Source organism: Musca autumnalis, unplaced genomic scaffold, assembly GCF_047663935.1.
Source record: "Musca autumnalis isolate F117 unplaced genomic scaffold, ASM4766393v1 scaffold_4, whole genome shotgun sequence".
Classification (NCBI taxonomy): Eukaryota; Metazoa; Arthropoda; class Insecta; order Diptera; family Muscidae; genus Musca; species Musca autumnalis.
In genome coordinates this window covers 141,392,021-141,464,109 of record NW_027411977.1, presented here as the reverse complement: position 1 = coordinate 141,464,109, position 72,089 = coordinate 141,392,021, and the positions used below count along the sequence as shown (strand labels likewise).

The 72,089-nt window shown below is 35.5% G+C and overlaps 3 protein-coding genes across 3 annotated transcripts in view; 1 reads left to right on the top strand and 2 right to left on the bottom strand.

Annotated features, from left to right (window-relative positions):
• The window catches only part of LOC141403102 (very long chain fatty acid elongase AAEL008004-like), a 12,642-nt gene extending 8,713 nt beyond the window's left edge, over nucleotides 1–3,929 (top strand). Inside the window, exons 4-5 of the mRNA XM_073985263.1 lie at nucleotides 3,478–3,614; nucleotides 3,717–3,929. Of these exons, the coding sequence (XP_073841364.1) occupies nucleotides 3,478–3,614; nucleotides 3,717–3,929 (350 nt within the window). The remainder of the gene's footprint in view (nucleotides 1–3,477; nucleotides 3,615–3,716) is intronic.
• Nucleotides 3,930–13,395: 9,466 nt separating this feature from the next.
• LOC141401512 (very long chain fatty acid elongase AAEL008004-like) lies at nucleotides 13,396–21,125 on the bottom strand. The gene is made up of 5 exons (XM_073981800.1): nucleotides 20,841–21,125; nucleotides 20,698–20,775; nucleotides 20,468–20,630; nucleotides 13,781–13,917; nucleotides 13,396–13,687 (listed from the first exon to the last, which is right to left on the bottom strand). The coding sequence occupies exons 1-5, from the start codon at nucleotides 21,111–21,113 to the stop codon at nucleotides 13,475–13,477; spliced, it is 864 nt and encodes a 287-aa protein (XP_073837901.1). The 5' UTR covers nucleotides 21,114–21,125; the 3' UTR covers nucleotides 13,396–13,474.
• Nucleotides 21,126–57,740: 36,615 nt separating this feature from the next.
• On the bottom strand, nucleotides 57,741–64,047 carry ghi (ghiberti). Its single transcript, XM_073980719.1, has 2 exons — nucleotides 63,622–64,047; nucleotides 57,741–58,623 (listed from the first exon to the last, which is right to left on the bottom strand). Exons 1-2 carry the CDS (start codon nucleotides 63,719–63,721, stop codon nucleotides 58,484–58,486), a joined length of 240 nt encoding a protein of 79 aa, XP_073836820.1. The 5' UTR covers nucleotides 63,722–64,047; the 3' UTR covers nucleotides 57,741–58,483.
• Nucleotides 64,048–72,089: the final 8,042 nt, after the last annotated feature.

The window sequence follows — 72,089 nt, the reverse complement described above, 5'->3', positions numbered from 1 at the left end:
ATGCCTTTTTGGCGGGGACATCTTTATCCATCCTGCTGACATGGCCAAGCCAACGCAATCGTTGTAGTTTGATACGTTTTACTATATCGATGTCGGTCGGCTGGTATAGCTCCTGGTTCATTTACATTTACATTACGTCGGTATTCACCGTCAACGCATATTGGTCCATAAATCTTTCGAAGAATTTTTCTCTCAAACACACCAAGTTCTGCCTCATCTGCTTTCGCAAGTACCCATGCTTCAGATCCATACATAAGTACGGGTAGTATGAGTGTCTGGTAGAGCGTAAGTTTTGTTTGACGAGAGGTGGTTTTACTTTTAAACTGTTTACTTAGACCAAAGTAGCATTTGTTGGCCAATATTATTCTTCTCTTTATTTCGAGGCTTATATTGTTGATTTTATATATGGCGGTGCCGAGGTAGATAAAGTCATTTACTATCTCAAATTTATAATTATCAACATCCACAGTTGGTCCGAGTATACTGGACGACTTGCGTGTTGATAGCATAAACTTCGTCTTATCGCCGTTGACTGCCAAACCCACTTTGGCAGACTCTTTTTAAATTTTTCCAAAGGTGGCTGTTTCGGCTCGCGCTGATCTACCTATTATTATATATACCTTAGTTGAAATAGTCGTCTATTTTAATTATGTAGTTTTAAAAATGTTGTGTTGTGTGGAGGGCCTGGGAATCAAACCCAGGACATTAAGAGTACAAAGCGAACATGTATACCACTGCATATATAAGCATCGGTTTGACTAATGGCTTATACATTAATTCAAGTTTGCACACTTCATAAATGAATGTAAACAATCAGTAGTGTCTGCATAGGCGATAGAAAGTGTCTGCACACGCGATAGTCGTGCGTAGTGAGGATTGTTTGTGTAAACAATTAATAATCGCTATTCCATATTTTTTGCTGGCACTATAGCTTTGTTCCCGTACTTTTTAATAGTAAAACTCGTAAAAGAGAGAAAAATTGTTTTCACACGAAAATTTTTTCGAAAAGTTCGGGAACGCAAAAATGGAAAAAACGTCAAAAAGCTGGAACAAATGTCAAAGTCAACGTACCAGCCAATCAGACGCCAGCAATCATGTTACTATTTTTTACACGCCCAAATTTGTCGAGTAAAAAGTTTTTAAAGAGAGCGTTATTCAGCGCCATTTTTGTTTAAAGAGAAATCAACATTTTACAACTTTTTTGTGTACGTGAACGGGTTTTCGGGTAAAATGTGTAAAAGTCGTAAAAATTTTAAAAACTTTTTAGTTCTAGAACAAAGCTTATGTAGTTATTTAAGACGATCAAACTGCACTGCAATAAAATTGTTATTGTAAAATGCTAAAGTGTCGTTCTTTTACAGAAAATAAGAGTCGATTGCTTTTTTTGTAGATGGAGTAACTCACTTCGAAATGCTAGCAGGGATTGTGGACATAAACATATACATATTTGAGTATAATTCATCTTAAAATACACCGTTCGTAAAGCTTGAGTGAAAACAACGCCAAACAGTTGGGTATCTTTTTGACGCTATTTCCATTGCTAAATGCTCCCAGGCATCAGAATAATCTTATCCACCATTTAAAATACTGGGATATTGTTAATGGTGTGAACTGTTATGAACATTTTGGCACTTTGAATGATCTTTCATAACAACGTTATAGTAAACTGATCGAAGTGTTTTGAATTCATTGGCAGAACATCGCTACTGCGATTGTGGAACACGTTTGGAGCGTATTTCGGAATCAAACTTAAAATAATTTTCTTCAAGTATCACATTTGTAAGAGAAAAATGTTAGAGAAAAAATGTTCTTAGGGCCATTATTACATGTGTTTTTACTATCTGATGGATTTGAAAACGCAAAATAAACCAATTTAGAGGCATTAAAAATATAATTTTTACATTAAAAGTTAATTCCAAGAAGCTCCTCCTTGGAATTCAATCATTACTTTTAACTATAAATTAACCGGAACGCTATAAATCTGTTCAGTAAATCCAAACTATAAAAAAAGAATACTTATAATAATGGGGGTTAGTCTAATAAAAGCCGTAAAATATTCCGAGATCATGGAAGAAAACCATGGAAAATGTTGTTTAATTATAAATCTCTAAAATATCCCTATATCATTGAAATATCGATCCGTAAATGGGTCCATAAAGGTACAGATGTGCGTGAAATATGTTAGTTGTACCGTAACTGATAATAATCAAAAGTATAAATAAGACATTTTAATTGTTGAGACCTAAAAAGAGTGCATTTAAATAGCTAAAATGTATTACTAATTTTAAGTACTCTAGTAAAGGATTATCCAGAAGACTAATCTGGTAAAAAAAACCAAACACATCATTTTTCAAACTTGTCAAAATAATTATGCCAGGGACTCTATGATTATCAAATCAAATTGCTGATGCTAATAGGATCTTGTGATTGATGACATGGTGCGATAGAAGACAAAAGAAAAACCAGTAAGGAAAGTATCAAAGTCGGGCGGGGCCGACTATATGATACCCTACACCACTGTGAATATGTAAAATATAAATCGGAGCTATATCCAGATCTTAACCGATTTGGATATAATTTGGCACATTTATTTCCAGAACGAATTCAGTCACACATTCCAAATATCATTGAAATCGTGTTTGGAGCAGCAAATTCGTGAAATCGGGCGAACATATATATGGGAGCCATATCCAAATCTGAACCGATTTCGATATAATTCGGCACATTTATTTCTAGACGGAATTCAGTCACACATTCAAAATTTCATCAAAATTGGACGTATATAGCGTGTTTGGTGCAGCAAATACGTCAAATCGGGCGAAAATATATATGGGAGCTATATCCAAATCTGAACCGATTTTCACCAAAAGCAATAGCGTTCTTCCTATGGCTAAAAAAGCTGTAGTCCCCAATTTTCAGCTGAATCGGACAAAAAATGCGACCTGTACGTTGCGAACAAAAATACATGGACAGAAGGACGGACATGCATAAATCGACTCAGAAAGTGATTATATGTATATCCCCAAAAGGAACTATGGGTCTATTTCGTTTCCTTTTGTATGTTACATACAAATGCACAAAGACGTAATACCCCTTACCACATAGTGGTGTAGGGTATAACAATTCTAGATATGTATTATATTGGTTGTTAGGTGGAAATTTTTTATTCGTTCGAGTTCCACAATTCCATTGGATATTCGACAAGTAAAACCGCAGGTGTAATGATGAAGTTTTCTACATTTATAGTCATCATGGCTAACAAACAGATTGCAAACAAGATCAAAGTCGGGCGGGCCGACTGTATGATACCCTGTACCACCACAATTTTAATATAATTTGGAGAATTTTTTTTTCATTCTAACTGGGCGGTATACATTCTCTGGTATTGGTTCGGTGCCACCTTTATGACTCTTAGCACTTGGATTAATCAGATTTATTGCTTGAAAGTTTACTTATTTTCAATTCTCTACCTTTCAGGCGGTCAAGGAACAATTGTTTGCCTCGTCAATTCCTTCGTCCACATCATTATGTACGCTTACTATATGTTAGCTGCCATGGGACCTAAAATCCAAAAATATTTGTGGTGGAAGAGATATATCACAATTTTGCAAATCGTAAGTAAAACACCGCCAGACCAGCAATTGTGATCAGCGATCATTGGTCTGCATAAACCAACATTCCTAATTAAATATATTTTTTTTTTTATTTTTTTACAGGTCCAATTCGTCATCGTCTTTATTCTCACAATTCAAATTCAATTCCAACCAAATTGTGCCTATAACAAAATTATTGGAATTGGTTTGACGCTGGATGCCGGTCTTTTCATTTACCTGTTTTCCGCATTCTACGTTGAAAACTATAAACGGGAGAATAGGAAAAACATCGCTAATAATGATGCCAAACAAGCAGCTGCTCTCAAACAGGATTAGGTTAATTATTTTTCATCATTCATTCATTATTGTAGTTATACTCTCAGCCTTTAGGCTAGAAAGGGTATATAAACTTTGATACGACCAAAGACGTGCCTCATCCAAATAACGGTTTTGGACCCCAAGTACGTTTGGACGAAATTCGTTTCAGACAATTTGGAGTCGATTTAGCCACGCTGGTGCGCACGATATCTCTCGAACGGATCAACTGATTCGAACCAAATTTTGGGTATCGTAATATTTTGTCCAAACTTAGTTTAAGTTCGAAGATGGGCCATATAGGTCCAATTCTTCGGGTACCTTCCCCACAAACGTTCAAAATTTGTCTGTAAAATGGTGTGAACGATAACTCTCGAAGGGAGCAATCGATTTGGTCCAAGCTTTGCACATCGTATTATTACTTTTAGATATCGATCAGGTTCTAATATGGAGTAAATTGGTCCACTCCTTCGGCTACCTCCCACACAAAATTCGGTTAAAGTGAAGTTTAAGAGCTCCTCTCGGATCGTTTTGAAATTTGTTTCAGTAAGTTGTTTTTTTCTTGAGAAAGTCCATACTTCCTGAGATATTGTCTTAAAAGTTCCAAGAAACCCTGACGGCACCAACCAAAATTGCAAATCCGCAAGATAATTCTCGCAGGAGTTTCTGATTGGTGCAGACTTTGCACATCATATTATTTTATCCAGTCATGTATCAGGTTGGAATATGGGCTATATCGGTCCACTCCTTTTGGTACCTTCCACACAAAATTCGATAAAAAAAGTGAAGTTTTAGAGCTCCTCTCGTATTGTTTTAATTCTTTTTTCAGTAGGTTGTTCTAGCGGCCTCATTTTCAATCTTTTTCCGGAGTAAGTCAATACTTTCTGAGATAATGGTCCAAGCCCCAAAACCCTCCCGGCACATACTAAAATGGATACTGTGCAAGATTACTCTAAAACGTTTTCAAAAATTTCTTTCAAATTTAGTTTACCGCAATTTAATATTTCGAGTCCTTTATGAAGAAGTTTGGTATAAAAATGTCAATGAATTGGTATTGCCCCACATTACGGTACATACAGATTTTAAAACAAACTCGTGTATTTGTTTTGTTTTTTTTTTTTTTTTTTGTCAGTGGCTGAGGGTATATCTCTGTCGGCAAAGCCGACTGATACTTTTTACTTGTTTTATTTCCATTTCAGTCATATTAGGTGTAGTACAACAAATACATAAATACATATCGTCGCCTGAAATGCCCAAAGACGTAACCCTCAATGTAACCCTTTGAGGGTTACGTCTTTGGGCATTTCAGGTGACGATATATAGATAAGTCCATACATAGGTACATATGTAACAAAGAAATGTTTATAGAAAACAATTTATATGTAAATTATTGTTATCTCTGATTATTAGACATCGGATTTTGCATATTTTTTATTAATAAAGATACGAAAATTCTGATTGGATCAAAATTCGTTTCGAAGAAAACTAAATGCAATGACAAACATCGTCAAATTAAATTTGGAAAATCATCAAAAAGAGTTCTAAATTAGGTTTATTGCCGTTAAACGTCGGTTTCTTAGCCGATTATTATGTTATTAAGACTCTCCAGATATTCCGCCACAGCAATAAATCTGCGCTAATAAGACCTAAATATACATAGATATTGTTAAGTATTTTACGGCTTTCCACAAAATTGTATTTTGTATTTTGTTTCATCATATTTGTATTTTTATTTCATCATATTTTCTTAGTTACAACTGATTCTTAAGATCTATTTGATATTTTAGTAATTGCTAATCATCACATAGTCGTATTTACAGTGTTGTATTTTCTGACAATGATGTCAATCAAACCACTTCTACTACAGCTCGGCTAACCTGACAGTTGTGACCGACCCGGTCACCTAGACATTAAACTAATTACATGCTAATATGTACAATATAAAATAACAAAATACTAGGAAGAGCAGCCCTAGGTGCCCCCACCAAAGTCCTCAGATTTCCAGTGCCTGATATTACATGCTTCAATTACTCCGTCGTATGGTATTTGCGTGATCTGGCAGTTCTCAATATCTTTTATCACATAACGTTCATTCGGAAGTACTTTGCTGACCACATAAGGTCCTTTATATTTGGGCAACAACTTCTTATTGACCCCAATTGTGGTGTCTACATTTTTTATTACCACAAAGTCGCCAATGTCAAATGAATTAACTTTAATCCCTCTTGCTTTTGCTCGTTTTTCACTGTATTCTTGCGATTTTTTAATTGAAGCTTCTGCTCTGTCTCTTATCTGTTTAATACCCTCCCCGGGGTCCAAAAATTTCTCCTCTAGATATTCTGATAATTTAACTATAATTTCCCCTCTCTGATTGACCCCAAACAAAACTTTGCTTGGCGTGTCTCCGATTGATCTATTCACAGTAACTGTGTTCCAGAACTAAAAAGTTTTTACAATTTTTACGACTTTTACACATTTTACTCGAAAAAGCGTTCCCATACACAAAGAAGTTGCAAAATGTTCACTTCTCTTTAACCAAAAATGGCGCTGAATGATGCTCTCTTTAAAAACTTTTTACACGACAAATTTGGGCGAGTAAAAAAATAGTTGCCGGCGTCTGATTGGCTGATACGCCGACTTTGACATTTGTTCCATTTTTTTTTGACGTATTTTACATTTGTCCGTTCCCGAACTATTTCAAAAAACTTGTGTGTGAGAACAAATTTTTTGCAGTTCTCTCTTTTACGAGTTTTACCATTAAAAAGTACGGGAACGAAGCTAGTATTATTAAATGCGAATTCTATTTTACTTAAGTGCTTAACCCAGTCTGCATGCGCCACCGGTTCGCTAAATTTTGCTAACATTCCTACCAATGTCCTATTCACACGCTCAACCTGACCATTTGCTTGAAGCGAATGTACAGCCTCCTTAACTTGATCTATATTTCTTTCCGTCAAAAATTCAGAGAACTCTTTAGAGGTAAAACAACTTTCTCGGTCTGTAATGCATCTCACTGGTCTACTATAGTAATCAAAATATTTTAATAATGCCGCTTTGACTTCTTTGGTGCTAGTCGTAAGGACTGGATACAGTCTCACAAATTTTGTAAAAGCATCTATTACTACCCAGCAAAATGTTCGATGCCAAAGATGCTATTCAAGAATGGGTGCAAGTGAAATGGAATGTCATTTTTTCAGCATCTTCACTCATTCTTTTTACAAGAGCGTGACCCCCAAAAGATGCAATTCATTTTCAGATCCTAAGCATGTCATCTTTACTAACTCGATGGAATGGCATCTTCAACAATTCTTTGGCATGGCATCTATACCAATCCTTTGGCATGCCATCTTAACCAATTCCCAAGAATAGCATTTTCACTAATCTTTGGCATGTCATTTTCACCAACCCTTTGGCATGTAATTTTCACGTATTGTTCGGAAAATGGAAAATGCTGTATTGAAAAATGATTTTCATCTTTTTATTTTATTAATTCAAATGAATTATTGAAATAACTATAATTTATTTATCATCATAAAGTTTACATCAATAGCAGTTTCTTCTCGTTGTTGTAACAGTAGTTAATATGTTTGTATTCTCATTTTTCTGCTTAATCTAATGGTTTGTAACCACAAAGCTGCAAACTTAAGTTTCTTAGCAGGATTGGTAGGGCAATTGAAAAGGAGCAGTGTGTCGTGGGTGCCTGTGCTGTATGCTGGGCAGATGTTTTCCACGGTGTCATCAGTACTTGCCCTATAGGAATTTTGACGTCTGCACCATCCCGAGCGTATTGACCCAAAACTAATCTGGTTTGTCCTGACAGCTGGCGCTTCTCACCTGCGATAGATGGTGGATGTTCTCCAAGGACCGAATTCACACGATAACTGTTTACTGCATCTGCGACTGCATTCGTGTGAATGCTACTTAAACCTGGTTGAAAGGCTTGTTGATCTAGAGGTTCTCTCTTGTAGCGTTAGACTTCTCTTTCTAGATTATGAGCACGGCTTGCTCTGAGTGAGTCTTCTGCTAATATGGAGATGGCCTTCAGCGCAGTTGTTGTGCTGCTTACGGATCCTACGCTATTGATCGGCAACTGGAAAGTTATTTCTGATGCTGGAAGAACTATAGCCACAAGGGTCCTTGCTACGGGCGACAACAGCGAAATCGGTTTGTAAGATTCACCTTTGCTGGCATACTTTTGGGGCTTCAGTAGCTGGCCTATTTTCCAGACTTCGGGAACGATGTGTTTGGCAAGCGACAGGTTGTAAATTTAAGTGAGAAACTTGACTTCCGGCCGTCCCAGCTGTTGCAGTCTAAAGACCGCCGCTGCATGCAACAGAGTTTACTTCCTCCGCAACAGGTTTTGATTCATCTTACAAAAGGATTTTACTTCCAATCAGTGCAGTGCAGATTTCGACATTGACTCCAACTGCAGATTACTATTTCGTGAATTTTATTTTACAACGTTTTGGAAATGTTTGTTGTTTTGTAGGGGTCTACAAATCGACTTGTTGAGCGGGGTTCTCTAGTGCAGGCAAGGAAACTTTTATAATTGGCCTGTTCCTTTACTTTTAAAAATGGTAATTGTTGCAAAAATGGTAAAAGTGGTGAACTGCTCCCATATAAATTGTATGCTTTTAAAAGTAAGGAAACACTTTGCGGGTAAAAACTGGTAACCTCAGGCACGTAAAGGAACACGACTAATACCAAAGAGTGCAGTCCGACTCTACTTTTAGCTCAATGATTGGGACTTCCTAGCATAATAAATCTTACATTGCTTTAAACGTACATATTTACATAAATAAAAGAATATATACATGTGTAAAAATAAAAACACAAAATTCATCTCTATTGGATCTTTGGAATGGGTTCAAATGCTAAGGAAAAGATCGGATCTATCACGACTTCCTTTGAATTGGTTCAAATGCTGATGAAACGATCGGATCTTTCACGACTTCCTTCGAATGGGTTCAAATGCTGATGAAAAGATCGGATCTCTCACGACTTCATTTGAACCAATGCAAAAGATCCAGTGAAATCATGGCATCTCATGGAACCACTTCCATAAAATTTTGCTGGGTATTAAAATGTGTTTACGCTTGTCCCACCATTACCAATAAATTCGTATGTTTTGCAAAAATAGCGTTTTTAAACAAATGGTCCCGCCCCTCCGTTATTCAAAAAAATATATAGCCTATTTTCACCACAGGTCATCCCTGAATATTATATGAAAATTTCAGGATAATTGGTTAGCCGTTTTTGAGTCTATACGGAACATTCAAACATTGGTTTTTATATATGTATGTGTAAGACTAGCCGACTCGGTCCGAGTTTTATGTTATTTTTTATACCCTCTACCATAGTATGGAGGGTATAATTAAATTTGTAATTCCGTTTGTAACAAATAGAAATATTCGCCGGAGACCCTATAAAGTATATACATATATTCTTGATTTGCAAAAATGGCTAAAATTTGGTATTTGCTTTTCGTTGGGTTTATAAAACTTTCGATTTGATATTTGCCGGTATAGGTCCACGTTTTCATAGAGCGCCATAGAACGGTACCTACCGATTTTCGGTATTTTAAAGGTTGTGGCCTCAATATCCCATCGAAATGGCTGAAATTTGGGATTTACTCTTCGTTAGGGGTATAAAACTTTCCATCTGAAACCCCCATGATACCTCCCGATTTTCGGTGTTTCCAAGGTTTTAGCCTCAATATCCCACCGAATTGGCTGAAATTTGGTATTTAGTCTTCGTTGGGGGTATAAAACTTTCCATCGAAACTTTTTGGTATAAGTCCATGCATTTATATAGACCCCATAGAACGGTACCTCCTGGTTTTCGATATTTTGAATGTTGTGGCCTCAATATCCCAACGAAATGGCTGAAATTTGGTATTTAGTCTTCGTTGGGATAATAAACCTTTCCACCTGAAATTTGTCTGTATAAGACCACGTTTTCAGATAGCCACCATAGAAAGGTACCTCCCGATTTTCGATATTTTGAGGTTGTGGCCTTAATATCCTACCGAAATGATTGAACATTGTTATTTAGCATTCATTGCTTTTGAGGCTTGTGGCCTCAATATCCCAACGAAATTTTGTGTTTAGTCTTCGTTGATGGTATAAAACTTTCCATTAGAAACATGTAGAACCGCACTCAGAAAACTTCCACACAGAAAATTTTCAGTGTAGAGTGATTATCATCAGTTAAAATATTATTCTACTCCAAGGAAGGAACGTATTTGTTACAAATATGAATATCTAGTAACAAATACGTTCCTTAAATCTATAAGGATTTGTTTGAAATATAAGCAATGGAATTGACATTTAAAACCCAGTCGGTTTGTTCAATCCGGTTATATATAAACGGGGTATAATATAAACATGCCCTAAGGAACAAATAAACATTTTTCTCTTTTTTACATATACAGATATACATGTATTTATGTACACAGAAAAAAAAAACAAGTAAAAAGGTATCTGTCGGCTTTGCCGACAAAAATGTATCGATATAGTCCATTATGAAAGTGGATCTTATTTTCGGCGTCATATCATTTCGATAGACACTTCTATCGCTTACTAGTCATTTCAGTGGGACATCGTATAACTTTTGGACCAGTATGCCAGGAAGCATGGACTTGTCCACGGATAACATAATATCGCTGTAAAAAGGACCACAATGAACAGCACCGGTACACATTTCCAAAGGATCTTCGAACAGACCCTAAACTGCACTTAAACCCAAATGTTGAACTTTTGTGGAGGAGGTATCCAAAGAAGAGGACCAATATGGGCCATTTTAGAAGTTAAACTAAATTGGACAAAAAAGTCGGAGCACCATAGTTTGGACCAAATTTAATGGAACATTTTTAAGTATTAGGGGGAAATAGCGAAGTTGTGGACCGGTATAGGCCATCTTCGAACTGAAACTAAGTCTGGACAAAATATGCCTAAGGCCAAATTTTAAACCAAATTGGTTGATCAATTCGTGAGTTATCATCCTGCACTCCAGCCACTACATATGGTGCCATACAATTACCGTCGTAATTGAGGCAACGAATGCAAGTTGCTTCAACAAAAATCAAAGTGATTTGAGAACAGGTCTTAAAGTGAACTTATCCGAAACTTTGTGTGGGAGGTACCCGAAGGAGTGGACAAATATAGTCCATATTCGAAACTGATCAGTATCTGGTAGATATATTAGGATGTGTAAATTAAAATTATCATACGCACATTTTTGAACTTTTATGGGGGAGGTATCTGAAGGAGTGGCACGATATGGCTTATCTTCGAACTTAAACTAAGTTTAGACAAAATACTACGGAATCCAAATTTTGGATCGAATCGATTGATCCGTTCGAGAGTTATCGTGCGCTCCAGCCAGACAGACGGACGGACATGGCTAAGTTAACTCCAAATTATCTGAAACGAATTTCGTCCAAACATACTTGGGGTCTAAAACCATTATTTCAATGGAGCACATTTTGCCCGTATGAAAGTGTACATAACCTAGTTAGCATAATTACTGCATTTTAGGAATAGTGTTCCAAAAGTCTTGCCAAGGTTCAAATTTCTGCATTTCATGCACGACTTTCTTAAGGTAAACAATACTGGTTTCTTTTGAGAGATTGAAAAAACAATTTTGGCGAGTTGTTTTGTATTTATTGACTAAAACCCACCAACCCAACCAAACCAGAGACAAATTTTGCTGCTTTTTATAATGCTTTATTTTGTACTATTGTAATTTACCGTTTCTTCTAATGATTTTGAATGCAGTTGTTATCGTCTTGTGAGCATAGCAGAACAATATGAACCATGTGTACATACCCAGCAAAATTTGACGGAAGGGGTTCTTTGCGATGACGTGATTTCATGTCATCTTTTGCATTGGTTCAAAGGAAGTCGCGGAAGATCCGATCTTTTCATTAGGATTTGAACCAATGCAAAGGAAGTCGTGAAAGATCCGATCTTTTCATCAGCATTTGTACCCATTCCATCGATCCAATAGAGATGATGTTTGTGTTTTTATTTACACACCCGTTTATTTTCATCGGACTGCACACATTGCTATTTTAAAAGTTCCCTTGTCTGTTCTGAATCTGACATAGAATGAAATCAATCAAATCTCGCTTCTTGGAATTTGAAAAAAAAAGTCCGAAACGAAAAGGAACAAGAATCTGAAAATAAAGAAGAAACTACTTTTGGAAAGAAACAATTAAAAATAAATTAATTAAGCATAAATGGTATTTTCCATAAAAAGTCTCTCCTCCCCGTTCGTTACATTTTGTTCTTAGAGATCCCTAAAGCAAGCCGGGTTGTAGATTCCTACATATTTCCGTCACTAAACAAAAGAGTATAAATTACCAAAATGTTGTTATAAAATAACAAAATTATAAAATAAAAGTAATTTACGAAATAAAAATACTTAAAGGAGTGCATTTGGAGTCCATGTCGAAATCTGAACTGGTGATGGGAAGATAATTGAAAAAACCTTTTGTAAGATGAAAGAATATCAGTTGCGGTGGTGATTACATTGCAATTTTGGATGTAAACTTTTGAAAAACTAAACTGATAAATTAAGTGTAGTTATTTCATGAATTCGTTTGAATTAATAAAGAGTTTTGTTTTTCATGAAAACCATATTTCAATACAGCATTTCCATTTTCCAAACAAGACATGAAAATTTCATGCCAAGGCCTTGGTTAAAATGACATGTCAAAGCATGGGTGAAAATGACGTGTCAAAGCATTGGTGAAAATGACATGCCAAATCATTGGTGGAAATGACATGCCAAAGCATTGGTGGAAATGACATGTCAACGCATTGGTTAAAATGACATGCTTAGGATCCAGAAAAGAACGTCATATTTTGGGGTCCACGCTCATATAAAATTCATCGATGAAGATGCTAAAAAGATGACATGCTAGATCACTTGCACCCATGATTGAATGTCATCTTTGGCAACGAACATTTTGCTGGGTACATGTTGAGTCTATCAGCACTAGGTTAAGACATTAGATGTTGCCTTAATATTAAAGAAATTAAAAAAAATTTAGATGCGAATTATATCGCATAACCAATCATTTTGTTTTTTGACACCAAACACACTTAAGTTTTTTGGTTTGTTACTTGACGGTGGTACTTAAGAGTAAAGCGTTTAGTTGTATTTCAGTGAGTTTATATGTTGTTGTGGTTTGTTGATATAGTCTCAATGTGATGATGAGACGATGAGACCATTCAAAAGGAAAAGAGAACAAAGTTGAGAGCATTTACCAAACAAGAGAGGAAATATGAGAGCAAATAATGGGAATGTAGGGAAATAGGAAAGTGATTTTGCATCACATGAAAATCTTACATATTTTTGAAAAAATAGTCGCATACGGATGGATATAAGAAGCTGCACATGTATCTTATGTGAGGTACCTGTACAGTATGAACAAAAACGAAAATACATATATAACAAATTTTGAAATATTTTTCTGTGTATATTGTATGTACATTTGTATTGTATTAAGTAATACAACTAAAATAGAACTAAAACTACATTAATGATAAATGCTTAACCTAATCCTGTTTGAGAGCAGCTGCTTGTTTAGCACCATCATTTGCTACATTTTTCCTGTTTTCCCGCTTAAAGTTTTCCACGTAAAATGAGGAAAACAAGTAAATAAAAAGAATGGAATTAAATGTCGAACCCATTGCAACAATTTTGTTATAACCACAATTTGGCTGGAATTGAACTTGTGTTGTGACAAAAAAGATGATAACAAATTGGATCTGTTAAAAGGAATATAAAAAAATATTAATAATTAGGCTTACTGGTTTATACAGACCAAGCAAGGATTACTGGTCTTGGGCAGTGTTACTTACGATTTGCAAAATTGTGATATATTTCTTCCACCACAAATATTTTTGAACTTTGGGCCCCATGGCAGCCAACATATAGTAGGCATACATAATGATGTGAATGAAGGAATTGACCAAACCAACAATTGTATTTTGACCACCTGGAAGGAAGGAAATTGAAAATATTTTTTTTTATTTTTTATTTTTAAAGTAAGACCCAGCTTAATCACAGATTTGTTGTTTTCAAATTTTAAAAAAACAACAAGTTTTTAAAGTGGGGTCGTTAAAATTGATTTACTTTAGGGAAGGGCAGAGAATACTAGTTTCGTCCAACGCCACTTGGACTCATCAGTTCCCTTAGTTCTTCGCATTGCAGCAAAGAACTCTTCCCCAATTTTATGACGACTCGGTAAGTTAGCGACCAATAAAAAGTAGCCGTAAAGTTCTACCAATAACTATAGTGTTGTCAACTTTTATATGAACTTTTCATGCATAATTTTGCGTTTTAAGAGAATGGCAATACTGGTCAATCCACTCTAAGCGAAGTACCACATCTCCACTTTCCTTGAAGAAATCCTACCTGAAACTAATGGTGCGAATAATAAGGGGTAAATGTAAATAGATGATATTGCTGACTGCTGCAGATTATGCGAAGATGAAGAAGAAATCGATCACCTATTCTGCCGCTGTCCAATGCGCAGGACACGGCGACTGAGAATCATGGATGAACAAACGATCCAATCTCTGACAAACCTTTTGCCAAACCAAGCAAACAAATCTACTTTTTCTTGCAGAGAGTCTGAGGTGGATGCATCAAGACTTAACTACCGGATCATAAAACATAACTCAAACTCTCTCCCTCTTTTCTTTACTGTTGAACTCTTAAATATCTCTGTTATAAAGGGTGATCCAACTAGAGGTTCCCAAAGAAAAAAAAAAACGCAGAAAACTTTAATTTAACGGGAAATGAGTATTGTCTGAAAGGGCATTCTTTGGCATTTATTATTTTAAGTTTATGTCTACCAAATTTTTGCCGTGTCTACGTCTTAGACGGTCTGTCCGTAGAGTCCAATTTTCGCTCAATAATTCGAACATTTCGACTTGTAACAGACGAATGACACGCGTGATGTTTTGCACCAAGGTCTGAATCAAATCTGGTTTGTCCGCATACACTTTAGACTATACATATCCCCACAGGAAAAAGTCTACCGGTGTGATATCACACAATCTTGGTGGCCAATCGGCCCTCCCAAAACCTGAAATTGTCTGCTCATCGAAGTGTTCTCTTAATAAATCCATTGATTGATGCCATGTCGGAAAGTAGCGTCGTCTTCTTCAAACCAAAATGCCGCCGAGATCACGAGCTTTATTTTCAGGCATCAAATATTCGGCTGTCATGGCCGCCATTGAAGGTTACGTTCTTACCGATATAAGTTTTGAAGAAATATGTTCTACCAGCGGACAAACCTCACGAAACCGTTGTTTTTATGGATAAATTCTGCTAATTTCCTTGCTTACGTACCTATTAAGCCAGAAATGGGCCTCATCGCTGAACAAAGTTTGGCTCGAAACACATTCCTCAAAGAAAGCGAATTTTTGTAATAAAGTTGAACAATTTGCAAACATTGTTCAATCGAAAGTCTTTCCACGATAAAATGCCAAAGAATACTAAACAAAAACAACATGACAGCATGACACGACTTACACGTGATCAGTCATAAAAAGGCTAATAAAAAAGTACCTCTAGTTGGATCACCCGTTACCTACTCTCTGTCCACAATGTCTATTTTCTATAACTTCTTCTATAACTTCTTATTTAACATGAACACAATGTGTAACGTGACAAATTTGATCACGTACATAAAACCAACAACAGCGGCGCCCACTACCACAACAACAGGTGGAGCAGGTCCAGGCGAGCCGTTTTCCGGAGATGCAAGTCACTAAAGCGTGATTTGCAGCCCATCTCCTTCACATCCAGTGAAGTCGAGAGAATTATCTCCAAATTCAAACCATCTAAAGCCCTTGGACCAGACGGCATATCCATGGTAATGTTAAAGAAGTTGGGAGCAGTAGGTTTGAGCTACTTGACAAAGGTCCTGGAACTATCAATTTCCCAATTGGTAATTCCAGACGTTTGGAAAGTGGCTCGTATAATTCCTATTCTAAAGCCAGACAAATCCGCTACAAATGGGGAATCCTACCGCCCGATCTCCATGCTTTCACCAGTAGCAAAGGTTTTAGAGTCCCTATTGCTCCCATCCCTGAAACAGCATTTCCACCTTGCCTCGCACCAACATGGTTTCAGGGAAGCTCATAGCACAACCACGGCTTTGCAAGAGATAACCACAAAGATTGCGAACGGCCTAAATCAGCTACGACCACCCAAACGGACCATTGTGGCAGCGCTTGACTTGTCCAAGGCGTTTGACACGATCGACCATTCCATGCTGATTTCTGACGTCATGAATTCCACCCTTCCCAATGACGCCAAGCGTTGGATTGCCAATTACCTTAATGGTAGGCAAGCCTTCGTTGAATTCCGAGGCCAAAAATCCAAATTCCGCAAGATTAAAATGGGAGTACCCCAAGGTGGAGTACTATCCCCCATTTTATTCAACATCTATCTTGCTAATCTCCCTCCTCCGCCAGCGGATATTTCGGTGGTGTCGTATGCTGATGACTGCACCATAATTTCATCCGGTGTTGACATCGACGACGTAAGTGCTAGAATTTCCAACTACCTAGCCACCATCACAAATTTCTTCCGGGAGCGCAATCTTCAGCTATCCCCTACAAAGTCCTCAGTGTCCTTATTCACTTCCTGGACGAAGGAAGTTAACAACCAGCTTGATGTATTTGTCGAAGGCAGGCGTATCCCCACTGTTCATAGTCCAAAGTTCCTGGGGTAGTTTTCGACAATCTTCTCCACTTCTCTTCGCACGCCACCTACATCAACCAGAAAGTGAAATCCAGGAACAAAGTCCTTAAAGCTTTAGCTGGCACCTCCTGGGGCAGAGATAAGGAGACATTGATAACGACCTATAAGGCCATCGGTCGGTCTGTCTTCAATTATGCTGCCCCGGTTTGGACTTCCTTCCTGAGTGACACCCAATGGAGAATCCTGCAGACGACGCAAAATAATGCTCTCCGAATTGCTACGGGTTGCGTCCAGATGTCACAGGTGGATCATCTTCATGAGGAGACCAGGATGCTGTCAGTCAGGCAACATAATGTGTTGCTGACTAGACAGTTCCTGCTGGCTAGTCATCAGCCGAGTCACCCCAACCATCACGTAGTGATGGAAGATCCACCACCTAGACGCATCCGTAAGGACTTCAGGTGTTACCGTGATGACATCCAAGACGTCATTCCATCGGACGTCAACCGATTGTCTTACACGGACTCCCTGAACATTGTGCACCAACGGGCGGTCTCCGAAGCCATAAGTGTGTACAATAGGGTTATGACTTTTTGAAATTTTTCCTCAAAAATGATTTCCTGTAGCAGGAATGAATGAACTTTTGTCTATTAATCACTATGCTATCGTTTATTCCATTGAAATATAAAAAAAGTTCACGCACAAATCGATTTTAAAAAAATTATTTTTTGAAAAAATATATGAAATGAAAAAAAAAATTTTTTTCAAAAAATTATTTTTTGTTGCACGAATAAATTAATATAAGCCTACTAATAATTATAATAACGTTTATTTCATTCAAATAATAAAAAAGTCGCGAAAAAAGTCACTTTGAAAAAATTTTAAATTTTTTGTTTTTTGTTAAAAAGTTATATTTTTGAATAAAAGCGTTTACGACATTTTCGATTCTCAGAATTGAAGCAAAATAGTGAGAAATAAATTTTATGTCATTTTAATTATCTCATGTGGCTCTAAAGTTTATTTTCAATTATATGTATCTGTTTTCAGTGACTTCAAAAAATTGTCGATAATTTTGATAAATTCAAATTTTAAAATCATTTTGTGCGTGAGGCTTTTTCACCGAATCACCTTATAATTAAGATTTTATGTAATCTTATGGCAAAACTCATCACGCTATGATACAGGGATATGAGGTTGTAAAAAAGTCATAACCCTAGTGTACAAAAACAATAAAGTCCTAAATCAACATCCTCCAGCAATTTCGGATAGTGAGAGGCTTCTTCCAAGGCAAACTCGTTCCATACTGGCACAACTTAGGTCTGGTTACAGTAGCATTCTCAATTCCTACAGAGAACGCATTGTTCCCGGTACCATAAACAGGTGCCCCTCCTGCCATCAAAGCCCTCACGATACTTCACATCTATTCAACTGTCCGTCCGCCCCCACAAATCTAACCCTTGTTGATTTGTGGTCACATCCAATTGAAGTAGCACAATTCCTTCAATTGCCAACATCAAATCCTGTTCACACAACTAATTAATAATATATTCCATTTTCTTTTCTTGTTCCATTCTTCCTTTATAATTTTCAGGAAAGAGCTTCCGAATACAACCGAACTGTTACAACAACAACAACCACAACAACAATACAACCGGCCAACAGAGAACAGCAAGGCCCAACTACCCAACAGCGTCACAACCTGTCAATCAGTACACACTGTTAGGTTCTTTTGCATTTCTGTGGGATGTGTGTGTGTTACAGTGCAATTTCAGGCAAGCGCCATCATAACAACTGCTCTGTGCGACTGTACACATTAATATTCCAGTTTCGTTGGGGAAAGACAGGCTTGCTACTGCAGTGAGCCAGCCATACGGGCTTGAGTACAGTTGTGTGTTAGTGGTCCGCCAACCGACACGGGAGTGTAGAGAGGTTGGGAAGAATTTTTGAGAACTACCCCTATGCGCGGTGGCTAATACATTCACTGTATTAATACACTCCACCTACGGGTGTTGTTCCACTCCACATTCGGGTGTTGTTCGACAAGCCAGTACTCGTAGTATAGTGTAGAAGTTAACTAAGAACTAACATTAACTAACGACGACCCGAACAACCGAGCCGAGAGGCCGAACCCCTACAACACGAGAGCCAAGGCCCGATCTACCATATGAACACCGAGTGGCCGAACGTCTGCAACACGAATCACCGAGTGGCCGAACACATACGAACCCCGAGTAGCCGAACATCTACAACACGAATCACCGAGTGCCGAACACATACGAACCCCCAGTAGCCGAGCATCTACGACACGAATCACCGAGTTCCCGATTATCTTCAAATCGCCTACTACCGAACAGCGAATCACCGAGTACCCGATCATCATCAAATCATTTACTACGAATCCCGAAGCCGGTCGTTCTTCTGTCAATTACTGAACTCCGAGTCATCCAGCTCCAGGGCATCTGCGAATCGCCGCATCCGAACCTAATACCGAGTCGTTGGGCCCTACCACTTCACCAGCCACATACCTCGTACGAAGCTTCCAACCACAAATACTGAATCCAAGTTGCCGATCCCCCAGTCAGTTAACCGATCTACCAGTTGTTATTTAAACCCTTCTTATCGTATTTAAACATCAGTAGATTATAAATTAGTTTTACCTCAATAAATATCCGATTTAACCCCCAGGAAAGGGAGAATACTCGTCTTATTATTCCGTAAGGTTTAGTGGGCCCTTATGGCGACCCTGGACACGACTAAGTCTACCCCAGCCTACGACAAAACCACGTTACAAATGGACGACAAGGTCTCCGAGTGGAGTAGCTGTCTACTGCAACAGCTACGCGTCATTTAACCTAACCAATTATAGCTTTCGAGGCTGGGTATCAAAATGCATGGACCATAAAGACTACCTACGGCTGAAATTTCGAACGAAATATGCTAAACTTTTTGTGGACAGGTACCAGAAGGAATTGACCGATGCTGTGGTTTTTATAAAAGCTTAAGGACCTTTATCACAGGAAGAGTAGGCTTCCGTTCAAGTGAGAGTTAAAGGAATAAAATAATACAAGTAAAATAAGTTAAGTTCGACCGGGCCGAACTTTTTAACCCTCCATCATAAAATATTTTGAACTAAAATGGAATAATTAGTTTCCTGTTAGGTACAACAATTTTTCGACCACGGATACCCCAAATGCCAAAATTAGATGAAAAATGCATTTAAAAATTTCTTCAATCTGTTGGTGCCTTTGTTGACGATTTTTGGTGAAGGAGTTCCGAGACCTCTGATAACTTTAAATGTCAAATTACAGCTAGTTCGGTTAAAAATTGTAGCTAAAATCCTCAAAATACCGAAAATCGGAGGGTACGGTTATATGGGGGCTATTCCAAAACATGGACCTATTTTGGGTGGAGAAGTTTTGGGACCACTGAGAACTTCAAATGTCAAATTAGAGTTAGTTCGGTCTAAAAATTTAGCTAAAATACCCAAAATATCTGAAAATGGGGATAACCGTTATATGGGGGTTATACCAAAATATGGTCCTATCTTGGTAATTTTTAGTGGAGAAGTTTTTTTGGCCATTGGGAACCTCAAATGTCAAATTTCTGCTAACTCGGCCAGAAAATGTAACTAAAAGCCTCAAAATACTTTAAATCGGGAGGTACAGTTCTTGACAATTTTTAGTGGAGAAAATAATTTCTATGATGGAGGGTATAATAAATTTCTACATTGTATTCCTGATTTCACATGCAGCGCAAAAGCGACACATTATAGAAAATGTTCTGTTTCCTCTCACACAAAATATGATAAATAATTTCTGTTTTCTACATACCTGCGAAATATTGAACACCATAAATTGAGAAAATCGGCATGAAGGTGTGGTGATAAAGATGAAGGAACGTAACTTGGCGGTCTTTTTTGCGTAAAACAAAGAAAACTGTATCCAATAATTCCGTAAGTTTGGCAATGTAATACAAATATACAGCTCTAGCCATCTATAATATAAAATAAAAATCCAGGGTTAAGAACAACTGTCGACCTTATTATATTGCCTCTACTAACCCTCATTGATTTTGGATCGGTTGCATAACTAACAGGTTCACATTTGTAGTTGTAATAACTCCAACCGGCTACATAAAACTATATGAAATGATTGATGATCATTACTATTCCAACGTAGAATAACTTATTACCGTTCTACTTACCTCATAAACAAGCACCGCACTAAATACTACCTGCAACGCATTATAAACTATCAGGGTATTCCTTAATTTGAACGCTTTACGATTCCGCATTAGCCATGGCCCAGCATAGATGCAGAAAAACAAATATGCTCCCAATATCGTAAAAAGTGTAGGTAACGATTCGGCCAAAAACCAATCTCTTGTCCTGACATCTCTTTCAATTGCCCAGAAGTCGACCCATTCTTTTGAATAGGTTCGTGTACAATTTTCTAACATTACCGTTATCGCTGACATCTTCGAATATCTGTGGCTGAAAGTGAAATGAGACAATATGGCTGTAGGTTTTTAGATAAAAACTCTTCCGAATAAAAAATGATAAGCCCAATTTACAATGGCACTTAAAACAAGTATTACGAGAGAATACGTCATTTATTTGACAGATATACAATGGAATTGGCAATTTATATGAAGCATTTAATTAAAACATTTTTAATGTAAATGCAATTGAAATTGCCAAAACCAAATTCAATTTTTATTTATTTTTCTACTCAAACAATTATTACTATTTTATTAAATTTTTTGTCCGTATTTTTCATGTTTTTTTTTATTTTTCACACGAATCGTTCGTATTCAAAAGTTTCGTTTTAATGTTGCCCTTTATACTAAAAATTTAAAGCATTCGTCTGTTTCGGAAATTTTTTAGTATTTCATAAAAAATTGATTTGTTCCTCACAACGACGTTTAATATACAGTTTGTATTTGGTGACATTCTTCTTTGTATTTATGAATGAGGGTACAACAAACTGGTTAAAATTTTGCATACGTCGATAAGGTTAAAGTCATGTAAAAAATTCTAAATAATGACTATTATTTATTCAGATTAAAATAAAAAAAAAATTTCCGCACCAAATGCATTGAAGTTCAGTAATGCATTGTTTAATTTTATTTGTCATAATGACATGTACGTTTTTCGTAATAACTTATTAATACTTTTAATCTAAATTAAAATCAATATCAAACTGTTCTGGGCCAATTTGTTATCAAATCGCGATATTCCAGAGCATTTAATGGGGTAGTATTTTTTTTGTTATAACCCTAATGTACATATATTAATAATTAAGATTTGTATATTATTGTAATAGCCTTGAATTCAGTATTAATATATAATTAATAGCCTTGAACTCAGTATTAATACATAATACTGAGTTAAAGGCCATTACAATTCGGTGACTCTTTTCCAACGTACAAACATCCGTTGACTTGAAGTCAATTTCTAGATCAAATTGAAGCCTGATAAATTTCACCGGTAAACCTGTTATTCTATTCATTTTTTACAATCCATGTGTAACACATGGAAATATTCACCCTATTAACTAAATATACGTGATCAACAAGATAGAACGTTATAAGGTAGAGAAGTTTCTATGTTTGGTGTTGAAAATGGATTAAATCTGTCTATGTTTTATATAACATCCATAGTAGGGTACCGTCGCATTACTTAGGTGGCTCTCTGAAGAATACTTGTCCTATATGCCGAACTAAAAATAGGTATATTTACTGCTCTCTATTTGTTGCCATCCCAATTTGGATTATCACGTTTTGGTCTTCCACTGTCATGCAGATCGTTTTTATGCCCTTTTAGTGGGTTCATAATCGGTCATTCTTATGACTATCTAACGCAATCGGAGTTCACACGATGTCAATTTTCACCGTCAACGCATATTGGCCCGTAGATATTTTGAAGAATTTTTCTCTGAAGCCCTAAGCACTACCACTTAGGTAAAATCTCCGCCACAGACGGTCCCAAACTTCAAGAGAGTTTTGGAAAGGAGGTGACGACTCCGTGCTTATCAACAGCAAAACCTTATACATGGAAGGAAATGAAATCCTACCGAAAGGCATCAAGCCAGTACGATCTTAATTATGACATCGATTGGTGAACCCTGGGCTGACGGCAGTGGTATTCTGGAACCTGAGTATGTCGGGGTGGAACCTTACAGAAATGGCTTTTAGGCTAGTGCCACAGCTGCCTCCGTCCCGTTAAAACTTAGCAATACTCAAAGTACCTTCAATGCTCATTAACGATTAACATGGATCTGGCTCTGAACGGGAGACCTCATTAGGGTATCCCGTCAATCTTCAGCTAGAAATAGAGACCCATGGGATCTACACGTGACTGCACATTTAACGAGCGAAGATAGAGACTTTGTGTTGGAACCACGAAAACAAATATATATCTATATACATATATAAAAGAGTAGTGAGGTGAGTGACTGACTGGTTGATTGACTGACTGATTCATCAGTGCCCAGACGAAACCGCTGAAGCTAGAAATTTTGGGTGTAGGTTGCTGTTGGTGTGTAGGGGTGAGATAAGGCTGGGTTTTTGCAAATTCGACCTAGAAGTGTACGAAAAGTACTAAAAGGTACTAAATATGGTACCCTTTGTATTAGGCAAACGGTAAGAGCCAGAATTCTGAAATTTGGAATGAGGGTAACTGATGGAGGCTAGAAAGATGTACCAAAGGGTTTTTGGAAATTCGAACTATAATTGTACGAAAAGTACAAAAGGGTACTAAACTTAGCACAATTGAGATTTGGGTGAACAGATAGAGCAGGAATCCTGAAATTTGGAATGAAGGTCACTGATGAAGAGTAACGATAAAACGTTTTTGGAAATTCGAATTATAAGGGTACGAAATGTACTAAATTTAGTACAATTTGGATTTCGGTAAACGGATAGAGATGGAATCCTGAAATTTGAAATGAGAGTCGCTGATGAAGAATAACGATGAAAGGTTTTTGGAAATTCGAACTATAAGGGTACGAAAAGTATTAATGCTACTAAATTTAGTACAATTTGGATTTGGGTGAACGGATAGAGCTGGAATCCTGAAATTTGAAATGGGAGTTACTAATGGAGAGTAACAAAGAAAGGTTTTTGGAAATTCTACCTATTATTGTACGAAAAGTACTAAATGGTACTCAATTTAGTACTATTTGGGTTTAGGTGAACGGATAGAGCTGGAATCCTGAAATTTGGAATGAGGGTTACTGATGAAGAGAAGCGATGAAAGGTTTTAGGAAATTCGAACTATAGGGGTACGAAAAGTACTAAATTTAGTACAATTTGGATTTTGGTGAACGGATTGAGCTGGAATCCTGAAATTTTGAATGAGGGCCACTGATGGAGAGTAACAAAGAAAAGTTTTTGGAAATTCGAACTGTATGTGTACGAAAAGTACTAAATTTAGTACAACTTGGATTTGGGTGAATGGATAGAGGTGGAATCCTGAAATTTGAAATGAGAGTCGCTGATGAAGAATAACGATGAAAGGTTTTTGGAAATTCGAACTATAAGGGTACGAAAAGTACTAAATGGTACTAAATTTAGTACAATTTGGATTTCGGTAAACGGATAGAGATGGAATCCTGAAATTTGAAATGAGAGTCGCTGATGAAAAATAACGATGAAAAGTTTTTGGAAATTCGAACTATAAGGGTACGAAAAGTACTAAATGGTACTAAATTTAGTACAATTTGGCTTTGGGTGAACGGATAGAGCTGGAATACTAAAATTTGGAATGAAGGTCACAGATGAAAAGTAACAATCAAAGGTTTTTGGAAAGTCTACCTATTAGTGTACGAAAAGTACTAAATGGTACTAAATTTAGTACAATTTGGATTTGGGTGAACGGATTGAGTTGGAATCCTAAAATTTGAAATAAAGGTCACTGGTGGAGAGTAACAAAGAAAAGTTTTTGGAAATTTGAATTGTAAGTGCACGAAAAGTACTAAATTTAGTACAATTTGGATTTGGGTGAACGGATAGAGCTGGAATACTGAAATTTGGAATGAAGGTCACTGATGAAAAGTAACAATGAAAGGTTTTTGGAAAGTCGACCTATTAGTGTACGAAAAGTACTAAATGGTACTAAATTTAGTACAATTTGGATTTGGGTGAACGGATTGAGCTGGAATCCTGAAATTTGGAATGAGGGGTCACTGATGGAGATTAACAAAAGTACTAAATGGTACTAAATTTAGTACAATTTGGATTCGGGTGAACGGATAGAGCTGGAATCCTGAAATTTGGAATGAGGGTCACTGGTGGAGAGTAACAAAGTAAAGTGTTTGGATTTTCGAACTGTAATACCCCGTTTATATATAACCGGATTTAACAAACCGACTGGGTTTAAAATGTCAATTCCATTGCTTATATTTCAAACAAATCCTCATAAAGAAGGTTAACCCTGCAAGAAGCTCTAATATAAACAGCATATAATTGCACGAAAAGTACTAAATTTAGTACAATTTGGATTTGGGTGAACGGATTGAGCTGGAATCCTGAAATTTGGAATGAGGGGTCACTGATGGAAATTAACAAAAGTACTAAATTTAGTACAATTTGGATTCGGGTGAACGGATAGAGGTGGAATCCTGAAATTTGGAATGAGGGGTCACTGATGGAGAGTAACAAGGAAAGGTTTTTGGAAATTCGAACTATAAGTGTACGAAAAGTACTTAATGGTACTAAATTTAGTACAATTTGGATTCGGGTGAACGGATAGAGCTGGAATCCTGAAATTTGGAATGAGGGGTCACTGATGGAGAGTAACAAAGAAAGGTTTTTGGAAATTCAAACTATAAGTGTACGAAAAGTACTAAATGGTACTAAATTTAGTACAATTTGGATTTGGGTGAACGGATAGAGCAGGAATCTTGGAATTTTGAATAAGGGTCACCGATGGAGAGTAACAAAGACAGGTTTTTTGGAAATTCGAACTAAAAGTGTACGAAAAGTACTAAATATAGTACAATTTGGATTTGAATTAACGAATAGTGCTGAAATTTGGAATAAGGGTCACTGATAAAGAGTAAGAAAGGTGTACCAAAGGTCGAAAAGTCCTAAATGGTAGTGAGTTTAATATTATTTGGATTTGGGTGAAGATAGAGCTGGAATCGTGAAACTTGGAATTAAGATTACTGTTAGAATGTAGAATTGAGATATGGAGGTAACTTTAGAAAATCATACTAATGTGCACGAAGCAGTACTAAATGGTACTAAATTCGATACAATTTGTATTTGCGTGAACAGATTACTGTTGGAGTGTAGGATTGCGGTTACTTTGTAAATTCGTACTTATGAAAAAGTGCTAAATGAAAGTACATTGGCTATTATTTGGATTTAGGTGAACGAAAGAACTGAGTTATGCAAGTAGTTTTTGGAAAGTCGTGTACGTTAAGTGGTAAATGGTACAAAATTTGGTATCTTTTGGTATTTGCTATATGGTACAGAATTTTGTACAATTTGTGATTTTGTAAAGGGGTAGAACTGGATTTTTTAAATTTGAAATTTGGTATTAGATTAGCAATTGTTGTTTATAGTGGAGGTAGGGATGAAGTTTTGAAAATTCGCACTTATTTATACAAAAAGTACTAAATTGTAATATAATTGCTTTCAGCGGAACATATAAAGCTGGAAAGTGAATTGCGGTCGGGATATATGTTGAGTATAAGGAAGTAAGCTTTGAAACGTTGAATTATGTGTACGAAAAGTTTGGTAACATGTTGGCACCAAAACCATTTTGGTATTGTGTAAACGGTTAAAATGAGAAATACCTACTATAGGTGAACGAAAAGTACTAAATGGTACTAAATTTGGTGTTGGGTGTAGGAACAAAGCTTGGATTATATAATTTGGACAAAAAATACGAAATGGAAAAATATTTGTTATGAAGATCACTCTGAACTTTGAGATAAAGTTCGGAGTTCGGATGGAAAATGTGCATAAAATCTTCCAAATACTCTAAGTCTTCAAAATACCTCTTCTAATAAAAGTGGATTGAAGTAGACATTTTTTAAATTAAGCTTTTATATCCTCTGAGTATTCAAGGTCCAAATGTAAAGAAAATTGCACAGTATAGATTTGTTCTATTTAAAAAAAAACACTAAGTCGTGGGGTACCGTTATATGGGGATATATTCCGAAAATTTTACGAACCTATTCGGGTTCTTGGCGAAACCGCTGAAGCTAGAACCTTGAATTGTGAATGTGCGTTATTGTTGTGAAGGGGTGAGATAAAGTTTAGTGTTTGGAAATTCGTATTGGGAATACTCTTTTTGAGAAAACTTCCAGTGCAATCTTAATTACTTCTTTTTCTCATGTAGTTTCATTATCAAATAATAAAGGGTCGAGGAATTCTATAATAAATATAAAGGCCTTGAGGCTTTAAACTCATTCTGTATTCAAACAAATTACGAGTTTAGTACTGTGCAGATTGGAAGTGCATGAAATGACATTTTTACTGGACATAATGTAATATATATCAAGTGTTTCCAATAAGAAAATAGTTTTACTGCCTTAATTTTTTATTATTTATTTAATGGAGAAAAATTTATTGTTGTGGGTCATAATATCTGCTATAAGTGGCATACCCACCTGAATTATTTCCTATCATTAAAAAAGTTGTACCTAAAAACAACCGCAAACAAAATTAATGCTCAAACATTGGTTAAATGGTGTTAAAATCTTCTGTAATTTCGGGCGTTAGGCTAACGATAAAAATCTACCTCATCGAAATAATGGCTTTTGACTTCTCATATGCTTCGACAAAATCCGCTTGTCGACTTAGCCCAGTTCTTTCGTCTGTCTGGCTCGAGCGCATGATAACTCTCGAACGGATCAACCGAACATTAAGCAATATCGTTTCATTCCTTTTTTTCTCACCAGTCTACAAAATGTTTCACTACAATGGTGCCCTCAAAACTGTCGAAGGTCCAAATCGATTTCTTCGAGACATAGATTAGGTTCGAATATGGATTATATCGGTTCACTCCTTCAGGTACCTCCCATACAAAATTTCAATATCCGATTTCATCGGATACTTCCCTCACAAAATTTCAAAATAAGTGCATTATAAGGGATGTTCGAGAATCCGTGGGAAATTTTTGCCAATGCCACTCCTTGCGGTCTTGTTTACAGCGATATTCTATTTTTCGTGGGCAAGTCGATGCTTCCTGACATAACAGTTCAAAAGCTCTAAATCTTACCATGACGAACTAAAATTACGGATTGACACGATAACTATCAAAAGGAATGACTTCCAAAATTGGGACAACTTCCAAAATGGACCATTCTTGCAGGTATCTTCTCCACAAAAGTGCAAAAATTTGCGCTGTTATCGAAGTCACATTTATGACCACAACATAAACATTTATTCGCAACGCTCACAATCGTGAAGTTTTATACCCAAATGTTTCGATATTTTTTGTCGGAAAGTGTATACGTCCTAAAAAGAACGAAATTCTGAAACTCCCTGACTACACAATTTTTAGGACAGAGATATTGTTTGTGAAGCCCGTATTCGATCTGTCTACTGATAAAAGTCTCAACTCAAACAGGCTGAGGGTATATACATACATACATATATCTATGTCGGCAAACCCGACTGAGACTTTTTTACTTGTTTTCGAGAAAACAAAAGTTATGAATTTCATAAGTTGGTTCCGACAGAAGTGCATAATCTTTGGTCATAGTCCTTGGAAAGTTTTAAATGTCATCGAGTTCATAAACATCTAATCGTATAATTAAGGTAGAAATAAGGCCGAACAACCATTGTGATATCAGATGGAGTTTTTTCGACTTAACCTATTTTGTCAAGACTTAGCTAAAATTTTGCCGAGCCCGAATGTGAGTTTCGTAGTCTCAAATAGTACTGCGTGTAGAATTCAGAGTATATGAATCGGTAGTAGGAATTGCCCGGCTCCTGATAGAAATGTTTTCTGTTCTAAATGCCTGTTCCAGAACCTGCAAGAATCTACACATTTTTACTACTGAAAATGAGTAGATTCTTGCAGTACTAGAGCAGACCATAAATGTAATTTTCGGAATTTTTTAGTTGGCTTGCATGGACTCTATAACTTCTGGTAAAATAGTAAATTTTTCGTGTTTTTATGACATAAAAGAATATTATTTTCTTACAATAGCTAGCAATATTTGATTGGAATTGTTCGGTACAAGTCTAATCTGAAATCGGGGATTCTAGTTATCCTTTTTTTTGGAGTTATTTATTTCAATTAACTAATAGTATACAAATAACATTAATAGGTTTATTAGATAGATATTCTTATCAGCATCAGTCCTCGCGGTAAAAATGTGTCCAATTGATAACTTAATATGTGAAAGGTAACACTAAACTTTTTTAATGGGACTGAAGTTAATGTGTGATATATGGATATGTACTTTGAAGAATAAGAGATACGGTACATCTTTGAAATAGAATCGAAAATGCCAAATAAGAGCTACTGTGGTTAAAAATTCTGTTGGAGAATTTGGTTAAAAACATCAAAATACCAGGCGGAACTTTTGTATGGGGACTATATTATGATATGCTTCATTTAACTCTGTTCCAAATTTCAAACTTATATCTATAATATTAAAACAAACTTATATCTATAATATTGTAAACTCTCGCTATTGAAATTATATAATTTGTGTCAATATTTCATATAAAATTAGCTAAAACCCCTTTAAAATATCTTTATGTAACGCTACACAACATTTTTTAATTTCATGATTTTTGGTCAAGGTGGGAGGTGGGTGTACGAGATACAAGGAAGCTCTACCCTAACTTAAAATATGTCATTGAAATTACAACAATTAAATTTAAATCATTGTGAGATAGAGGCATCCTTGAGCATTTCTTCCACCAACTAACATTTGATATTGCATGAACACCTGGCCGTAAAACTGGATTATTATTGTTAGATCCAGAAAAATTGCACAATCGCTCAAAAAGAGGCTGTTGTGATTTGGTGCAAAGAAATTGTGAATAAAAACGGTAGTTTTACTTCCACAGTAGCCTTTTTTCGGCAACACTGATCGTGTCCCGACTATACGGCTTCAGAAATGTAGGACGGTTAATTCTGAGTGGTACACTACAATTTGTTTGCCAGAAGTCTTCTGAGAAATTCGAAAAACGAACATGAGAAGGCGAATCATTCTGCATCATGACAATGCGACGTACGCATGGGGGACTATATTTAAAAAGCTATATTCGATCTTTATAAAGGTCTCATCTTTGATCCAAACAAAGTTACTCGTACAGTATTTTGTGAATGAACGTTCATGGAATGAAATATATATTGGACATCATGTACCATATACGAGTATTGGTTTCGTAAAGTATACCTCGAAACCTGATTAGAAATTTGTTTCAAAATTGGGTAATCTTTTTTTAGACAAATGTTGTGTTAAACATTACGAGAAATCCGTTTCAGGCAATTTGGTATCATTCAGCCAAATCAGCTACATGGCTGGAGCGCATGATAACTCTCGAACGAATAAACCGATTATGTCCAAATTTTGGATTTCGTAATATTCTGCTCAAACTTAGATTAAGTCATATCAGTTCACTCCTTCAGTTTTAAAATGTAGTTTTTTTAGATTATTTTAACAACATTTTTGGGTACCTCCCTCACAAGAGTTCAACATAACTGCAGTTTAAGGGCTGTTCGAGGAGCCTGTGGACATTTTGACCAAAGGTACACCTTGTGGTCTTGTTCACAGCGATATTCTATTTTTCATAGCCAAGTCCGTGTTTCCTGCCATAATGGTAAAAAAGTATACGGTGACCAATTAAAATGGCTGGTTATATGGTGTTATAACTATCGAAAGGAAAGGCTCTCAAAATAAGATCGACTTCCTAAATGGATATGTAGGTCCATTCCTTCAGGTACATTATCCGAAAAGTGCAACCCTTTTGCCCTTTTATACAAATTAAATTTATTAACGTAAGCATTTATTCGGAACCGCCACAGTCGTTAAGACAAATTCCCCAAAAGTTTGGATAAATTTGATTTGATGGGGAAATATTTTGGTTGTGTAGCCGGTATTCGATCTGTCAAGGATAAAAGTCTTAATTCGCACACAGGCTGAGGGCATATCATTGACGGCAAAGCCGACCGATATTTCTTTACTTGCTTCCCAGAAAATAAAAATCACGAGTTTGCTTCCAACCGCTTACAAGTCATGACAAATTGAAAACGCTTTTAAGATCAAGTGATTATTCCGTATGGGCAGAGTTTTCAAAAATCCCGGGATTCGCGATTTTGAAATTTCTCAACCCGTGCTTTCGGGACTTTTCGGTGCAATTTCGGGACCTCGGGATTTGTCGGGACTTGCCACTGTAGGGGTATTTTGTGAAGTAAATAATTAAATTTTCATTGAAAAACACTGTGTGTCATTTTTTGAGTCATGGTTTATTAACCTTATTCTGACACCGCAGCGTGATAGAAGACCAAGAAATAGAAGTCACGTGTCTCGCCGTTTTTCCCTATCTCATCAACTTTCGCGGTTATAGACCTCCAATCGTTTGAGGTTTTCATGTAAAAAGGTGCCAGTTTTCAAGACTATATCTTCTAAACAAAAATTGTGAACACATATAATCCATCAAACTTCATCTGCAAGGTCAAAATCGCCAAGGTCAAATTTCTTCAATTCAATTCAAAAATTAAGGATACCTTCAACTACAAAAATGTACCTAAGATTTCAATAAACAACTTTCTAGAACATATGAAGATTCTAGGAACGATTCTTCAAGCTCAAAATTCAGGTCCGTAAATACCAAACCTTTCAAATTTACTTGAGTTTTTAACAGTTTGTTATTCCCAAATCTGAGCAGGGGGAATGTTAAAAATAATTTAATTGTTCTTGAATTTCAGCCCTGAGAATCATTCCTAGAATCCTTATATGTTCTAGAATATTGTTTACTGAAATCTTAGGTACACTTTTGACGGTATCCCTAATTTTTGGGCGGTTGGGTATCTTTGGACCAGAATCGGAGAAAAAAATATAAAAATTTAATATTTTCAAATGTTTTTTGCTATTTTCACCTTTAAGAACCGTTCATAGACATTTCGCATGTTCCAGAAAGTTGTTTATTAATGTCTTTGATACATTACTGCAGTTGGTTGTTTTCTTGAATATTGAACGGTTTAGTGCAGACCAAAACCCGAGAAAAGTTTTTAAAAGAAATTTTACCTTGACGATTTTGACCTTGCATATGAAGTCTGAGATAAATTCAAAATTCCTAACGCTTTGGAAGATAAAGTCTTGAAAAATGACGCCTCAAACTTTTGGGGGCCTACAACCGCGAAAGTTGATGAGATAGGGAAAAACGGCGAGACACGTGTCTTCTATTTTTTGGTCTTCGTATTGCACAGTGAAATTAAATAAATTGAAGCAAATAAAATTAGAAAATAGTATTGCGATAAAAAACATGAACGAAACCGATACTTATTACACTTTGATCTTTAAATGTTAATTTTTTCTTAAGCCTGGAACCGATCACCGAAATTTACATGGTTTCCCACAGAAAATCTTAATTCAAAGCGAGGTCTGGCTTTATAACTCGGACGGCTTAAGTGTTTCCAACGAACAGCATTAGATGACATAGGTGGGACTAGCTTTACAATTGAAGTACGTATCACAGTTGCTTTCTCCTTTACATTCTTTTCGAAGTTTGTTTGAAAAGTGAAATTTTCTTTCAAATTTAAATTGTATGTTTTAAGAAACTCTCTTTGACATATTCCTTTAAGGAACATTTTCTAAATGCATTTAAAATTATACACTTGGTGGCGTAATTGATCAATTATATTTTCAACAACTCATTTTACAGAGGATTATTTTTCCATATGTGGATAAACCCCCAATAAAAAGTAACTTCAAAAATCCCGGGACCCGGAAGAAAAAATCCCGGGATTCGGGATTTGAGTAATCCCGAAAAACCCGGGATTTCGGGATCGCCATCCCTAATTGTTATATATCAAAACTATGTAACTTTTGGAGCAAAAAAAAAACAAAAAATATTTTTTACAAGCAAAAAGCGTTAAGCCGCTCCGAAAATTTTAAACCCTTTACCACGAAATATTTTGAAATAATAATTTTTTTTTTTTTGATCACTGGGAACCAAAATATCTACTTTAGGCTAATTCGGTCAGCAAAAAAACTTTAAAATACCGGACAACGGCCGGTATCATTGTATGGGGCTATTCCAAAACACGGACCTACATAATTTGTGTAATTACCAGGAACGCCAAATTCCAAATTATAGATAATTTGGCCAGAAAATGTAGCTAAAAAGTCAAAATACCCGAAATCTGGCGGTTACGCTCTTAATGTCACCGAATGCAAAAAGTGGTACAATTACGAAATTAATAACTCTTTTTCTGTAACATTATATCAAAAGTAGAGAATGCTGTGCAGGTTGTACTCATGAATTAACAAAACCATGCAGAGTCTTTTCAGATAAATATTATAAAAGTAGTTTATAGAGAGAAAAATACTGAGTTAATAAAATACCATGTCGTATTACTGTATACCAAATACCATTAAACGCCCAGCAAAGAGTTTGCATCAGCGGATGCAGTTAAATCAGTAAATGTGTACGGTACATTTGTCGTTGGAGTACATCTTTTCCTACCCAGCAAAAAGTTTGCATCCGCGGATGCAGTTGAATCACTACAAGTGTACAGTACATTTTCCGTTGGAGTACATCTTTTCCTATGAATTCACTTATGAATTTTACAAGAGAGCGCGCAACTAGAATGCACTCCATTTTGCTTCTACAGCACACAGCCAGTGATGCCAGATTTGCCGATTTATCGGCATTTTGCCGATTTTTAGTCCCAAAAAATAGAAATGCCGATTTGCCGATTTTTACCCCTAAAATGCCGATTTTTAGTTAAGGCAACTTGTTCACATAAAATTTCCATTTTGTATGAAAATTGTGATTGCTAGAACTAATTTGGTACAATAACAAAGACAACCATACCGTCAAGGGTAGTTTGATTAATAATAATAACATTTTTTTTTAACATTTTATAAAAACAGTTTGAAGGAAATTGTTCAAAAAACGAAATTGTCGAAAAGTGGGTTAGTGGAAATAATTAAAAACTGCACAAACTTTTACATTGAACTTTGTGGTCAGACTTTGAAGCGGTTTAATTTTGAAAATAAATTTAAGTGCTTAGCTTCAATAAATCAACGTTTTATAATAAATGGCACACAAGATTAATTTTTCGACATTATAAAGGAATACGAATGCTTTATAAACATAAACGAAAAGCATGAATCACGCGAACTTTCACGTTTAAATTTCAAAAATTTGTTTAAATATAAAAACGTAGAGTTGCTAGAATTTTGGAAAGCAATGTGTGAATTAATATGTGCAAATTCTGAATCATTATTTCCTATTTTGTCCAAATTTATTAAACATGTTTTAGTCTTGCAACATTCTTCAGCAAATGTGGAAAGAGTATCTAGACAATTAAATTTAAATAAAAACAAGTGCCGAGATCGATTAGTTAGGGACTCGATGGAAGGAATTCTCTTTACTAAAGACTACTTAAAATTAAATAAGTCTAACTGTTATAATGTTGTCATTAAAAATGATTTGTTACAAAACTTTAATTCAAATATTTATTACAGAAATTGAATTTAATTGTAAACCAACATTTCAAAATTCCAATACAACTAGTAAGAAAGTGTCAGCCGGCTTTGCTGACAGAGGTATACCCTCAGCCCATGTGAATTGAAACTTTCTTATACGGACAGATCGAATGTTTTTAAGGTCTTTTTAGCATTATGTGGCCATTTTTAGACATTTGAACTTGCCGAAAAATGTGGATTAAAACTTAAATTCAAAAGTGTTGTGGAGGTGGTACTTATAGGAATGGACCGACATAGTCCATTAGGGAAGTGGATTTTAATTTGAGAGTTATTTCTTTTCGATAGATATCGCGCCCACTAGTCATTTCAGTGGGTCATCATATAACTTTTGTATACGTTTGTTTAGTCCCGGGCCACACTACAATAATTTCACTGAAAGTTTGATATGAAATTATGCGTCTCTAGATCGACGTCCATAGTAGAGCAAAATCATAAAATTGCTGTAGTGGGGAATTCGATTTAAGAACACCTAGTTTCATGAAACTTTTTAATGAAATTCACGCTAGTGTGGACCGGGACTTGACTGAATTGAAAATATATTGATTTCATATATACATACACGTACTTATAAATATATACTACATATGCATATGGTAAAACCATTTATATTCATACATATTTTGAATTATTGCCTTGGTTTATGAGTTGTTAATTGTTTTGTTGCACTTAAAATGTTAATTTTTAACTTATGCTTATTAAATATAGCAATAATTTGAACTGAAATAAACGTTATTTAATTTGCCGATTTTTTGCCGATTTTGAAAATTTTTTGCCGATTTTGCCGATTTTGGCACCCGAAAAGTGCCGATTTTCGACCAAACTTATCTGGCATCCCTGCACACAGCTAGGATGCACTCCGTTTTCGATCCAAATCACAACTGTTGATGTTGTCGTTTGGATTGAATTTAAAGGCACTCTTCGGATTTTGTTTTTAATCAGTCTAAAGATGCAATAAAAATACAAGCCATTGCGAAATATCCCAAAATAAATAAAAGGCATTTATTATTTGTGTAAAACAATAACTCAAAGAACTTTATTATATTTATTACTAGCTGAACCCGGTACGCTTTGCTGCCCCGACTACGATAAAATATAATGGAATGCCATAATTATATTAACGTTTTTAATATTTTAGCGAATAAACATAGGAGATATGAAGGCGCTATATAACTATTCAGGGTTGTTATGGAGCTACTATGGTATTTTTGTATGTTTCAAGAGGTAACACTCCTCCGAAAGCCTTTCCGCCAGTAAGTATTCCTAATGATTTAGATATATCATAATAAAACATAAATCTTAAGACGTCTCTCAAAGATATGATACTTAATAGCTGTAGCCTTGGCCAATTCCTTCCCAACTATACAACAGGAAATCGGCCGAAAATATATATGGGAGCTATATCCAAATCTGAACCGATGTCGATATAATTTAGCACATTTATTTCTAGAACAAATTCCGTCAGACCCTCCAAATTTCAGCGAAATTGGACATTTATATCGTGTTTGGTGCATCAAATGTGGAAAATCGGCCGAAAATATATATATATTGGAGCTATATCCAAATCTGAACCGATTTCGATATAATTCGGCACATTTATGTCTAGACCATCTTCCGTTACACATTCCAAATTTCAGCGAAATTGGACATATATAGCGTGTTTGTTGCATCAAATGCGGAAAATCGGCCGAAAATATATATGGGAGCTATATCCAAATCTGAACCGTTTCGATATAATTGGGCACATTTATTTCTAGACCAAGTTGTGTAACACATTCCAAATTTCAGCGAATTTGGACATATAGAGCGTGTTTGGTGCATCAAATGCGCAAAATCGGTCGAAAATATATATGGGAGCTACATCCAAATCTGAACCGATTTCGATAAAATTTGGCACATGTATTTCTAGACCACGTTCAGTTACACGCTCCAAATTTTATTGAATATGAATATAAATAGCGTGTTTGGTGCCTCAAATACATGAAATCGGCAGAAAATATAAATAGGAGCCAGGGACGTACGCAGGTTGGTTATGAAGCCGGTATTCGATCTGTCTATCGATAAAAGTCTCAACTCAAACAGGCTGAGGGTATATTTATGTCTGCATACCCGACTGATACATTTTTACTTGTTTTCGAGAAAAAAAAGTTATGAATTTTCATAAGTTTGTGCCGACAGGTCATAGTCCTTGGAAAGTTTTAAATGTCATCGAGTTCATAAACAAATACTCGTACAATTAAGATAGAAATAAAGCGGAACAACCATTGGGATGGAGTTTTTTAGACTTAACCTATTTTGTCAGGACATAGCTAAAATTTTGCCGAACCCGAATGTGGGTTTCGTAGTCTTAAACAGTACTGCGTGTAGAATTCGGAGTATATGAGTCGTAGTTGGTATCGTCCGACTCTTGATAAAACTGTTTTCTGTTTTTTCTAAATGCCTGTTCCAGAACCTGCAAGAATCTACACATTTTTACTACTAAAAATGAGTAGATTCTTGCAGTACTGGAACAGACCATAAATGTAATTTTCTGAATCTTTTAGTTGGCTTGCATGGACTCTATAACTTCTGGTAAATCTGAACTCGGGGATTCGAGTTATTCTTTTTTGGGGTTATTTATTTCAATTAAATAATGGTATACAAATAACATTAATAGGTTTTTTAGATAGATCTTCTTATCAGCATCAGTCCTCGCGGTAAAATGTGTCCAATCGATAAGTTAATATGGCAAAAGTAACACAAAATTTTTTAATGGGACTGGAGTTAATGTTTGATATATGGATATGTACTTTAAAGAATAAGAAATACGGAAAACCTTTGAAATAGAATCGAAAATGCCAAATAAGAGCTACTGTGGTTAAAAATTCTGGAATAAACCAAAACGTAAACCTACATGTGTAATATTCATTTGAAAGATTTGTTAGTTATTGTGTCAATTCTGTTGGAGAATTTGGTTAAAAACTTCAAATTACCAGGCGGAACTTTTGTATGGGGACTATACTGAACTTATTATGATATGCCTCATTTTTAATTCTAAACATCCAAAGACTAATTTATTATACTCTGTTCCAAATTTCAAACTTATATCTATAATATTGTAAACTCTTTCTATTGAAATTATATACTTTGTGTCAATATTTCATATAAAATCAACTAAAAACCCTTTAAAATTGCTTTATGTTACACAACATTTTTTAATTTCATGATTTTTGGTCAAGGCCGAAAATATATATGGGAGCTATATCCAAATCTGAACTGATTTCGATATAATTTGGCACATTTATTTCTAGACCAAGTTGTGTAACACATTCCAAATTTCAGCGAATTTGGACATATAGAGCGTGTTTGGTGCATCAAATGCGCAAAATCGGCCGAAAATATATATGGGAGCTACATCCAAATCTGAACTGATTTCGATATAATTTGGCACATTTATTTCTAGACCACGTTCAGTCACACGCTCCAAATTTTATTGAAATTGGATATAAATAGCGTGTTTGGTGCCTCAAATACATGAAATCGGCAGAAAATATATATGGGAGCTATATTCAAATCTGAACCGATTTCGATATAATTTGGCACGTTTATTTCCAAATCAAGTTCCGTCACATATTCCAAATTTCATTGAAATTGGACATAAATAGCGTGTTTGGTACATAAAATAAGGAAATTGGCCCAAAATATATGTATGTGGGAGCTATAGCCAAATCTGAACCGATTCGAATATAATTTGGTAAATTTATTTCTACATCAAATTCCGTCACACATACAAAATTTGGAGAGTGTATCTGTAATAGTTCTAAAGATATTTGCATACAAAATCTAAATTTTTTCGAGGTACCTCCGGTTTTGATGTTATATCTCCAGATTAACGCGAAATTTCAAAAAATGATATAGCCTATTTTCATTCCAGGCCATGTAGCAATGTACCCTTAAAATTTCAGTAAGATCTGCTCAGCGGTTTTCGAGTCTATAAGGCACAAACAAACAAACAAACAAACGTACAAACAAATTTCAATTTTATATATATAGATATAGATGTTTGATATTTCATAAAATGTTATATTTTTGCATAGTTATATATCAGTGAATTATTGTGGCCACAACCTTCAAAATACCAAAAATCGGGAGGTACCATTCTATGAGGGCTATTTCAAAACGTGGACCGATGTAGTCCTTTTTCAATATGAAACATCCCAGGAGTAATATAAACTTCTATACCAATGTACAAAGCTCTATATTAAAAGTTTCGACTGTATCTTGATTTCAACAGACGGGCGGACGGACAGACTGACATGGTTATATCGACTTAGAATTTTACCCTAATCAAGAATATCTCTGATGAATATTTCGATCTGTTACAAACGGAATGAAAAATTTAATTATACCCTTCATATTATGGAGGTGGGTATGAAAACATGCAAAAATCCGATGCAAAAATCCGATGTGGTTTCCCCTTCGTGAAAGAAAATATGTCTATGAAAAATCCTGAATGACAGGGGAAATTCGCAACAAGGACAGCGAATATTTTCGAACTTTTGGCCTATAAGCATTCGAATTTCATCTAATATTCGAAGAGTGTGGACAAACGAAGTATTCGGTTCGAGCTCTCCAGCCTCTACATATGGTGCCATACACTGAAAGAAAAAGTTTCATTGATTTTGAACCAACGTAGAGTTTCATTGAATAAATGAAAAGTTTCATTAAATAAATGAAACAATGATGAAAGTTATTTTATGAAACTCAATGAAATTTCTTCATTAATACAATTAAGTCTTACGTTGGTTCAAAATCAATGACAAATTTCATTGATGCAACGTAATTTTCTTTCAGTGTAGGGGCTTTTACAACTTTCGGGCTGTTTTCTAAAGAAATATGGACTTGCGAACGCAAGTTGCTTCAATAAAAATCAAAATTTGGACTGAATCGGCCGATCCGTTCGAGAGTTATCTTGCGCTTTAACCACTACACACGGTGTCATAAGGGTTTTTTTTTGCACCTTGCAGGCTATTTTCTCAGGAACTTGCACCTGATGAAACTTGTACCGTCGTATGAAGGGCAGTGAATATAAGTTGCTACAACAAAAATCAAAGCGATTCGAGAGCAGGTCCTAAACTGAACTTTTTCGAAATTTTGTGTGGGAGGTACCCGAAGAAGGGGACCAATTGAGTCCATATTGGAACCTCATCTAAGTCTGGTAAAAACTCCACGATGTGCAAAGTATGGACCAAATCGGTTCCTTCATTCAAGAGCTATCGTGCGCACAATTTTTCCGAAAAGGTTCAAACTTTTGTTGGGGAGGTACCGGAAAGAGTGGGCCGATATAACCCATCTTCGAACTTAAACTAAGTTTGGACAAAATATTACGCCAAATTTTGGACCGAATCGGTTGATCCGTTCGAGAGATATCGTGCGCTCCAACCAGCCAGACAGACAGGCGGACGGACGGACATGGCTAATTCAACTCCAAATTGTCTGAAACACATTTCGTCCAAACATACTTGGGGTCTAAAACCATTATTTCGATAAGGCACATTTTGCCCGTATGAAAGTGTATATGCCCTCGTTAGCATAAATGCTAAGGGGATAAAAATGACAGAAATAAGAATCTCTCTCCGACTGCCTGATCATAACACAATCCTTCAGGCGGAAGTCCTAGCGATTACAGAGTGTCTGAACTGGACTAAATTTTATGTTTTGTGAGTAAAATATACAAAAAATGTCTAAATCATAACCATTTGGGAGTCGCCCCCTCGCGACGTCGGTGTCCTGTCCGCCCGTCTATCGGTTTCGATAACTTTGGAACAGATCAACCGATTTGGTCCAAACTTTGAATCCCCTAGTGTTTAACGATACTTATTTTAACTTCATAGATGGATCTTCTCAATCCACACTTTCTTCATGCTCTCACGAAGTCTAAAGGGCGATATCAAGCCTTAGCCCACTAATTCAAGGAGTGAGTCCGTATTCGAGTTTATTTTGATACAAAATCTTAGAATAATATTATTGTGTAACAGGGGATATAACCCTCGTTAACAAAGACGAATTCCTAAGGTTCTGAAGAGTGCTTCTCTTCGGGCAACTGAAAGTTACTTATCCAAGTGTTTACTGATGACAATATCAAACGGGAAGATGACACATGGACTAACTCCGATCTACAAACTCTGGATCCCCTTGCCAATACCCACTTACCATGGGCGTAGCCAGGAATGCTTTTTTGTCGTTCTACATACAAATGAACTGTTTTGTAGGATCATGCCACTTACCCAGAGCGCTCAAAAGCGCTCTTTTTGCAATACTACAAAATGCATCTGGATAATATTTTCGAAGCTGGTCTGTGTTTATCGGTTCTATGGATAGAGGTCACTGTGACATACAAAGCGGAGAAGACAAGCCCAAAAACTATAGATGCGGCAACTCTACGCGGCTGAATGTGTGCTGAAACACGATTTTCGTATGCTTTGACTTTTGACTTAAAGCCGGAAGAGAACATGCAACTTAATGAATTAAGCCAGAAATCCTCTTATTCCTAGATTTACATTTACGAAATCCACTCGATTTCAACTGTCAATTCCATTGCTCAAATGTCAAATGAAATCTCATCTGAAATCCATTGGATTTCATTTGACGTTTAACCAATGGAATAGACAGTTGAAATCGAGTGGATTTCGTAAATGTAAACCAAGCATATGTGACGAGGCCTTAACTAAATTGACTTCAAATAAAATTTCATCAATATTGGACAGAAGAATAATATTGGCCAACAGATGCTACTTTGGTCTAAGAAAACTGTTTAAAAGACACGTATACAACTCGTACTTATGAATGGATCCGAAGCATGGGTATTTGCGTAGCAGATGAGACAGAACTTGGTGTGTTTGAGAGAAAAATTTACTGTGAATATTGATAATATCATAATACATGGCATCCAAAATTGGAGAAGTATAATACAAGATCGGTGCGTTTGGAAATCTATTATTAGTTCGGCTTATGGAACAAAAGCCAATAAAAGCCATCTAAGTAAAGGTACCAAAAAGTACTTAAGGTACTAAATGTGACACCATTGGGGGAATTGGTAGAGCTAGAACTGGAATGGGGGCCGGGTCACTAAAGAGTGAGGATAGATGTACCAAAGTGTTTTTAGAAATTCAACCTACATATAAGTGCAAAAAAAGTACTAAAATGTACTAAATTGTACTAACAGTACTAAAGTGTACTAAATTTGAGATATGAAGGTATGTATTTTTGGAAATTTGTGTTCGAATTTGGTACTTTTTACTTTTTAGTGTTTTATTTAACTTGCTTTGGTGTCCGTTTAGTTCAAATCTGGTAACTCATTTTTAACACAGTTGCAGTTGACGAATCAAACTTAAACTTTGCACACTTTTCAGATTTGGATGACAATACATGAATATGAAATTAAAACCAATATTGGTCCATTTCTACACGGCTTTACAGTGTTTTATCTAATTTGCTTTTCAAATCTGGTAACTCGATTTTCACACAGTTGCAGTTGACCAATCGAACTAAAACTTTGCACACTTTTCAGATTTGGATAACAATACATGAATATGAAATTAAAACCAATATTGGTCCATTTCTACACTGTTTTACAGTGTTTTACCTAATTTGCTTTTCAAATCTGGTAACTCATTTTTCACACAGTTGCAGTTGACCAATTGAACTAAAGCATTGCACAGTTTTCAGATTTGGCTGACAATACATGAATATGAAAACTAATATGGCTCCATTTTTTCCTATAGCCCCCATATAACGGTACCACCCGATTTCAAGTATTTTGAGGATTTTGTCTTCATTTTTAGCTGTAATTTGACATTTGAAGTTCCCAATGGTCCAGGAACTTCCCCCCTAAAAATTGTGGACATAGGTAGGACAAGGTTTGGTATAGCCTCCATATAACGGTACCATCCGATGTCAAGCAGTTTTATGTTTTTATCTACATTTTCTGCTCAAATGGACTGTAATTTGGCATTTGGGGTTCTCAGTGGTCAAAAAAATCTATTTACTAAAAAGTTAAAAATAAAAAAATAATTTAAAAAATTAAGTTACAGTGTTTTATTTATAATTGCACTAGAATCTTGAAAATAATTATTCTTCATGATGGAATCTCTCAAATAAAACTCTTGCCGTTTAATATGGTTGCCATTTGTAATGTAAATGCAAGCGTTTAATTTGATAGATTCCATCATGAAGAATAATTATTTTCTAGATTTTAGTGCAATTATAAATAAAACACTGTAACTTAATTTTTTTAATAATTTTTTATTGATTTTGTGTAAATATAAGAACACGAAAGGATAGTATGACTGAAATAAGCAGAAAACTTCTAGTCCGTCAGGAACATGTGGTGGCCGTGAGTCTCAGCAAGAGTAGTGCGTTCCTGCTGGTGCCTAAAACGCCTGTTAGACTATGAACTTGTACTATGATATAAACTGTCAATCGAGTGGATTTAGAACTACGATTTATTTGACGTATATGAGGAAATATCAAAATTTTTTAGTTTTCCATAAAAAAATATTTAAAAAAATTTTTAAGCTACATGAAAGATTTTTGGTACATAGATTGGGAAAAAATTCCGATTCTCAAATCTGTTCGATATACTCATTTTGGTTGTTGCGCGCAAAAATTATGGCGGTTTTAATTCTGATAATAAGAAATAAATCCTAAAACAACGCTAATTATTATATTGCGAAACATTGTTAATTAAGGGCTTCCTACGTACTATATGATTACTGAGGTCCCATAACATTAGTGACAAAGTTATAAATTTTCGCGGAAATTAAGAAAGAATTAAAAGAATTGCTTGCTTGCAACTTGTTTTATTAAAATTTAAGCTGTTTATGCATCGGAAAAATATTTTAAAAATATGTATGTACGTAATCTAAACATTGCGACGATTCAAATGGAACCAAAAATATAGAAATCTGTTTAGCGGTTTGCACATTTTAGCAAAAACAAAAAAAAATATATTGAGGGAAGTTATAAAATTGTTGTAAGAGAAAATATTATTCAAAAAAATTTTTTGTGAGTTAGTTGAAGAAATTGTAAGAAAATTAGGTCGGAGTTATTCTTCTATTTCAGTTAAATTTCACGCAAAAAATCACGTTTTTTATTCTAATCACTTCTCGAGTACACGCTAACATCTAGCGGAAGATATGGGTAACGTTCGAATAAATGTTGGGTTCCTTTGAATGCGGTATAATATTCAAATAAAACTGTATCATTTGAAATGCGTGTAAATTTCGAAATCCTCAAAATCGCTTGATGCGCATGCGGTTTATCAATACGGCGAATTCTTCTCTTTTAATTTGTACACATTTGCCAGGATTTACTTTGGCCGCTAAGATGTAGCGTCGTCTGCAGTTTAGTGTACAACAATCTGTATAACGCTTATAATTTGCACAAAGTGCATACACATTTTATGCGCATCCGATTTCACTACCAACCGTGGAAAAATACATCGATCTATTCCTATTTCGATCAAATCCATCAAGAACCGTGGATGTAGCATCACACACTATTTTTGGGATAAATCGGATACAGCTCCCATGCCACTAAATTTTTTAAACCGCTGTTTTCGCAAAACCGCGAGTGATGTGTCAGTTTTTTCATTGACAAGAAAACGATCCACAGAAAATGCGACTAAATCCGCGATATTTTCAAAAACATTTTTCGCACATTTTTCGGTTTTTGCAGTTGCTGTTTTTGCCGTTCTAGGGGATGGATTTTCACGATCTATGATTTATATGATCCGGACCGCCGAAAAACTAAAATATCACGGGGTACCAGCACACTCAAAAGGATATTGTAAAACTGTACCCAAAAATATGTTTTTTGGAAAAAATATCGCACTAAATTTTGGCCTTTGGCAGTAGATTACTCTGCTGCTGTGTAGGCTGCATAGCCAATATACATATCAAATTATGCGTAATTGCGAGTAATCCTATTAATTGTTTTTTGAAATACTCGCGTTCCAGTTAAATTAAAAATACGAAAAACACCTAAAATCTGGCTTCAAAATATCAGCATCCATAAAAGGTGGAACCAGTGGAAATTTCGAAAAGTGATACATTAGAAGTGTAGTCTTCATTTTGTATTCTTCTACTTTTACTTTGGACATATGTCCGTCATTTGAACGGTTTAATCAGCAATCAAATAGTAATGTAAAAAACCTCGTTAGCTTCAACGATTCTTTCCTATTTTTATTCATTTACGCGGTCATAACTTCCACGCAAATTAACTTATTTTGCCAAATTTTTGAGCTTTGTTCAAAAACACTTGAATTGATCTAGCCATGGTCATAGTTACTGGTAAATTGCAATAGTTCGCGTATTATAATAGTGCAAACCTTGGCTTCATTTTTTTGATATTCACTCGTATACTATGGAAGTAAAACTAGCGATATACTCGTTAAACCCCAAATCAACATACAATTTTTAAATTCGTTACAAACTTAAAAAGTTCCTAATACTTTATACACAAAAATTTGTTTGCCTACTAATTAAAAAAATGCTTACACCAATTCGCACATTCTGAAGAAAATGTGCTTATTAGAACAACATCACACATCGTTGACTCCATTCACTTAAAAATCCATAAATCAATGCACGGTTGTTGAATTAAGTGAGTTGTGTTTTTGCTAATCTAATTCAAAAACCGCGAATTCAGTGGCATTTTGTATTACAAAACAAAATTACAGCCCCCAAAAGTATGCTATAATAATTTGGTGTAACTAATTTCGAATTTCGAAATTTCAGCTCCCATGTTTTGCTGTTCCCACGTCGTTGAGAATATGGAAAACGTGGGAATGGGAAATTTCGCTCCCATGGGAATGTTCAGAATAGGGCTGATTATAAAAATATTTTGATTGCTTGTAACCATATTTTATTTAGCTTTCATATTTTATGCGAATTGTCGTAATTTGGTGTGTGAAAAATAATAAGGACACTTCATGACATCTTTCAATAAGGACCAAACTTGAAAGAAATTAATACAGGTTTTTACTAAATAATGGAGATAAACAGCCCTATTCTGAACATTCCCATGGGAACTGTTTCCCATGGGAGCGAAATTTCCCATTCCCACGTTTTCCATATTCTCAACGACGTGGGAACATCGAACGATATTCGAAATTAGTTATACTAAATTATTATAGCATACTTTTGGGGGCTGTAATTTTGTTTTGTAATACAAAATGCCTATTTGCATTGAATTCGCGGTTTTTGAATTAGATTAGCAAAAGCACAACTCACTTAATTCAACAACCGTGCGTTGATTTATGGATTTTTTAAGTGAATGGAGTCAGCGGAGTGTGATGTTATTTTAATAAGCACATTTTCTTCAGAATGTGCGAATTGGTGTAAGCATTTTTTAAATTAGTAGGCAAACATAATTTTTGTGTATAAAGTAATAGGAACTTTTTAAGTTTGTAACGAATTTAAAAATTGTATGTTGATACGGAGTAATTTTAATTAGGGGTTTAACGAGTATATCGCTAGTTTTACTTATTCCTAATGATCGCAAGAACTCGTATTTTGCATATTTTTAAAAAAAATCAAAAAGATAAATTCGGATATTTTTCTCGATTATTATATTTTGCGTGTTATTACATATCGTCACCATAAATTTCCGAAGACGTATCTCAAAAAAAAAAAATAAATAAATAAAATAAAATACGCTTTTGATTGAATCTAAAACTAAAACACATGCCCTTGCAAAATTTCAAGCTTCTACGTTCAAAAATAACGATCCTATTCAAGAAAAGGCATTTCGGAAAATGGAATAGCAGGTCTGTCTGGTTACCCTAAAATTTGTAACAATTTGTACCAATTGTTGCTGGAAGTCGTCTGTTAACTCTTCTTCTTCTTCCTAAAAACAATCAATCATCTGTTTTAAATTTTTCGTTGATTTGTGTTTGTGAAAATTGAAAACAATTTTATTGTGGAAATAGCAAGCCTAATTGTATTGCTTTTTCGGGGAACATTGTTGCAAAGTGGGAAAAATCCTTTTTTGGGTCATTTCTTTTTTATTTTCAATAAAATAAAACATTTTTGCTTCCTTCATTGGCGGACAAATTGTTCTGTTTGGCAAGTCAGCTGATTGCTTGCTGGTTTTTGCTGGGAAAGTGTCTGTTTACTTTTTAAAATTTTCTTGCAAAAGAGAATAAAAACTCCTTACTCTCTGAGAAAGTTCTTGCTGGACAATTCTTGCTGGAAAAGTAACCAGACAGACTTAGCATTGCAATAATTTGGCATACACATATGTTTGTGTGATCGTTGTCGTGTCGTTGAGGAGACTAACATAGAGCTGGCAAACAATCGATAGCACTATCGATACTATCGATACTTTATTTTGAATGTCGCCATCGATTGATAGTTTTTTTCAATCGATATTATCGGACAAAACTGAATTGGCTAAATTTCCAATGTATTTTTGGGTATTTATCATTCCGTCATGGTATTTATTTAGAATTCATGGAGTATCCATGATGTAATCGAAAATGTTTTCTAATAGTACGTTTATATATAAACGGGTTTAAAAAACCCACTGGGTTTCAAATTTTCATAAAGAATGTTAACCCGGTAAAAACCTATAATATAAACATGCTATAAGACAACATCAGAATGCATATCAGTGTTTTGAGATCCAGATTTTTTTTTTTCAAAATAGTAGATCAGACGAAGAATGGGTAATTTTTACTACGATAACATTTTTGTTCTTTTTAACTCGAAAAATAGTAAAAATTAATAGATTCTTGAAGTTCTGGAACAGACATATTTTTACAAAGTGTAAATGTGTCTAAACAGCTCAAAATACCCTATAGCACGCTGAACCTTTATATGGGAACTATAACCAAAACCGGAGCTACAAAGTTGACTTTTGCGGTTTTAATGGATTTGCTTCACCAGGAACCAATACTGGAAATTTAAGATCTACACATATTTTTTCACCTCTTTCCACTGTGTGTTGAAACGAAAAAGCGATAGTATCGATACTATCGATAGTTTTAAATGAAAATATCGAAACTATCAAATGTTGCGGATATCGATAGTTTGCCAGCTCTAGACTAACACGTTTTCAATAGAACGTTAGTCGTCTGATTTAAAAAAACCCGAAGGTTCTATTACTTAAATGAATAAAAGTTATAAAGATTGTATATATTATGGTTATTTTCCAATATATTTTAATAATTATTGCCAAAAATTCTTTTGACATCGATTTGTTTTTACTTGCTGTGCTGCGTTAATAGAATCAACCATGACTCTTTTTCTCGTATTTCAATACATATGGTCTGTTCCAGAACTGCAAAAATCTCCTAATTTTTACTACTTTTTTTGTTTTGTTCGATAACATAAAGGAAAATTTTTTTATCGGTGTAAAACATGTTAGATTTTTGCAGGTTTTTGTATCATATAAGAATATGCAAAATCCGAAGTCTACTAATGACATATTTTACAGTGCATTTTGTATGCTTTTATTAAGCAAACACATGGCGATTATAAATATCTGCAATAATTTTGTCGTGTAGATGTATTAAAATATGAAATTTCTTGAAAATTTTTTTCAAACTCCCACACTGTTTGCTGGGGAGATTTTTCCCACAAAAAGACACAAAATTCTCCCACAATTCAAGATAATGTATACTTTTTTCCCATGGGAACAAATTCCCAATTCGAACTTCATTCAGAATGAGGGGAGATGGAAAATGGGAAAAAAACTCCCACAAAATTTTATTCAGAAAAAAACCGCGAAAGACGCCGAACTAAGAGGACGTGAAAATTGCAAAGAATTAAATTAAAACTCAAAAATCATATTTGTATTCGTTGATTTCTAAGTGAAAACTATATATAAATATGGTTTGGCCCGTGCCTGATGAAATAACATTGGAAGATGGGTTTAAATACCCACTACCAAGAATTAAAAAAATATGTCCATTATAGAAAGGAATACGTCGCAATTCTCCAGGGATATTCTAAAAATAAGAGCATTCCCGTGATGAAAATCGCTGATGGATTACATACAAAGTTTAATAATCTGGAAACACATTTCGTAACCAAGCGCAAAATTAAAATTATTTGCAATGATCGTGACACCATAAACAGGATTGTTGCCGATGAAGAATGCCGCAAAAATTACAACATTTTCATACCAGCTGAATTGTGCGAAATCAAAGCAGTAGTGCAAATTCCGTCTGACCCAGAGTTTTCACAACAATTTTTATTTGAAAATCTGGTCATAAAACACAAGCCCGAATTTGGACCAATCTATGATGACATAACAATAACGGAAATTAAACGTTTCACTAAACCGGACCTTTCCAAGGAAGGTCAGAGAATTGACTCAGAAGCAGTCCTGCTCTCGTTTAGTGGCGACAAGTTGCCGTCTCATGTCTGTTTTAATAAGGTATTCTTCCAAGTTAAACCTTATATGGAAAGAATCCTTCAATGCAAGAAGTGCTGGAAATACGGACACTCCAAAAATGTATGTAGCCGTTCTCGTGACATCTGCCCCCGTTGCGGTGCTGCACATATGGGCACCTGTTCATTGATACCGAAATGTATCAATTGTGGCGGTCAGCATGATGTCAGATCCAACCTTTGCGAAATACGTATAAGTCTCAGGAATAAGGCAAAGAAAGAAGCTGAGGACAAGACACCAAAAATTATGTCGAATGAAATAGTTACTTCTACTGTACCCCATAATATGTTTGACCTGTCACAGGATGACTTTCCTGAGATCGGTGCTAAAAGACCTAAATTGAAACCTAAGCCCAAATATGGCACTAAGAGAAAAATTACAAACTATTCAAATATGTTTATCGATGACTTACTTGATGAATCCCATCCAATAAACACACAACCTACACCTTTAGCTGCTGAGGGAAAGTTGGCAGATACCGTCACTACCTCAGTTCAGACAAATACTAATACTACCTCATCTGATACAATGGAGAACAGTGCATCAGACATTGAATTCGACACGAACTCAATATGCAACTCCACAGAAGTCAACACTAATCAGGATAACAATGAATCCATCAAATTAAAATCTAACTATAAATCTACTAAACCCAATCCCAATATATCTAATACTGCTTTACCAGAAACTTCAAACAATCAAAAAGTAAACAAAACATCCATATCCTCCGATAGCGGCATTAACACAACTCTTGATCTTTTTGAAGCCTTTCAAAAAGAAAATATGAAATCCATTAACAATGAAAATACTACAGATTAATTTAAGAAGTATACGTAATAAAAAACCACAGTTGTCTCAATTCCTAAAAGAATCAGGAATAGACATTGCTTGCATATCGGAAACATATTTGGATAACTTGGATGACTTTAATATACCCGGCTATGACATTTTAAGAAAAGATAGGACCACATATGGCGGATGGGTAGCCATATTAATAAAAAACACAATAAATTTCACAAACTTTGACATCAACATTATTAACCGTAATATAGAAATAATCGCCTGTTGCATAAGCAGCGAAATTGGCCCTGTCATAATAATATGTGTGTTCGTTTACTCAAAATTTGTACAAATTGTTACTGAATGTTGTTCGTTTACTCTACAGTACAATACAAAAGACCTTAGCCGATTACAAGAAGTTACTGAACTTGTACAAATTGTTGAGTAAACGAACACACCTAGTATCAACATATATTCCACCGAATGTGTCATTCACTACAGCTGATCTTATGAGCATGATCCCGACTATACCACAAAATGCAAAAATCATTATGTGTGGCGATTTTAATTGCCACCACATAATATGGGGTTGCAACAACACAGACCATCGCGGAGAAAATATGCTTCAATTTATTGAAGACAGAGATCTAGTCCTTCTAAATGATGGATCACAAACTTATTTTGGTGGTAGTCGCCCTTCAACTTTGGACTTATCAATATGTAGCCCAACTATTGCACTGATTTCGACTTGGCATACTTTGAATGAAAGCTTTGGCTCTGACCACTGCGCAGTTATCATTGAAGTTGAACCACATCCAAGATGCCGTAAAACCACATCCAAGATGCCGTAAAACCACATATGGTGTACCAAGACATATAGCACAGGACCACCTAAATGACTTTATAGATGAAACTCTGAACAGTGGTCAATATGAGGAATGTCCCGATAGCGAAAAATTTGAATTACTGTCAAACAACTTTTATAACAAGTTCAAGGTTACCGTTGGCAAGAAACAATATCCAGACAACACATGGTGGAATTTACGATGCAAGAAAGTCAAAGCAGCCTTAATCAAAGCACTTGCCCGATTCAAGAAAGTTCCCAACAGAGTCAATAATGAAAAGTTAAAACAATGCCAAAAGGATTACTTTTATACACTCAGAGAGGAAAAGCGAAAAGGTTGGCAAAAAATGTGTGAAGACATAAACGCCGACATCACTCCAACTGAACTCTGGAACACTGTCAAGAAATTCAGAGGAAGACACAAGAACAAAAATAAAAACATGCGTAGATAAATTCTATGACATACTGTCTGGACCAATTGGACCTATAAACGCACCTCCCACAGTGGACAACATAACAAGAGATCATGACTTCACAATGGACGAGTTTAACGCTGCTATAGAAGCCTCTAAAGACACATCTGCAGGCCTTGATGGTATTCGTCATGGACACATTAAAGAGTTTACTCACGAGGTAAGAGAAAAAGTTTTATTACTATATAACCACATATGGCGTTCTGGAGAAATACCAAACTCGTGGATGAAATACAAAGTATGCCCTATACATAAAAAAGGCAAACCAGCTGATGATCCTTACTCATATCGATCAATTGCCATGATCTCGTGTTGGAGGAAGATATTCGAGAGAATGGTTTTTCGAAGGATCGACCACCAACTAGAATCTTCTGATAAACTTCACAATGCACAATCCGGATTCCGGAAAACCAGATCAACACGAGATAACCTTACCTGTATTTGGTCAGCGGCCCAATTGGCAAAAAGGGAAGGCAAATACCTAATGGCTGCATTTCTAGACATCAAAAGTGCATTCGATAATGTAAACATTGATATTTTAATAGACAAATATAAACAACTAGGTGTAAGTGAGCATACCTGTTCTATTTTACATCGTCTTTTTCAATATAAAGAACTCATCATCGAAGCAGAAGATTCTACTACTCGTAGGTCCTTTACTGGAACACCACAAGGCTCCGTTTTAAGTCCACTAAGCTTCAACGTCTATATCAACGACATTTTTAAAGATCTAGGAGTGGAAATTTTAGCTTACGCAGATGACTTGGTAATATTCTGTGCAGAATATGATCAAAATATGGCAAAAATAAAAATGCAGAAAGCACTTGATTGTCTAGTAAAAAGACTAGAAGAAATACAGCTTAATCTTTCCCCACAAAAATCGAAAGGAATGATCTTCAACCCATATAGCAGACGTTCTATTCAAATGAACCATGATCTAGTTATCAATGGCGAACGCATTGAATTTGTAAATACATTTAATTTTTTGGGTTTCGTATTGGACTCAAAACTCAGTTTAATACCACACATTGATCACATACACAAGTCGACTTTTCAATTCATGAACATAATCCGAGCCCTTTGTGGCGTATCTTGGGGAGGCAATCCACAACAGCTTATTCGTTTGTACGTTGGAGTAGTTAGACCTAAAATTGAATACATGGGACATCTATTGCTTGATGCTCCGCTCAGCAAAACTCTTAAAATTCAAAGAATCCAGTTCCGCGCTCTTAGAATTGCCCTCGGAACGATGATTTCCACCCATACACAGTCTTTAGAAGTGGAGGCCAATGTAATGCCCTTACCGGATAGACTAAAACTGCTTGCCAGCAATTACATTAATAACGTGGTTACAGACTGCAGGAACCCGGCCAATAAATTTTTGTCACAATACAATGAAAAGTTCCAGATTAGGCCTACACTTTTCCAAATGTACCAAAATAAGAAAACAGACAATAATCTTATGAAACTTCAGCGGCCTATTCAATATGAATTCCCGCTTCAAGCAAACCTACTTGTACCAAACATAACGTTGCTCGATGTCTGCAAAAATAGTGCGACCTCAGTGAATGTACAAGACCTGTATAAAGCTACAATTACCGCAAATTTCTCCGACTACATAAAAGTATTCACCGACGGTTCAAAGACCCCGGACAAAACCAGCTGTGCCTTATGGATGCCATCGTTGGACATCGAAGCATCCTTTTCCCTGAACAAAGCAAGCTCCATATATTCTGCGGAAGCTCATGCCATACACGAGGCACTTTTATTGATAAGAACCTGCGAACCCGGAAAATACATAATCATCACGGATAGCAAATCCGTCCTTATGGCCATCGGCTCCCGAAACAATAAAAGCACCCATCCCTCTATTTTCCGAATAAAGAACGAGGTGTACCATATGTCGAGGGAGGCTTTCATTGTACACTTCCTGTGGGTACCAAGCCATTGTGGTATCGATGGGAATGAGTACGTAGACCTTGTAGCAACAAATCATAACCATACATACCCTTGTCCGAAAATATGTTCATCAGATTTAAGGCAAGAAAATAAATCTTCGGCTATTACATCTTGGCAGGAAAAATGGAACACAAGTATATACGGTAGAAGATTTTACACGTTCTCCCCTAAAGTCAACTGCCAACCTTGGTTTCGAAACATCAAAATGCCCCGAAGCGTCGCTACAACCATTACAAGGCTTAGATTTGGTCATAATCAAATGAAACATCATCTCCACAAGATCAATATTACCAGCACTGACAGATGTGATTGTGGTGATGTACAAACTATGGACCACATCACTTTCAATTGCCCGGACGTCAACCTTAGTACCAGACATTTCCTATTACAAAAATTACAACAACTTGGCATACATCAACCGTCAATCGACAATATTCTTAAAACTGACAACATAAAAGCCTACTTTGCCCTATGGAAATATTATAAAGAAGCAGATATTAAAATCTAAACAAAATAACGTGACGAATACACTATTCTCAAGAAAACTCAACAAATCTTCAAAATTCCCATGAAATAAATATATACCCGTGAAAGTGGCAACATAGACTAAGTGTCTCATGTCACTTTAAATTCCACCCCAAACATGGTGGACAGAGAATGACTTCGATCACAAAAAAAATCATCACACTCGTTCATTTACTCGATATTTGTTCATAGCGTTGTTGCGTTTGAGCTGCATAGAATGATTGTTTTTAAATAGGCTGAAACAAAACAATCAGGTTTGATGAGTTTTATCCGCACACACAAAATGAGCGTTTGTGGTTGTGTGTTTTGTTCAGTAACAAGGGATGATCGAACATATGACTCGTTGGTAAACGTTCATAAATATGATTTTCGTTTTCAATAGAGTTTGCTCTGGCTCAATGATTGTTCACGTGTTCGCTCAACTCAGTGTTTCTTTAACATTTTAGTAAATAGTAGTTCGTTTTTGTTTATAAAATCCCATTGCATGAAATGCAAAATTAATAGGAAATTTGAATTGAATTTACTGATCTTTTTATAATATTTATAAAATATTTACTTTAAATAGCATTTGCTGTAGTATGTATGTATATAGTATCATATACTTATATGAAACATACGAAATTAATTTTGAACTAATTAATTTATTAAATCATAATTTTTTAAATCATATACATACTTTATTGAAATTAATGTTTGTTTGTTGTACTTTTATAAGAACAACTGTTGTCTCAAAACCAAATGAAATAAACGATTTTGTTTTTTATATATATATGTATATATATATTTCTACTAATTTATTAATTTTTTGTTTCCTACATACACATTTTAAATCTTTTAAATCGAAAATATCCGCAATTCATACAATTATCCACTGAAACATTTTTTAACACACACACGTACTATTTTCTTCTGTTGTGATTTCAATCAGAATAAATATTCTGAGTTTGAGTGCGATCAAATCACTCACTTCACACGGAAAAATCAAAATAATAACATTCGCTGTGGCTGATCGTATCGTTTGTAGCAATCAAATATGAGTTCGTAAACAAAGCGATCAAGCGAGCCACTCGAACGTGAACATCCAACTTCATTCAACTCAAGTATGGTCACAACATTTTTTTTGTTTGTATGAGCGACTCGAATAAACAATTTACAGCATGGCACAATCATACAGGTACCCGCATCAGCCCAGCTGATGTACTGTGAGCTGTCAAAAAAGTTGTTGTAATTGAAAACACAAAATTAAAAAACAAAAATTTAAAAGAAAAATCGTGAATTTTTGATGGATTTTTGTAATAATGTGTTTATTAAAAACTGCCTAACAAAATTTTGTTGAAAAAATTGTGTGAATAGCTTTATTTTTGGAAAACATTTTTGACATTTCACAGTACTGAACTCGTTTTTGTTGTAGTTGTCGGCTGATGCATCTACCTGGTAATTGTGCCATGATTTACAGCCGACGGTCTGATTGAATTGAATTAGTTTTTTGTTATGAGTGTTCGATCATACACAATCACACTCAAAGCCAGTCTCTGATAGTGGAATTGGCATATGAAAACATATGTCAGAAGAAGAAGAAGAAAATTTTATTCAGAATACGAAAATGAAATGTGGGAATGGGAAAAAATTCCCAACTCCCATGCGTTCAGAATAGGGCTGAAAATGTTTCAGTGTCATTAATACTTTGTAGACGATCGAGTGGAGCAAATTTTGGCACTTCTCCACTGGTATCGCGTCCTACGCAACCTGTATAAGTTGCCAAAGGTCGCCATAATTGGATGGACACTTTCCCCTGCTTGATTTTTTAACTTCATTCCACAACATTTTTCAATCGGGTTCAAATCAAAGGATTGTATGGGCCATTCTAACAACTTAATTTAATTATCCTGGAACACCTTTTTTCATTTTGCCCTCATTTTTGGGTCATTAACCTTGCTGAATACTCTTTTGAGAGGCACACCCCCTTCAGCATACGGAAGAATTATATTTCTCAAAATTTCAATCTAATCTGGTGATTTCAAAAACACTTTGAATACTGTATAGAGACCCAACAGCATAGCAAGAAAATGAGCGCCACACCATGCTGTTACCTCTGCCATATTTAGCCGCCTTCAGAGTATATTTTGGGTTATATTATTGATTTTTAGGTCTTCAAACCTGATAAACTCCTCTATCGGAACAAAAAATATTTTTGGTTTCATCAGACCAAAGAATGGTACGCAATTTTTCTTAGACCAAGCGATGTTATTTCTAGCAACCTGTATTATTTGCTGAATATTTTTATACCCTACACGACTACGTGGGAAGTGTATAATTTTTCGATTAAATTGATACTTTTCTGACACTGTGAGCTCTAATGTGGCCACCACAGTGTTTTAGGAGTTGTTGATGCGTCAAAATAATTATTTAAGTAGTTTTTTATTTGTAAAGATGTGGTAAAAGGATCTTTTTTAATCATCGAATAACGCATTTATTATTACAGGTGCAATTTTTGGATTTCTGCTACGACTTTTATCTTTGAAGTTCACTTAGATGCATCCTCCACCATTGTTTTTAACCCTACGATCCATAACCACCTAGACGAACGGGAGTCCATATCCAGGGTACCTGGGTACCCAAGTGAAGTTTTTTCGTTTATATTCAAATAAAATAATATTTATACTTACTAATTATTAAAATCGCTTAGTTTTTACATCTCAACTGTACAAATTTCATGTTTGTAAGATAAAATTGGTTTCTATGAGCATTTTCTAGGCTAGAAAGGCTCACAAAAAAAGGACTGGTTTTGTGTTTTTAGGTAGAAAATGTTGGGTTTTTTTATTTGTGTACCCGGGTACCTGGTTATGGACCCCCGTATACAAAAACTTTAAACTCATTTTTTAATAAATATATTTAACCAAATTTGATAAACGTTTATCCAGTCTCTAAGTTTAGCCGAAATCTCTGATGATCCGGAGTTTCATGTTGATATCTTCAATAATAAAGGAACAGCAGCACTTTAAAGTTCAAAAAAGTACCCGGGTACCTGGTTATGGATCGTAGGGTTAAAGATTCAAAGCTTTTCTGTAATTTTTCTGTATGAATTTCCTTCTTTATGTAAACATTTAATGATTTCTCGAGTAGCGTGATAACAATGCGTATTTTTACCCATATTTGCAAAGGAAAACTAAAAAATACCGGTAGATTTAACATTTAATGAATAGAAATTAATTCATTTTAAACTTTTACTTACAGGAAAGAATCACAAAAAAATAATATCAATTTATTTTTACTAAAACGAAAAACTGTCCTTATTATTTTTCACAGCAGAACTCACGGATTTTACGAAAAATATTTGTTTTGTATAAAAACTAAACAGAAAGAAAACAAAATCGTAACGGGATTTCTTCTTGCAATACATGTACATTTTCAAAAACAAATTTCCATCGCAAATTCTTCCATTTTACAAATTTTAGGAGCGACCAAAAATTGTGAATGTCACTGTCCTTATTATTTTTCACACCACTGTATATTTGGTGAAAGGTGAGGATATCAGCTAACAGTTTTTGAAAAGAAATTTTGCGTATACATAAAATTTTGGATATTTTTAATATTTGGTTGGAAAACCAGCGAAAACCTAAACATGTTATAGACTGGATTCCTGCGAAATTTAATAGAGGTACAAAGACAACTACATGACCGGAGTTAAACAACAAATTAATAACATTTGTGCCCGCCTTAACCAAATTAATAACTTCTGTGCGACCAAAGCCGGACGGTGCCGACTATGTGATGCCCTATCTTATCAACTTAACATTAGATAGGAAGAAAATATGTAAGAGGGCTATATTTAACTCTAAACTGAATATAACAAAAATTGACCGACTCTACCCTTTTCTGAATTCGGCCAGAAGTACCGAATTTAATCCGGATCGGACTTATTCTACGGATTTAGTGTACAATAAACATCAAATCGGATGAAAAATTTATAAGGGAGATATATTCAAAACTAAACCGATTTAGATATATCTTGGCTAACTTATTTATTTTCCGAATTCCGCCACATTTCCCAATTTGCATCAAAATTAGACGGAATTTGCGTATTTGGTGCACCGAATACCTCAAATCGGACGAATATATATTTGGGAGGTATATAGTCAGTATTCGGTAGCATTGTCCAAATTTCATCATAATTGGGACAGAATTTGCGTGTTTGGTCCATCAATTATTTGAAATCGGGCGAACAAATATATGAGAGCTATATCTATATATGAACCGATATCAACCAAATTTGGCAGATTCGTTTCTAGACCGATTTTAGACTTCTGCACGAAAACCCTGACGTTGGCCCCACACTGCAGTGTAATTATTACCAGCAAATAATTCGATAACAATTTGAATAAAATATACACAATTTCTTTTTAATAAATGTTATTACACATATTTTATTGAATAATTATAGACAAAAGAAGTTTATAACAAAACAATGGTTTTATTTGTATATACGTATAAATATGTATTGAATAAGTAGTGTGTGTAGTAATATTTCCAATAAACAAATAATTTAGAGATTACACGGAATTTTTCCACTCCAAGATTCGTTTCAACTTTAAGTTTTTAAATATTCTTCCCTAAACTATTTTTTGTGTTTTACCCATTCATATTTACTTATATATTTTTATAAAAAAAATTGGTGGATTTTATTTGGTTTACATTAAAAAAAATGTTTCTACAAAAGGTGACAGACGCATATATGTACGTCTGATTTGTTCTTATATATAAACATTTATATAAATAATGGAATACTTTTGTATTTGACGTTGATTGTGCAAAACTCTAAGTAAATCTACAATGTATATAAATATATGCTTTAAGGCTTCCGCAAGTCATTTTTTATTATATGTAGTAAGTAGTTGCTTATTTGTAAGGAAACATGATACATTTATCCATGGTTACACAATAACACAAATAGATACTGTTTGTGTTGAAGTTGGTATCCCGCCGCCAACTAATGTACATGATTTCCATGGTTTACGGAACATACATATTCGATCGTTTAGTGTGGTTGTTATTGTTTTGCTAGAATTCTGTTTTTTGTTTGTTTAAATACTACACTCCGTTAACAATAAATAGTTTTTTCAGATATTGATTTATTTGTTACATGACCTTACTACTACTAGTCTGCGCATCCATAAACGATGATATGGGTGTCAGGCCAAACAAACTTCCCGTTAGGGAAAGAAGTACCGAATAATTAAAGTACCAAAACAGTATGAAGAGAATTGCAAATATGACATCTTTAATTAGTCCGTGGTGTTGCAAGTTGCAGAAGTACCGAAAAAAGAAAGAGAAAAAAGTTAATTAAAAAAGTAAATATATTAATGTAAAAATTAAGAAATATTTTTTTTAAAAAAAGTAGTAAAAAATGTATATTTATGGATATAACGGTAAAACGTAGGATATTCATCCAATATCCCCGTTCTATAGCTCGAGGGGTTTTTATCGCACCTATGAATCGATATACAATCATTCATTTTCACCACATGACGTAACTACCTTAACTTTTGTCATTTGTTGTTGTAACAGTGTTTTTATTATATGTTTGTAAGTTCATTTTTTGCTTAATCTGGTTCAGGGTCTTCTCCATTTCTAGCAATGTTTAGATGGGAACTAACCGCAGATCTACTGGAGGCAATTGAGTAGGTTTGGCAGGGCAGTTGAAAAGTGCAGAGTTTCGTGGGGGCAGCATTTTGAGCAGACATTTTGAACGGTGTCATTACCCAATAGGAATTCAGACGACTGCCCCACCCAAGCTGACGCTCCTCAGTTGCGATAATTGCTTATAGTATCTGCGACTGCATCCGTGTGAACGCTACTTGAACCCGCTTTATAGGCTGGTTAATCTAGGGGTTCTCTCCTGTAACGTTGGAACTCTTTTTCTAGGTTATGAAGATCCCTCCTTATATGCCTGTGTGGGGTTCCTCATTCCAACGATTAGGATAACTCTGGACGAAAGCATACCTTTGTATTGCTGTACCCGAAGAATCTTTGTTTGCAGTTCTCAGAGCGACATTCTGACAAGTCTGTATATTTTTCCATCGAGTTACACTTACATATATTCGCGGACCATACTGGCGCCCCATTGCTTACCACAGACCAATCACGCTATGGTCAACAAGGTTTCTTTATCTGAACCCCATGTGTTGCCGGATAGAGACTTGAGGACCTTGTTCCTACATCTCAGCTTGTTGACATAGCTGTTGTTGTTGTAGCAGCATTTTAACCTAGGTAGAAGCAAAGGTTTATTGCTGGGTTGGCAGCCGCTGGCCGAAACACTATGGTTCCGGGCCAATCCGGTACGAAAGAACCCGCTGCCGTGGGATTGTGAGATAGCTGTGGTGTGCGCTAGCGACGTGAAAATGCAGTCAAATGTGGTCCCTAGAAATTTGGGCTAATTGGTGGTGGGAATTGTGCTCTCATCGATCATGACATTCATCTCTGTTCTCACTCTCGGGGTGCTCGACAAACTGTGGGTTGAAATAACTTGCGCACTTCTTCGGGTCACTCAACTTATCGTCGTCAAACGTGACTGAAGTCCAATCTTTCCTCCTTTCAGGTTTCGAGTGACTTAACCATTGCCCACAATTCACTAATACCGGTTCCAATGTTTCAACTCTACAGATGATTTAACCACTTGTTCCGCTTATGTTCGCCGACCAGCCTGTTAACTTCCAGTGTCAGTTCCCTGACTCTGGGGTTACTGGGTTTGGCAGGACGAAGCTCATCACGCTCATTCGCTAATCCCGTCGCCTCCGCTGAATTGTTTGGTCTCACTTCGGGTAATCGACCAGCATGTATATGGCGAGCGAACATCAAAATGGTTGGGCAGATCCCTGAGGGGCTGATATTAGTACTTTCTATAAAGTGGATTAGGCTATTTTGCTTTTGAGCTGCTTGCTCAGTCAAAAATAACATATATTTGCCCATTTCTTAACGAATTTCCCCCGTATGTACGAATATAGTGGACTTTTTGCTCCTAGTTTCGCCGTTTGCTGACAGAACTAGTTTCATTTTATTCGAAGACTATTTATTACAGCTGTTTGAGTTTGTGACCCATGATGTCAATGTTGTTGGTATACGCAAATAGCGTGTGTTGTTTCTATTAACATTCGCATCTCGTAATTAATGTCTCCATGGAAAATTTTATGTACGCAATATATTCGGGGGTACTTTCATCAATATGTAGCAGAATGTTGTGATTGTAGAGTTCCGACATCCAGCATCAACGTTGTGTCAGATCATACATAACTCCTCGCTTCATTCGATCGGATGCAAAGCTTTATTATACCAACGTAGAGATCCATATCTGCTTGTCGCTCAACACACTTAATGAGGACCCTTGTTGGCCAAACAGACTCTTATCTTAAAACCATCCATTGGCCTTAATTACTTTTCAGTTTAGTGCCAAATGAGGCTTTAGTATTTTCAGGGAGACAGTATATCATGTGTCTGTTGTAAACTTATCCATGACCCTCCAAAGTAACTCGATTCCACACGACCACATAGCTTATCATTTTGCTTATTACAGTTTTTAGTTGTTGCAATGGTTTACAAATAGCGTTATTATAAACCGTTTGTAAAACTATAAAAACACTTCAAAAAAACAAATTAAATCTGATTGCAATTACGGAAAATATGATACCTATATACTTATAATAAAATTGTTTAGGATCATATGCCCACATATTTCAGATAAGATTCACGTATTGTTTTTATTATTGGTACGATCCGACACAGCGTATAGTATGCAATTTAAATTTTAAGGTATTTCTAATAAACAAATTTGAAGATTAAATATAATCGGAACGCGGGGGAAGGGGAAGCCTCTATTGGTCATAATAATAATAATTTGTAATCAGTAGTTATTTTAGAATTGCATATTATCTTAAATTGATTATATTTCAAAAAGATCCGAAATAGGTATATACATACAGTGCTGGACATAACAATGGAAACTTTTTTAAAAAAAAAATAATTTTTATGTTTTAGTAGGGTTTTTTTTCGTGGAGTTCAAAGTACCCAAATTTTCCTTAATTATATTGTATTTCAGTGTAAAGTGTATGTAAATTAAGAAAGTGATGTAAAATAAATGGCAATCTTATATATAAAAACCCGATTTTAATGTTTGTTTATTAAAACGGCGTTGGCAAATCAATGGAAACTTTTTGTTATTTGTGCAAGTACTGATATTTAACGGCTTATTTTCGTCCCATTTGTTGTTGTATTTTTGATACAGATTAGAAAGAGGATCGTTTGTTTACATTATCTTTCTTTGTGACATAAAAAATAGGCCAAAACATAACGAAAATTGAATATGCACAGTTATACAAAAATAACCACGTTTCGCGTGTTCGCTTAAGCAAAATAATGGCAAGAGTTAAATTTTGTGAAGAAATAAAACAAGAATTATTAATGACTTTAAAGCTGGTCTAAAACAGAAAGATATTTGTGAAAAATATTCTATGAATAAGTCAGTAATTTCAAAAATAATAAAAAAGTTTCGCGAGAAAGGAACGATCGCCTGTGTACATTTGGGTGGTAGACCTCGTAAAACAACTCCAAGGGAGGACAATTTAATTGTTAGAGAGTTTAAGAAACATCCTAAAATACGTCCTAGAGAAGTTATCAACAATTTTAAACTGTAAATAAGCTATCGAACTGTTCACCGGCGTGCCGATGAAGCTGGTCCTAAGTGTTAACGCCCAGCGAAGAAGCCGTTGATATCGGAAAAAAATCGCAAAGCACGCATTCTTTTCGCTAACACCCACATAAATTGGTCTCGGCAGAAATGGAATACCGTCCTTTTTTCTGACGAATCAAAATTTAATCTGAGAGGTTCCGACGGATAAGGTTTTGTGAGGCGGCTTATAGGGAAAGGCTTGATCCCAAGTACACCAACAAAACAGTCAAGTTTGGAGGTGGCAATATAATGGTGTGGGGATGCTTCTCAGGTTTCGGAATGGGTCCAATCCGTGTTGTACGAGACACTCTGAATGGAATTGGGTATAAACAAATCCTCAACAATATTATGCTGCCGTTTGCCGAAGAAAACATGCCCTTAATCTGGAGGTTCCAGCACGATAATGACTTCAAACACACTTCCAGGGTCGTCAAGGAATGGATAGAAGCTAATAATATTAATGTTTTGAATTGGTCTGCCCAATCCCCAGATTTAAATCCAATAGAGAATCTGTGGGATATAGTGGATCGGAAAATTAGGAACAAAAGTTATACCACCAAGACCGATCTCATCCAGGCAGTCAATTCCGCGTGGGAAAGCATACCTATGGAAATTATTCATAATTTAATGAACTCCATGCCAGCACGATGAAAAGCTGTACTTAAAAATAATGAATACCCCACAAAATATTAAGAAAACCGCATCTGATAATACAATTTTTATAAGTTTCCATTGTTTTGCCAAAGCCTCTTAAATGAATTCCGAGACCTTTTTATTTTATCTTTCAAATTTATTGGATTTATGAGAAAATTTCTATTTATTTTATTAAAGAAATGATCAATATATTTAATTAAAATGATTTTGCATGCTTCATTTTTAAAAATGGGCAGAATAGGTAGTGAAAATAAGGAAAATATAAATTTCAGCAAAAGTTTCCATTGATATGTCCAGCACTGTATATACAATAGACTGGGGCGATCTGTATGGAAGGAAAAAACACCATATTGGGCCCTTCGCATTTCTGATTCCTGGGATTGTATTGATCAAAAAAATCGAGCCTCCCGATTTTGAATTTTTATCCACGTTTTTCGGATATTTTTGGTATATAACCGCCAAACCATTGAGATTTTCGATCCAACACAAAAACTGTAGTCAAGACAATAATAAAAAACTCTCTAGTACATCGCAAAAGGATTGGAACACTACTTCAGGTAGTTTTGGCCTCGTGGATAAAAAACTTCAAGTCAAAAACGAGAGGTTCGACATATGCCGACTTTTTGCTCAGTACAATCCCAGATATCAGAAACGCGTAGGGCCCAATAAGCTGTTCAAATCGCCCCACCTTAACATATACAATAATCGTCAATTTAGAAGCCAACGTTGGAATTTACTCCCATCTATATTCAATATTAGACGACACAATTCACAAAATAATTAAAATTCAAATGCGATCAAATTGCATGACCAAACGTGAACACACCCACACACGCCCATCATATCAAAAATTACCGTATGAGGCAAGTGTATATAAAATTATAAATTCTTTGATACTTACGTATTGTAACTCGTTCCCATTTCTCGACCATATACAACTCAGTGACCATCAAGTAACGAAACCACCAGTAATTGCAAAAATTTATAATATTTTGCAGCATTTTAATGAAGTTCCGAATGTTCCGAATTTCAGTTTTGTCCCCCTCTATAATTTTTATAGTTTTTATAGACAAGATTTATTGCCTGTCACTTGATGGGTTTGTCCAGTCTTCACCGTGTATTTGGCAGGTATTGTTTTAAATTGTGTTATCTATTTGTCGTATTCAAAAACCACTCACGGGGCAGCTTATCAATTAATAGCTTGTTCTAAATGTTGATAAGAAATGTGTACGTACATTAATTTAATGAATAATCAAATCAAGATAAATTGAAAGGTGTTAATAACAAGTTCGTTTCGGCTGGTTATCTACGTTCTCTGATATTCTCTTCATATTCGTGGCTGATTCACCTCATTCTCTAAGATTCTCTCCATTTTCGTAGAACACAAAGCGATAACTATTAACGTTACTTTATCGATTTATCGAATCTATAACAGCCATGGTACAATAATACAGGTAGCATTATCAAGCCAGCTGATGGTAACATAATTGGTCTGTTCCAGACCTGCAAGAATCTACTAATATTTACTATTTTTTCCGATAACATAAAGGAAAAAATGTTATCGTAGTAAAAAGTAGTAGCTTTTTGCAGGTTCTGGAACAGAGCAAATGTGTCAATTGCATTGAATTGATGTCAAATTTTGACATCTTATGTTACCAACAATTGCCGATGCGGCTACCTGTGTATTTGTACCATGATAACAGCTATACCTAAAGCTGAGTACTAGAGCTGGCAAAAAATCGATGGCACTATCGATAAAATCGATTGTTTTTTTAAAATTAAATATCGATTGATAGTTTTTCCTATCGATATTATCGGAACAAATACCCCCAACCTAAAATTCATTGAAATAAATAGAAATTTCGCTGTTTTCGGTTTTGTGTTTATGAAAAAGTAAGTCCGTAGTCACACGTACACATTTATCGGAAAAGTAAAATGTATTTTTAAATGTTTTTATAAAGTAAAAGCAATTGTTTATTCTCCTTTACATTTCTGTGAACTACTTGTGCAAAATGTCAAGAAAATCATTGACATTTCCGCCATTTTCATCTTCAAATTAATGGTGTTGACAGCTTAACGATAATATCGATAGCAATCGATATTTTAAAATATTATATCGAAAATATCTAATGTTGGGAATATCGATGGTTTGCCAGCTCTACTGAGTACACATTGCTCTTAAGTGGGGTTCAGACGATCAGTTTTGACTGACAGCTTTGCTCAAATAATCGGTTGCTTGCCAGTGTGGTCGTTCATTTTTGTCAGTCATCAGGCAACCACAAAATTTTTTGTGGATGTTGGACAGTCAGCTAGCTGTTGGTTGTAGAGTAAATATCAAATAAAAGTTAAAAAAGTCGTGTGTTTTTATTAATTTGATTGATTATTATTGCAAATAAGAGATAAAAATAGCAGACAAAAATCTGTTCCTTCATTTTAATATCGGCCAAACAAAAAATTGCAAACAAAACGACAAACATGGACAACGAAAATGAATTTTTAAAGGAATTTTTATGTTGCTACGAAATGCTAAGATGCCTCTGGGACGTAACCAGTCCAGAATATATGATGCGCGACATTAAAACAAAAGCAAATGGAGAATTACTAAATGTTACGAAGAAATACAAGAAGGATTGTTCTATTGACGACGTCAAGAAGAAAATAAACGTAATCCGCTCATCGTACAGAAGGGAATTGAAAAAAATAAAGCAATCTGAATCTTCTGGAGCTGGAGTGGACATCGTTTGGCTCAGAATCTCGAATTTCTTTTAAAATATTAACATGTGAATATTGTTTTCGGGAGGCTATCCATTTTTTTACCCATTTCCTTCTTCTTGTCACTTTATTTCCTTCCTCTAAAAGCGAAATGATCAAAAATGCACATCCGATCTTTTTGTCATCCATATTTATTAATAAAGTTGTTATTTATATGATTTTATAGCTATGTGAACACAGTAATTTTTCAACTTGACTGTTGGTTTGTCATCCAACTTGAATGACTGTTTGGCCGCTACGAACAGCACAACAAAACTGAAACAATCGATATTTGACCACAAGCTGTCTGTCAAAACTGATCGTCTGAACCCCACTTTAAAGTGCAGTGCACATTTGGTCTGTTCCAGTACTACACATTTCTACACATTTTTACTCCGATAACCGATTTTTCCTTTATGTTATCGAAAAAAATAGTAAAAATGTGTAGAAATGTGCAGTACTGGAACATACCAATTGTCAGTTTTGAATGTCGATTTTTCGCAATTATCGATAACTGTCCAACCGTCCAGCAACCACAAAATATTTTGTGGTTGCATGATGAATTACAAAAATAAACGGCCACACTAGCAAGCACCCGCAAAGCTGTCATTCAAAACTGGCAATGTGTACCCAGCTTAACTCTCAGCGCGACGTACAAAAATTATTCACCAAACTACCCAACAACGCTCTCTGAGCGTCCGTATTACCCAAATACGTTGAGTCCAAAATGACATTTAAAACACAAAATCCGCGACCGAAACTTACTTAAATGTTTTCATTCGTAAAACAAATAATTTTCCTTTGCAATGAATTGTATTTCATGTTTTGTTGGGCTTTTGTTTTTAAATCCAAAACCTATAGCTCTGCGTGTTGCGTGTGCGTTCAAAAATACAAAAACAAAATACATGTATTTCAATTTGAATTACATGTATTTTGTTTTTGTATTTTTGAAGGCACACGCAACACGCAGATCTATAGGTTTGGCCCTAAAATACAAAACACACACACATACAAACAATAACGTTCTGTCAAAGTTAAATTTTTTCAACTTACAAAAAGTATACGCTCGGCGTATTTCGGTAGTTCTCATAAGAATACATGTGTTCTACTTTTTTCACCACACACGCCCTGGGAATACGGACGTATATATGAATGGGCCTAAAATCTTTATGGTACTTTACTAGGCGTTTACACAAGACAATTAGTCTTAAAATACAACCCTGATTAACTAACACAAGCTTTATTCCTTTACTTTTTAATGCTAAAAGTGGTAAAAGAGAAAACTGTCAAAATTGGTCTGGAAAAATATTGCTCGTACCGGCATTTTTAGGCAATTCCTTTTATATTTTTCCTATTTGACATTATTTTCTGTTGTAATACAAGTTACAATCAACAACGATGTGTACATAATCGAAGTAAGCATATGCACATCGAAGCAAGCCATTAGATATGTATATATAATTTAGTATTTGAAAAACATGTCATTCTGAAAAAACCATACTTCGAATAAAACCTATTTTTCCTTTGCTTAAAAATATTTCCTTCATAAATCCGTGTGTGTTTTCAATTACAAGAGGTTATGGGCGATACAAAGGAACACATGGAATTCCTCAATTTAAAGGAGAGGGTTTTGACGACTGGCAGTTCCGGGTGAAAATACATCTGGACTCGTTGAATTTAATGGACGTTCTAACCGGCGATCCACCATCTGAAGCGTCTGCCAGAGCGGAATTTATGAAAAAGGATAAGAGAGCTAAGGAAAGGATTGTAAGTTTTGTACATTCCGACTGCTTAAATTATATTCGAGAAAAGGAAACCTCAAAGGATATGTGGAGCAGTTTACAGAATACATTTGCCAAGAAATCGGTTGTGAATCAGTTGCTCTTGAGGAAAAAATTAGCCAAGCTGCGAATGAATGATAGTGACAGCATTGTGGCTCATGTTCTAACATTTGAGAATTTGGTAAGGCAATTAAAACTGGCTGGGGCTACAATGGAAGACTCCGATGTTTTGGCCCAACTGTTTCTAACACTTCCAGAGAAATACGATCCGCTTGTAACGGCATTGCAAAATATGGAAGGCGGGAAACTGGATATGAATTTGGTCAAAGAACGTCTAATAGCAGAAGAGACCAAATTAATGGATCGGAGCGATGGAGTTGTGGACGATAAGACGGCTTTTTCAACTAGGAAATTTGTTAAAAGGAAGAAGTTCAAGGGAAAGTGTTTCAAGTGCCTTAAATTTGGTCATCTGGCTAAAGATTGTCGCAGTTCTGAAGCTTGCTCTGCAAAAACAAAAGCTGTATCATTCATGGTAAAAACAAAACAGGTCGAAAGTGCCAGAAATTCAGGTGAAATTGTTTTTAAATTAGATTCTGGAGCAAGTGACCACATGGTTAAGGATAAATCGTATTTCACTTCGATGAAGTTATTGCCGAACAGCGTAGAAATCAATGTTGCCAAAGATAACGAATCAATACTTACAAATCAAATTGGATATATAAATGCCACTACAAATAAAGGAGTTGATGTTTATATCAAAGATGTTTTATATACTCCAGAAATTAGAGACAATTTGATGTCAGTGCGTAAACTCGCGGAATCAGGATTGGCTGTGAAATTTGACGGAAATGTTGCATCGATTGTAAAGGGTACTCAACGAATTGCTACTGCCTTCCTTCATGGCAATTTGTATGAACTAAAATTAAGGAAAAAGAATCTTTCGGTTTTGTCAGCTAATAAAAACGAAACTGAATTGTGGCACAAACGGCTAGGGCACATTGGTAATTCGGGACTTGAAACTCTGAAACGATTGGGTAAGATAAGAGGCAACATGCGGCCCGAAAAACAAAGTTTCTGTGATGTCTGTGCGGAAGCGAAGCAATCAAGGGATCCTTTTATTGGCACTAGACCACGAGCAACAAGAATCCTTGAAAGGATACATTCAGATGTGTGTGGACCGATATCCCCTGGTTCGTGGGATGGATGCAAGTACTTTGTATCATTTATTGATGATTATACCCATTTTGCAGTTATATACTGTATTAAGACGAAATCTCAGGTCTTTAACAGATTTAAGGAATATGAAGCAATGGTGACTGCAATGTTTCCTGGGTCAAAGATATCCAGTTTAACTATTGATCAGGGCAGCGAATATCTGTCAAATAATCAAAAACAATGGTACAAGGAGAAAGGAATACAAGTGGAGACAACCGTCGCTTATACACCTCAACAAAACGGGGTTTCTGAACGATTTAATAGAAATGTTGCTGACAAAGTGCGATCAATGTTAATTGAATCAAGTGCACCGAAAACCCTATGGAACGAAGCAGCTTTATCTGCAGTGTATATAATAAATCGATGTCCAACAAAAGCAATTGAAAGTGGTTCAACACCTGCTGATTTATGGTTCGGTAAACAACAGGATATGTGTTCCAGAACCTGCAAGAATCTACTATTTTTTACTACGATAACAATTTTTCCTTTATGTTATCGGAAACAATAGTAAAAATTAGTACATTCTTGCAGGTCTGGAACAGACCAAGGATCTTCAGAAAGTACGAATTTTTGGATGCAAAGCTTTTGCGTGGGTACCAAAAGCAAAAAGACAGAAGCTTGACCCCAAAGGAAAGAAAATGGCCATGGTAGGATACGCCCCTAATGGTTATCGTTTGTGGGATTTAGAAACGAAGAAAATTGTGTTGGCTCGCGATATACAGTTTGATGAATCTTCCTACCCTTGAGGTCCAATGCGCTAATCAAGAAACAACTACAGTAGTAATATCAACCAGCCACCAGCAAGAGGGGGAAGAAGATAGTAATGCTGTGTCTAATTTGAACGAAAATCAGAATAGTTGTTCTCAAACTGAAGGCTGTGGTTCTCAAACTGAAAGCAGTGATTCTCAAATTGAAAGCATTAATTCTCAAAGTGAAAGCAGTAGAATCCGTGGTGGTGATAATATTGAACAAGATTTGCAAGATGAAAATATATTAACTAGCGATGATGATGAGGCTGAAGTGACACAACAAAGCGAGTTACGAAGAAGTAGCAGAGTCGCTAAAATGCCTTACAAGCTTTTAGATTATTTAACTGGTTTTAATGCTGAAACTGTCCGTAACAATGTTCCTTCCGAATTTGGAGATATATTTAATAGAGATGACAGTGAGAAATGGCAAAAGGCTGTAGATGATGAATTGCTGTCAATGAAGAAAAATCATGTTTGGAAAGTAGTCAAGATTTCACCGAATACAAAACTGTTGAAGTCGAAATGGGTATTTCGCTTGAAAGAAGACGAAAATGGGAATTTAAGTAAGTTCAAAGCCAGGCTCGTAGTAAAGGGATACCTTCAAGAGTATGGTGTCGATTACTTGGATACTTATGCGCCAGTAGCCAAGTTGTCAACCTTACGAATGGTTTTGGCGGTAGGTGTACATCATGGGTACTTGTTTTATCAAATGGATGTGAAGACGGCTTTTCTGTATGGTGATTTGAACGAAGATATTTTTATGGAGCTTCCTGAAGGCGTAAAAAGGAATGATGGTATGTGTTGCAAATTATCAAAATCTTTATACGGCCTTAAGCAAGCACCAAAATGTTGGAACGATAAGTTTAATCACTTCATAATTTCGCTTGGGTTCATACGATCAAAACACGATTATTGTCTTTACGTCAAAGTAGACAAAACTGCTGATATTGTGATATACCTAGTCTTATACGTAGATGACTTACTTGTTGTTGGGAACAATTTTGATAGCATTAATGACTTAAAATTAAGTCTTGCAAAGAACTTTGAGATGTCCGATTGTGGTCCCTTGAAATACTTTCTGGGAATGAAGCTAGTTCTTGAAAACCAAAACCTAATACTGTCTCAGAGTAGCATTAAGAAATTACTTGAGAAGTTTGGGTTAGGTGAATGCAACCCAGTCAAAACGCCCATGGAGAAAGGTTTGCAACTTCAAGTGTATGAAGAAAATCTAAAACTAAATCTGCCATATCGTGAGCTGTTGGGTAGTCTGATGTACATAATGTTATGCACAAGGCCTGACATCTGCTATCAAGTTGGCTATCTTGGCAGATTCCGACAAAATCCATCAGAAAATCATTGGCAGCACTTGAAGAGAATTGCAAGATACCTCAAAGGAACAATGCTAATGAAATTACAATTCAAGAAAGAAGACTCTGAACGTATAGTTGGGTATGCGGATGCTGACTGGGCCTCCGATTTGTCTGATAGGAAGTCAGTTAGTGGATATATCTTTAAAGTTTATGGAAGCACAATCTCTTGGTGCAGCAAAAAGCAGCAAACCGTGGCAATATCTTCTTCCGAAGCGGAGTACGTTGCACTAATTAACGACAAATGTCGATAGTTAGCGATATTTTTTAGTAAGTGTTATTCTGTAGTGGGATTCTGTAACTCATTTTTGCTGTTACCGACAAAAATCGGTAAAATTAAATCGCAAAATTATCGTTAACTTACCGACAAATTTCGTTAATTATCGAAATTATAAGCATATTAATTTTACAGACAATTATCGATAACAGCAAAAAAGAGTTACAGAAGGATCCCACTACTTTATAGCCCTGTTCCTTTACGTTCAAGAATCTTCAAGTTTTACAACTTTTTACTCGAAAAGCGTTCCTTTACTTCAGACACAATACAATTCATATGGGAGCAGTTTTCAACTTTTACTACTTTTGCCGGTTTTACCATTTTCAGAAGTAAAGGAACAGACCATATACCTGCGTGAAGTTAGCAACGATAACAAAAGTTATCGAAAAATACAGGGTGACACTAGAGCTGGCAAAAAATCGATGGCACTATCGATAATATCGATTATTATTTAAAATTACAATATCGATAGATAGTTTTGCCTATCGATATTATCGGAATAAAAACCCCTAACCTGAAATCCATTGAAATAAATATTTCGCTTTTCGGTTATGTGTGTGTAAGAAAGTTAGTTCGGAGTCACACGTACACATTTTTCGGTAAAATAAAATTTAGTTTTTTTAATTTTTTATAAAATAAGATATAAGACGTAGGTATTATATGAGACATTTCCGTAACCTTGGTTCCAGAGATATGTGGAGGTGGAGACATGGTTGTGTTGATGGCAATAATATTTATAACAATTGCGATGTTGAAACTGTTAGTGATTTTTTTGGGCGGAGTGTTACACCTCCTACTAGTATTGGCGATGCCTTGGAACCTTTTGATGACAATGAAATGTCATTTTCGTTTTCTTGTGTCACTATTGAGGATATTGTTAATGCAATCAATAAAATAAAATCTAAATCGGTTGGCGTTGATAAAATTTCCGTTGAATTTCTAAAATTAATTTTTCCTCATATCTCTCATTTGATGTTGGATTTAATGAATACAATTTTGACTACCTCGGAGTTTCCTGGGTCTTGGAAACTAGCCCGAGTAATACCGATTCCGAAATCATCTAATGTTCGAGGTCCTGAAGACTTGAGGCCAATTTCCGTGCTTCCAGTTTTGTCAAAAATATGTGAGCATCTTTTGAAGGATCAGATTCTGATGCATACTAGGACAAAAATATTTGAAGGACAACATGCATTTCGCACTGGCCATAGTACGACATCACTTCTTCTGCA

Bases quoted from the DNA above. Each gene is read 5' to 3' on its own strand.
- ghi (XM_073980719.1), bottom strand. From the start codon at position 63,721: ATGCTGCAAAATATTATAAATTTTTGCAATTACTGGTGGTTTCGTTAC. The intron at 58,624-63,621 runs GTAAGTATCAAA...GACTAATTAAAG, and splicing joins ATGGGAACGAGTTACAATAC to ATGTCATATTTGCAATTCTC.
- LOC141401512 (XM_073981800.1), bottom strand. From the start codon at position 21,113: ATGTCAGCGATAACGGTAATGTTAGAAAATTGTACACGAACCTATTCA. The intron at 13,918-20,467 runs GTATGTAGAAAA...CCTTCCTTCCAG, and splicing joins TGGTGTTCAATATTTCGCAG to GTGGTCAAAATACAATTGTT. The intron at 13,688-13,780 runs GTAAGTAACACT...TCCTTTTAACAG, and splicing joins ATATCACAATTTTGCAAATC to ATCCAATTTGTTATCATCTT.